Source organism: Dunckerocampus dactyliophorus, chromosome 5, assembly GCF_027744805.1.
Source record: "Dunckerocampus dactyliophorus isolate RoL2022-P2 chromosome 5, RoL_Ddac_1.1, whole genome shotgun sequence".
NCBI lineage: Eukaryota > Metazoa > Chordata > Actinopteri > Syngnathiformes > Syngnathidae > Dunckerocampus > Dunckerocampus dactyliophorus.
In genome coordinates, this window is record NC_072823.1 from 29,124,874 (window position 1) to 29,184,544 (window position 59,671).

Below are 59,671 nucleotides of genomic sequence, written 5' to 3' on the forward strand. Positions count from 1 at the left end.
GGATTGCAAAAAATGACAATATTGTAAAGAAATGACCATTTTACGATGCACATGACAATAAAACTCTCTTGAATTTACCTCCCAGCTTTTACAGAAAAAAAAGAAATAGAGATCACATCAATGCCGCAGTTTGCTCTCTGCCGTGCCCTCTGCACTTCCTGCCTTCTCCTGGGTGTGTACTTTCCCGGCTGGAGGTGCACGGACTACCTGGGAGACGCTGGATTATTCTTTATGGTTTGTGCCGCACATACGGACTGTTCTGTCTACACCCTCTTTGCAGTTTAGAGGAACTACTGTGTTCTTTCCCTCCTGTGGACTAAACTGTTCCCGGCGTCTTCCCAGAGTGTGCGCCCAGCGCTCCTGGCTCTCCAGAAGGAAAGCTCCGGTCTCCTCCAAGTCAGGTCTTCATGGTGCTTTTGTGTCCTGCCTTTTCCTCACGCACCATCGCCTTTTGCTCCATTTAAGAGACGTTATTAAAAGACTTGCTTACCTGCACACCTGCCTCTGCATCTGGGGTCCAGCGCCTACCCACACGTAACAATCAAACCAATCAAAATATGGTGCTTTCAAAACGATATCTTTATGGCTGGTCCAACCGCTTCGCTCGCTTGTCAAACGGGATATCCAGTCGCATCAGTTTAATGTTCCCAAACCTAAAACAAACGTTCGCAGCTGAAGACATTTTACGTGCGAGTTGCACCAAAATGTTCCGCGGTGAGGGAAAAAAAAAACATCGCACTTCACACATCCAACTTATCCACGTGAAACGCCAGCATCGCTACGCCACCCGGGGCTTGCTCCTATCGCCACAGCGGTGGAAAAGCGCAAAGAGTTTGCGAGAGACGACCCAAGGGCGAACGAGGGATCTGTGATTTCATCATGGAAATGATGGCGTGGATTACCAGCCCTTTCCCATCGTTACATTTTGCTAGTGCACCCTTGGAGCCGTGATTTGTACTTCTGCTTTTCTGTTTTGTTTTGGTAATAGTAGTGATGTCATGATATTTGAATAGGACAAATCTACAGGTATCCAACTTTGTTTGAGTCCTTCTTACCTTCAGGTGTGCACAAACGGCAGCTGAATCTAAATGTCGAAAATAACAGATATAAAAATGTATCGGTTATCAGTATTGGTATTAAAAAAAATCATGCATCCCAGAAGACAAGATACTTTTATTGAAAAAGCAAATCAAATACATGCAAAAGACAACGTTGACAATGTTTTCAACTGAATCAAACGTTGTGGGAAATTAGGAAAAGTCGTTTTCATTGTCATGACAATGTCAAGGAGGAGCTTACAACATGAGCACTGAGGTAGCAATGCTAGGGAAACAACGTATGAATCACTGCCAAAACTCTATTGACCTATTTCCCATTTGATGGACTTTCATGTCAAATTTCAACGTTTCCTGGACTGTTCCACGTCCAGTTGAGAGTGGTCTGCTTTTATGTCAAACAAAGGTGTAGAAAATTTCACGTCATTTAATGTTGACGCTGAAATCGGAGGATACGTTGCTATAAATAGGTCAGATAAATGCAGCAGGTTATAAACAGGACATCTTCCAGTGTAGTGCAACCGTAGAATGAATAGACTGTGAAATTTCAAGGCACGACTGTCGCCTCCCGAATGGGCCGTGGGGATCTGCAACAGGTCTGGAGGAAAGGCACCAAAGTAGAAGTAGAGAAATGATGAAAAGCGAGTTATTGAAAAGATTGGCTGTGTGATATCAGAATAGTTTTGGTTGGAAAATGTTCATAGAAATGCTACACGTCTCTCTTGCAGAATCGGGTCAAAGATCACTTGTGTGTTCTTCGGCGACAAAAATGACATCCGGTTCCTCCTCTGCCGTGAGGTCGATCACGAGGTTCGGGTGCGTCTCTCGGGTTTCCGCTCTGATTGCCAAGTTCGCCGAGGGAGGCGTCTCCGATGGTTGGAGGCTATCGGTCATGGCATCAGCCTTCCCATCATGGGTGGCGCCCATCTCCTTGTTGTATTCCGACTGGGATTTCTTCTTCATCCTCTTGTAGCTTTTGTCCTGTTCTTTTTGGCAGGTCTCGCTTTTCTGGAACCGCCCCAACTGCGAGATGAATGACCCGAAGAGGACGAACGCCCCAAGGCTTGGGATGAAGGCCATGAACTTGGTGTTCATGCCGGCGCCAATGTAGCGACTGTACATTATCATGTCTCCATTGATGTAAGGGAGTTGGGTGGCGGGATCCTTGTTCTTCAAGCGCCAACTGTATGTTAGTGTGCTGCTGTTGAACTTCCTGGGTGCGTCAGGGTCATTCACGATGTGGATCTTCTGGTCAGGCGCCACATACTGACCATACTCGAAGGGCAAGTAGAAGATCTGGTTCTTCCACATGTTGAGGTCCAGAATGAGAACCAGGAAGATGATGCCGTAGTTGAACCACTTGCCTGTCAGGAGAGGCACAGGATGTTGTCTTCTTACCCACAGGATATGCTCTAATTGTAACTGGGGGTATATTTACAGTACCTCAATGGGAGGAGGATGAACATTCATTGGAAGCAGGCAATAATAAAGATTATTAATTATAATTAAAGACATTGTACTGTATTTTCCGAAAATTCAAAACAGATTATATGCTCAACACAACACTTTGGTTTTGCTACCATCCTTCATGTGCAGATCCAAAGCTTTTTCTATTCACATAAAAGGCCTATTGCTGGAAAATATTGTTCACAAATCTGTCAATCTGTGTGAGTGAGCATTTCTCCTCCATCCATCCATGCATCCATTCTCTACCGCTTATCCGAGTACGGATCGGGACAGCAGTCTCTGTAGGGAAGCCCAAACTTCCCGGTCCTCGGTTGCCTCTTCCTGTTCCACCGGGGAACACTGAGGCATTCCCCTGCCAACCATGATACATAATCACTCTAGCATGTCCTTGGACTGCCACGGGGCCTCCTCCCGGTTGGGCATGCCCGGAACACCTCACCAGGGGGGCGTCCAGGAGAATGGCCGAGCCACCTCAAATGGTTCCTCTCGATGTGAAGGTGCAGTGACTCTACTCTGAGCTACTCCCGGATGACCGAGCTCCTCGCCCTATCTCTAAGGGTGAGTCCTGCCACTCTAAGGAGGAAACTCATTTTGGTTGCTTGTATCCGCGATCCTGCCCTTTTGGGCACTACCCAAAGCTCACGACTGCAGGTGAAGGGGAGGAACAACAACTGCTACATTGAGAGAACTACGGTCCGGTACTGCAGACGCTGCGCCGATCCGTTGCTCACACTCTAGCCTTCCCAACTGGGGAAGACCTCACCCCCAATCCGAAGGGTGCAATCCACCCTTGGAACTATGGCCTCAGATTTGGCGGTGCCGAGTCTCATCCCAGAAGCTTTACTTCTCCTTTGCCGGCATAATCCAGCTACCTCACAGGCAATGTTCCCTCTCATTTTTCAAGTGTCTGAGCATACAAACTAACGACCTGAGCATTCCTTGGATCTCTGTACGTGCACGCTTGTAGTGTCACAAACCTGACAACTTGAGGTAGGCCAACTTCCATTCTGTGGTGTTTTGTATATGAGTGGGTTCAAAAGGTCAGCACGGCGTATTTCACAAAGTAGCTTTCGTTTTGGTCCACCTCAGACAAAACAAGCCGTGGAACGGTCTCATCCAATGAATGATCTATATCACGTGTGTCAGACTCGTGCCCTGGAGGGCCGAGACGCTGCAGGTTTTCTGTCCAACCAGTTTCTTCAGCAGGTGATTTCATTGATGAGCTCCTTCCCTCAAACTGAAGGTGTTGATCATTAAAATCACCTGCTTTAGTGACTGGCTGGAAAGAAAACCTGCAGCGTCTCGGCCCTCCATGGCACCAGTTTCACACCCCTGCTCTAAATCTTGCAGGAAACACCTAGTTTATCATTTCATTTTCCATTTCTTTTCTTTTTTACCATTTACTTTGTTAATTATGTCTACTGTTATTTCCTTATTTCCTTTCTGTTTTGCGGCAGCCTGTTCTGGTCCTATTTCATCCTGGAAATGTACGTGAAAGTGATGATACATTTGCTGTATATGTTTACTTTTGTCTAAATAAAAATAATAAAAAAAACTCAACTGAAAGAAACAACTACCTTCTGGTCCCTTCCGCATCACTCGTGCAAACTTGGCGTAACACTTCCTGTAACCTGTAAATCCAGTCATCAAAATAAAAGCACGCCACTTATTTAGTCCACACTTTTCACTCAGAAAACTGGGTCAGAGCAGCTCTCATTTGAAAAAGAAAAAATCTCATCCATTTTCAACTCTTGTTCTTTTGTTCTCACATACTCTGACAGCCAGTACGCCTTAGAGGACTTTTCTTTTTTTTTACTTTAGCTTGGTGCGTGGCTGTGGCACTGCCCGCTTGTTTCACTATTATACGGGGTTAGCAAGCAGCATTTAGCTCCCCTGCTCCAGTAGCTATACGCTAACCTGCTAACAGCGGCATGTACTACAGTAAGGAACGCGCTGGTAAATAATTGATCGGCTGCGTAAGTAAATACGTACCAACAGGCTCTCATTATTGGCTGGACAGTGTTCGTCTTTGTGTTGTTATCGCTTGTAGTCGCCTGTCACTCATGGAGTTGCATTGCAAAATGGTACCGAATAAATTATGTGTTGATTTTATTTACATTTCAGGTTGCATTTTATTTTGCTGCACAGCAAGGATTTCTTGTGCGCTGAGAAGACAAGGTCAGTGTGCACTTGCGCACGTGTGCAGCTGAGAGGGAACGTTGCTCACAGGTGTTGTAGCAACTATCAAGCCCTACCATTTTAGTGGCTCCTGAGTGTGGAGCCATTTACAGTATGAGTCAATTTCATGTCCAGACTGGCGGTCTGGATGGATGGGGAGTGAGGAGATATGGTGGAGTTAACTACATAAAGGTATTGATTGAGCATTCAGGGTAGCCTGAGGGATTCCTCAGGCTACCCTGAATGCTCAATGGACGTTGGTGGTGTCACATCTCCCTCTTGGGTTGTTTATTGTCCTAAAGAAATAACATTTGGAAGTAGATGATAAACCTACCGGTGATGTGAATACGGTACTCCTCTTTGAACAGTTTTTTGCAGACAGGAAGCTGGAACTGCATATGTGCGATGGGCAAGCCTGGCAGATTCAAATCCATGTTATCCATAAAGTGAGGGAAGTCCCAGTCCTGCGCGCGCACACACACACACACACACACACACACACACACACACACACACAGACACACACACACACACACACACACCTTTAAAATCATTTTACTGGGGCAGAACCCAATAAATCAGGAGTGTCCAAAGTGCAGCCCGGAGGCTATTTGAGGCCCGCATGACATTCTAAAAATATATTTCAACAAGAAAACAAAAAAAAAAAAGCAACAGCAAAAATAGAAAAAACAGCAGTAATATGAGAAGAATCAAGTCAAAATATTAAGAGAAAAAAGGTGCTAACGAGGAAAAGTCGTAATTACAAGACAATAACATTTTATTTTAGTATTTTGGCAGCATAAAGTTGGAATATTAGAGAAAAATATGTTGTTTTTTAAATTTGTAATACTGTATTGTGAGAGACAAAGAAAACAATGAATATAGTTACGGAAAATGAGGTTGGGGAAAAATCTGTAATGTAACAAGAATCAAGGAAAATATGGGAACAAATGCCAAGAGTTAGGTTCCCAACGCAGAGAGCGACACTTGGTGGTGAACAAAGGTTTTAATGTCCAGTTAAATAATGGGTTGAACAAAGTACAAATGAAAATATGAATAGAGTCCAACGAAAAAAACACAGGCCAAGCCATGCTAAGGATAACCAAAAAACACTACAAAAGGTAGCAGGGAAAAGGCTAGGAAATTCTCAAAACAGAAGGAGCTGACACACAGGTAACAACCGCTGTTGGAATAGCCGAGCAGGGCGAAGTACTCATAAAAGTTCTACAGCAAGAGGACCAGTCGGGAATAGCTAAGCAAGGAAGGCGCGAGGAGCAACATAGCAATGAGGTACGATCTGGCATCGAATGAGTCCAAGTGCCATGATAAGTACCAGCCGCAAGTGATAGAGTGCAGGTGTGCGCAGGTAGCTCCGTCCCAGCCGGCTCGGTAGGTACCTGCAAGACACGGCAGACAGGCGGCAGCAGAACGACAGACACAGAACGTGACAACAAAGTCATAATTAGAAGAAGAAAATTTACAAGAAGAAAGTTGGAATAGCTGGAAAATTAAAATGAAAACAGCAGCAGCAATGGAAAAAATAGCTGTAATTATACCAGAATAAAGTCAAAATATTAAGAGAAAAGAGTCGTATTCTAAGGCAGTGGTCCCCAGCCTTTTTGGACCCACGGACCGGCTTGTGTTCCCACAAATCTCCCGCAGACTGAGGGGTCGTACATTATAGCGATCTGATTTATCTTATTTATTATGTATTGTGTAAAACTAAGACATGAATAACATCACATTAAAAGCACAACATGAATGCCGACCCACCATCCACCAGTTCAAGTTCCAGCCAAGTGTTTCCAGAGAGATGATTACATGGCTGTTTGACGTGTGTGGTAAAAGGCAGTGTGCTAGCATGAATTAACTTGAGACAAATGAGCACATTAGCACTCAATAAGTCATCAAAACTTACCTTTATGCATTCCCACATAGTATCAGCATTTGACACCAAATATGAGGTGAAAGAAAAATGGTAAAAATACAGTAGTAGTCTATCTGTGCGGCATGAGATAAAGTTAGCACACCCACAATGGACATGCGTCAAGTGAGACCGATGTAACAGAGAGAATCCGGCCATTTTTCGAAATAAAACATCCCAAAAAAATGAAATCATTTTTTCTTTCTGTGCGGCCCGGTACCAAGTGACTCACGGCCCGGTACCAGGCCACGGCCCGGGGGTTGGAGACCACTGCTCTAAGGGGAAAAAAAATCGCAATTTTACGAGAATAAACTTGTAATTGTGTCAGTTGTCTTTTTTTTTTTTTTTCAGACCAGACCACCGTAGGTGAATATTTTTTGTAGTTAGAACATAGAAAACCTGCTTATAACCTAAAAATATTTTTGCCATTATTAGAGCCTTGTAGACATGAAATAACACCCCTATAGCCACCTTTATACTGTTATTATTCTTTGTTTACTGTAATATGTAGGCTACTACATACACCACTGCAGGGTCACAAGAGATGGCTGCCGCTTTAAACACAGCAGGGTTTAAAATGGAGTGGGGAAGAAGGAAGCCAAAATTTTACCACTTCCACACAGAATGGGAGGATAACTTTTTTTCACTATGTCATGTCGGACGTGCCATGGCTGACTGCGTGCAGTGTTAAGGTAATGTCATGTCATGTCTCGCCAATGTGAAATTACCGACGAAACAGCCACCGTTTATGAAATAATTCATATTTGTAAAACTTGATAGAGTGAGGGAGCGATGTTCAAACCGCGACGTAGCGAGGGACAGCTGTAACGTCATAATATTAACAAAAGAAAAGTTACAAAGATTATTTAAGAAGAAAGTTGAAATATTTGGAAAATTCAACAGAAAATGGGAAAAAAAGATACAAGATACAAGATACAAGAGAGTTTCATTGTCATGTGCATAGTAAAACAGCAGTTATACCATGCAATGAAAATCTTATTCTGTTCATTCTCCCAAGAAAAGAAATAAAACAAATGAAAGAATAAGAACATAAGAAACATAAACACATAAACATATATACCAATAAATTAAGCAACAACAACAGAAGAGACATTAATACAAGCAAATAATACAAATAAATAAATAAATAAATAAATAAATAAAGTGCTATGAGTGTGTGCGTGCGGCGTGTGCGAGTGCTTCGTTGAGGAGCCTGATGGCCTGTGGGTAAAAGCTGTTTGCCAGCCTTGTGGTCCTGGACTTCAAACTCCTGTAGCGTCTGAGCAGTAACAATCGATGTTGACACTAATGATGGGCTTTTTTCACCTATATGACAAAGCTGAGATGCAGTTTTTCTTAAAATATATATTACAAAATATCAAAGTGGCAAAGTTGTACCCTTTCATTTTTCACTGATGTGGCCCTCAGTGCGTTAGGAGTTATTAAGCCAGAATCGTTTACCCACACTCCCACTATTACAAGTCCAGACCAGTGAATTATCTCCACATGGGAACATTCCCACGGAGCAGTATAACAGGTCCCTCGATATTCATGAAGTCCACTGCACTGCACTGCTTTTTCACACCAACATTTATGAGGAGGATTAGTCAATGTAAAGATGTGCAACAACCAGACAATCTGTGCAAATCAGGCCATGCTCTCGACAAGAGATGAAGCCATGGCAACAACATCCAGCAGCCCTGAGACGTTCCCTCCGAGATATTAATTAAGACCCTCCAGTGGACTTTGTGTGCCGTGGCGGCCGCTGCCATGCGTAGCGCTAACGAGCATGGCATTTAAATATTCCTCTAGCACCATGACAGAGATTGGGGGAGTCCACTATATTGTCCTAAAAAAGAAAATATGTACACACACCCACACCCACACCCACGTAGGACATGTGACATTTAGCCGGCAGCGTAATTACACAAAAAAGCATAAAAAGTAAAGCCTGGCTTGGAGGCAGGAATCCAAACAGATCATTAATTAGTTTGAGAACTCGAGCACGGGTCTTTTCTCACAGAGGACTGACAGCAGCATGGAGGGGAGCACGGGGGGGCGTGGTGACAGCCCTCCTTACTCGCAAACATTATAGACTTGTTAGCAGTGAATGAATGAATGTTATTTCCTCAGAGAAACGCACCATTAAAATGTTCATGAACCACATGGGAACGATTCTGTAAAAATCTGTTATACGACGCCGTCTCCGAAACGGATCTTCTTTTCTATGTATATTTAGAAACTGTTAGCAGTATGTGAAATGGTTGTAATTGTTACGTTATTGAGGTATAGTGGTGATAAATTATCATGGATAACGTTTGGTCTTTACTTGGTTGCCGATTTCATCCTGGAAATAGGAAAACAAAAAAACAGAAAGGATGCAAAATCCGACTGGAATATGACGGTTTTATTTGGTGTTATTGCATCCTGCAAAATGATTTGCAGTGGAAAAAATATGCCAACAAATTCTATATTGACCAAGTACAGGAACGGTGGAAATCCTTTTGTGTCGATCACGCGCGTTAAGAGTGGGAAGCGCCGTGAACGCCTTGTTTTTTTTCCCCCGTTCCTGCTGTTGTTGGGTGCCACGTTCCACGTGCCCTTGCTTGGTGCCCCCGTCTCCTTGTGGTTTGCCTTCTGTTCCAGATCACATGTTCCTGGCTGGAGGCGGAGCTGCTGAACGCACCTGAGCTTGATTGCCCCTCCTGCCCTCTACTTAGGCTGACCACTGACAGCTGGGAATGCCGGATTATTATCACCTGTGCTGCTACCTCTAGACAAGTGTTGTTTCAGTTTTGCTTGAGTGTTCAGCAGCACCGCCTTCAGCCGATACTTTGGATTTAGTAATTCTCCACGGTGTACCTTTTTGTTGGCACCATCGCCTTAATAATAAATTCTGTAAAGCCTCACCTGCCTCCGCGTCCGGGATCCAGTATCACACCACACCACAACACATCACGTTGTGACAGTTGTTGTTTTTTAAATTACATAAACTTTATTTTTTCTTCTTGTTAATGTTCTTTTGGTAATATTATGACTTTATTCCCATAATATTTAGACTTTATTAGACACATTTTCCAGGAATTACAACTTTGTTTCTCATAACATTACGACGTTAAAAAAATATCTTTAACCTTTAATATTTCAACTTCATGCGGCTGCAATGATATTATTTGTCCTCATAATGTTACAATTTGTAAAATTATGACTTTTTCTCATTAGACCACAACTTTTTTCCTCTTGAGCGGATAAAGTTTAGAAGCTTTATTTTTGTCAAATTGCTGCAGATTGTGCAATTTCTGCTGGTTTTTTTTTTGTTTTCTTCTTAAATCATATTTTTAAAAGCACACATGGCCCCCGGGCGGCACTTGGACACCACTGCTTATTTACGCTGCCACTTCAGAACAGGACAAAATGGAAGAAAACGAGCCAATTTCATCCAAGAGACTGCGGGCAGCGAGAAAATGGGCCGCAGCAGCAAAGTGGACCGCGCAAGACATTGCAACACGGTTAGTGTGAGTGTTTATTTCTAACCGTGACTACTAAAAAGCTACAATGATCACCAGCAGTGGTGTACGTCACTGACGTGGTATGGTTTCGGAACTCTCAATTAAACAGAAATCCAATGACATTTTAAAAAATGGTGTCCAAACTGAACTTCTCACTCTTGGTGGAAATAACTTCTCATAGTTGTTGTTTTTGTCCAGACAAACATATTTGCATATTCATGAGCCACAGCCTTATTGATGTACTCTCCTATGGGAAGCAGTGTGTGCGTGCGTGCGTGTGTGTGTGTGTGTGTGTGTGTGTGTGCAGAAAGTGAGAAAACATCTTCAGTCATGAAAGGAAATGAAGGCAGCTCATGAGGGAGCGTGGAGCTCAGGGTTCATGCATGGCGGAGGTCTTGCTGGGGTAGTGCAGAAGAATAACAGTGTGTGTGCATGTATAAGGAGAATATATGCAGTGTGTGTGTGTGTGTGTGTGTGTCCGTGGCAGCTGCAGATCATCCAACACCCCTCTCGTTGCCTCATTGATGAATTGGGAAGGGGGGATGGGAGGACGGGAAGTGGCAACAAGACGGAGTAAGAAGCCAAGAAGAGACATCCCAGCTCGACTCTTTCTTTCTTTTTTTGGGGTTATTTTTAATTGGCCACTAGAGAGCGCTCATACCTGCATGACAATGAGCAGGTCGAAGACCAAGATGAAGGAGGCCAGGAAGGCTCTGGAGAGCTCATCGCTGGGCAGGAAGCCTTGGTTCAGCACGTCCCAGCTGATCCAGTCTGTGAGGATGACCAGAATCACCACGGACGTCAGCGAGAAGAGCACGATCCTGCACAACGTCGGATAGACCAGTCAGACAGACATAAAGAGAGGAGATTTATGAGTGCATTAGAGCGGAAGCCAACCTTGAAACAAACATTTATTTTCCCTCAAATCCAAACTAGATGTACATATAGTACATCCTGGAAGACAAACAACCAATGAAGAAGAAAAAACGATGTCAATGCAGTGAAGAAGAACAGATGAAGTGTGATGGTGCGCACAAAAAGACACACGACATCATCAGGAGCCTAAAATGTCACTTTTACCTGCGCACACTCTTTGCACTAGGTTTTTTTTACACTATTATTATTATTATTATTATTACCCTCTCTGTATTTGGTCTTATATGTTGGCTAACAGTGTCAACCAAGAATAGTATTGATCATATTTCAACTCTACAAGTACACTTGAGGCAGAATCGGAATTTTGGTGTTAAAGCAGGGGTCACCAACGTTTTTTCTTGCGAGAGCTACTTTTAGAAAATGAAAATGGCCGCGAGCTACTCATTTTTGTAGAAATGATTGTCATACGTTATTTCAACCCAAACAGATCAAATATGCTTGTTTTACCAGAACATTAACAAAATGCTGGTGTCCACAACTCACATGTTGTATTTCACAATGCATTTCTTTCTACTGTTCTTTCATTATTAACTGAAAACCTGAATGAAAAGCAGGCTTGCGGGCGCCTCATGTGGTCGTGGGGGGCTACCTGGTGCCTGTGGGCACCACGTTGGTGACCCCTGTGTTACAGTATGATCCACCAATAATAACAGTATATTTATTTAAAAAATACTGTATATTCTATTCTTCATGTAATAGACCTGCTGACCTCATTTTGTTCTGCAGAGTCTGAAATATTATATTTATGTTTTAGCTAGTGTTGCCAAAAATAGAGCGTTAGCGGTGGTAAAAAATGTATTATGACGGCAGACGGAAGCATAGTGTAGTGTCCCCCATAGTCTGACACTCTCGTTTAGAACTTTATTCTGACCTGAACACATCAACAGCAGTGCAATTCCCACACCATATACTGAATGTATCTCCAACTCACAAACACGCCTCTAGTCCTCCTCGGAACACCACTTTCTCATTGTCACTAGATGACAGTGAGATGCTTTCATGGACACTCTGAAAATCACAATAATGTCTTTGTTATGCTTGTATGTGGGCTCTAAATAAACAGAAAGACAAAGAAGAAATATAAGGGGCTATTGTTATCATGTAACACAACGTAATCCTTACTGCGGAAATACAATTTGTTGCATTTTAACCTCAGAAAATACATCTACACTCAAAACAGGAATTCAACTTAAGTTGCGTGTCTTTGAACGCAACTCTCCATGGCTCGTAATAACAGTGGTTCAAGTGTGATTCAAATGTTGTGCTACTATTAAAGAGACTAGTGTGCTATCTTTTAGCTTGAGTTAAATTTTCAGTTCATTTGGAGCTGCTAATACACGCACACACACACACACACACACACACACACACACACACACACACACACACACACACACACACATATATATATAATTGTGCCCTGTCATTTATCTTTCTGTTCATTTATCGTTTTGTTCATAAAATACAGTAAAAATGGGCATATTTCAAACATACTTGCAAATGGTGATTAATCATGATTAATTTAAAAACGAATTAATTTTTAATCATTTGACAACCCTAGTTTTGGCATATTATAGCATAGTTGAAATGATATTCTGTAGAATATTCACAGCAGCTGTGTATGAATAGAACAAAATACACTGGAAAAATAATTCAGTTGGAAATGTAACATTTTATCTTATTTCATTATTATTATTATTATGACAAATTTAAACTAATATACACTGCAACAAAATGAATGAAAAAACAGATTTTGGAGCAGCCTTTTATTGTGGCCAGCCAATTAATAATCAAGCGGTCTAATCAGCATCTTGATATGCCACAACTGTGAGATGGATGAATTCTGACTTATGAATGTTCAGTAAAAGATTTGTGAACATTATTTGAGAGAAATAGGTCTTTGTGGACCAGGGAAGATGGCAGAAAAAACACAAGTGTTGCATTTCTGTTCATGTCGAGTGTATAGTCTGTTTTTCAATGTTCTATCTAACTGTAGTCACATCTTGAGAGCCACACCACAATTTGATGGCCTTGGCCCACGCCCGAGCCTTCCACAAAGTTTCGTGGAAATCAGTTTAGTCTTCACAACATCCTGCTCACAAACAAACACACGAGCATGAAAACATGACCTTGTCCTTGGTGTAAGTCAGAATTAAAAAAAGAAGTAGCGCTGGAACGCAGCCACACTGTGTGCCCTCCACACTACTGTGTACTGGATGGACTCCTTTGACCCAAACATGAACCCCCCCTGAAGAATAGACCCTCACGTGAGTCACGGCCATAACAGACATGTTTTGCAGCGTTTGTTTAGCAGCTATTTAAAGGTCATGACAAAAGAAAGAAAGAAAAAAACCGAAAGGACCAGGATTTGCCTTGTGACCTTGCCATGTTCATCGATTTCCCCCTCTTGTTCTTGTAATTAAAAGGTGCTGACACGGAGTGAAGGATGATTAACACGGCTATTGACTACAGTTGTCCCTCATTTAGCGCGGTTAATTGGTTCCAGACCCGACATGGTAAGTCAATTTCCATGAGGTATGATACAATATTAATAAATGGAATATTTTCGTAGTTAGAGCTTAGTTATGATGTTCCCTATAGTCACCTTTACACTCATGTTACCTAATATAGTGGACATGGTAAGCGATAAGAAGACATAATAACGCACATATTAGCATCGGGAAAGTTCCTTTGTTGTCGTACCTCAGACATAATGTGGGTCGATCACATGGCATTAAAAAAAGATCCAACCTCACTATGAGGTTTGTGACTTGATTGTTATACAGTATGCATCTGGGATACACGTACAGTACATCCTCAGAATAACGGACATTGTTGCAATACTACTATCTTTGTAAACACAACTCTTAACACGCAGGCTACGGGATCGCTGCAGGGACACAAGAGACGGCCACCACTTTAAGCACAGCAAGGTACCGAGCTAACGAGTTAGCCTCTAGTGTGTTTATTTTAACTTCAGAGAGGGTTTGAAACTAAGTGGTGAAGAATGACAAAGTAAGAAGTCAACAACATACCACTTCCACACGGCATGAGATAATTTTGCCTGACTCCATGTTGTACAAGTTAAGGTGATGTAATGCAAGGTAATATCTCATCAGCTTCCAGTGTAGAATACAACATATAAATTGTCTTTCAATATCTTTTGACTATTTATAGTCCATCGCTAACCACGAAGCAGCGATTCATTTTTGAAGGGCTAGGGACCGATGTTTGAACTATGAACTGGCGAGGGACGACTACTTGTAGGCCTTGAGATAAGCTACACACCTTTACAAATAATGCTCAATTCCAGAAGTATTAATCTAACAATATTTGGATTATTGCCCTGCATCATGCGCTCTCATTTGCCAACTTACCAGAAGAGGACAATCCTATGATTGCCTCGTTTCCAAAACCTTCTGGCGGCTTTCCCCCACTCTGGATAGTTATGATCCTGAAGCATCATGTCTGTCACCTACAAAAATAAAAGACGCAAAATGACAACTATTCAATACCACAACTAACCCACACGTTTTATTTCAATCTAAATATCCTAGAATGGACAGGGAAGCACCAATAACTACCACGGCCAAAAAGATCCGAAACTAGCTAGGTGATATGTTCCATTCCAGTCCTTTACGTGTGGGTAATACAAATTACAAAAGAATGGGTGCTGACTCTCTCACACGACGAGCTTTTTGCCCACAATTACTCCTCCAGCTGCTGGGCGCTCAATGCAAGTGGACTGTAACGGCAAATAGGTGTGGCTCTGCTATTTTCTAGCTTCTTTCATAGAATCATGTGCTGCTGCATGTCTCTTGAATGTTTTTGTGTAGTTTGGATTTGCTAAACAACTCCACCGAAAAGCATGTATACCCCTGATCGAAATTTTAAGACCAGTGGAAAAATTGCAAGAATGTACATTTGCACGGTTGGATCTTAAGGAGGTTCGAAGTAGAGCTTCAAAATCCAAAAAGAAGAAAGTGAGACAAAACAAAGAAAACAATTTATTGCAAACAAGCATTAAAGTGAAATAGGCTGTTCATCAGCTGATCAAAAGACCTTGAACCCTCACCCTAAAAAAGAAATAAAATCGTGAAAAAAGGAGTCAGTAAAGAGTAGCTGCGCCATTCGTGTTAAAAAGGGTTTGGGCATGCTTGATGCCCGTGTTTCCAGCAGGCTAGTGGGAATGTTGCTCCAGGTGGTGAAGATGGCTTCACGGAGGACATGTAGTGTCTGGAACCGATGTCCATTTTTGTAAACATCCATAACAAGTCATCTCCAAATGTTCTCAATTGGAGTGAGCTTATTCCTCTGGAAGAAGTCCTTTGTCAGGTGGGCACTGTGAAGTGCAACGTTGTCCTGTTGAAGAAGCCAGTCATTACCACACAGACGAGGGCCTTCAATCATGAGTGATGCCCCTGCAACATCCCCACATAACCAGCTGCCGTTTGGCGCCCCTGCACAACCTGAAGTTCCATTGTCCCATTGAATGATCATGATGGCGCCCCCTTCACTGTGCCGTGTGGAAAACCTCTCAGGTGGGATCTCCTTGTCATGCCAGTAATGTTGGAAGCCATCAGGACCATCAAGGTTCTTCCACCTTTCAATGTGCCATGTTTGATGCTCTCACGCAAATTCCAGACAGCCTATTTTGTGGCCCTGAAGGAGATGAGACCTTTGAAGACTTTTCTTTTTAAAATCCTCTCTGGCAGATGGCGTCTGATGGTCATTGGACTGCACTCGCCACTAGTAACAACCTTTGTTTGGTATCCTCCGGCTCAGGGCATGACCTTTTTTTTGGGCCTACCGCTTCACTTTTTTGTTCCATAACCCTCAGGATCTTTGAAGAAGTTTCAAATGGCTGCGTCCAACCTCAGCAGCAATGGAGCACTGTGAGAGGCCTTGCTTACGCAGCCCAACAATCCCACCGTGGTTGCTTTCTGCCATCAAGTGATCATGACAGTATCAATCCGCATTTTTGCAGAGATATTGGCTTTTAAAGGCTATGGTTTTACATTTTTGATCAGATGATGAACAGCCTATTTCACTTCAACGCTTGTTTGCAATAAATTGTTTACTGAAGTTTTTTTTGTCTCACTCTCATTTCTTGTTTTTGCATTTTGAATCTCTACTTAGAACCTCCTTACGATCCAACAGTGCAAAATGTACATTCTATAAATGTTTCAACTGGTCTTGAAATTTTGATCAGGAGTGTATCTCCGCATTGTCATTCAAAGGCAAGTCAAATATCTATTTTCTGCTACAGCAGAAAGACTTTCTCTCCACAGGAGTTGGACAAAGTAGCTCGGCAAAGGGAAGTCTTGTAGTGCTGCCCCCGCGACCCGACCCAGAATAAGCAGAAAAAGATGGATGAATGGATGGATGGAATAAGCCAGACGTGTGTGGCCATGCAGCACTTTGCATAAACAGACGCTTACTGTCTGATCGTGTTGGGGAGATGCAGAGGTCATCTTTCAAGTGCCTTGTTGAATTAATGGAAGTCGGGGTTGGGGACGAGAGTAATTTCTGGAATCAGTGCTTTGCCACAGCCTGACGCATTCTCGCTCCTTCCTGCCGTTCCGACCAGACGTCAACAGTTCTACCAGGGCCTGTCTTTCTGTGCAGCATGCACAGCTGAATACTAATGTGAGCAGCCAGGGAGCTTGTCATCATGTCTCAGCTGTGTGCATGCTGATGTCAGAGTCCTCCTCCTCCTCCTCTTCTCTTTATGTTGACAAATGAACGGAGGGATGTTCCCTTGTTTCCTCTCCAAGCATACCCTACATTGGCCTGATGTTTGGCAAGCACACTCAAGTGGACTTGAACGCATACTTTAAAAAAGTATATAAAAGTGTATATATATTGTAGTTTCTGTGAAATTAGGCAGGTAAATATAGCAAAATATAAAAATAACTTATGTTATCAAGTCAGCAGATGACATTTTGTTTTGGAACACAATAATCACTTGTTTATCGCAGTGGATTAGTTCCAGACCAGCCGTGATGAATGTATTACCACAAAGTAGGATTCGTTCTTTACAAACGGAATATTTTCATATTATGGCACAGAAACCCGTTTACTATGGTTTTTAACGTTTTTAGAACCCTCTAGACATGAAATAACACCCATAGTTGGTAGCGTAGTTGTCTCCCAGGTCTGCCCATGATCATGTCGAAGTATGCTTGGGCAAGCTCCAGATGCTGCGTCATCAGTAAGTAAATGTGATAACAGTGTCAAAGCACATGGAGTATCTTAAAGGTGGCAAAGCTCTATACAAGTGGAATCCATCCATATAATCATCTTCACATGACCTGACAAGTGATATCGTGATAAGTGTATTTCTGTGAAGTGGGATACGTTCTATAAATTGAATATTTTCGTATTAGCATAGAAACCTGTTTATGATCTTCAAAATACAGTTTTTACCTACAAAAATATTCTGTCTATTAATATTAATCCTACTTTGCGGAAATTCACTTATCGCGTTCGGGTCTGGAAACAATTAACCACAATAAACAAGAGTTGACTCTATGCAAAATTTGCATAAATATGCATTTTTTTGTACTAATAAGGCGTATTCAGTCATGAAACAGCATGATTTATAAATTAATATATGTTTGAAAAACCGTGATAGAGTGAAGCCGTGAAGTTTGAACTGCAGTGTGGCCAGATGACAACATGAAAACATGACAAGATTTCTCATTCAGAATAAAATGGTCTTGTGGGCACTAGGCCTGGGACGATAATAAATAAATGAATTGTTCACACAATAAATGAAAATAAACTGGATAACTTTGCCGGCCTAAATATATTACTATGTGCATGTGTGTCCGTTTTCCTCATCTCTGGCCACCAAACAGGCAGGAAGAGGTTTCACTCTGCGAATTGCTTTCAGCACCTTGCCGTGTTTGTTCCACAGAACAACAGCATGAAGGGAGGGAGCCGTATTGTCAGTCATACAGTCCCTCTGTACCCCGCCTATCGCCCGAAGTCAGCTGGGATAGGCTCCAGCATGCCCCCGCGACCCTAATGAGGAAGAAGCGGTATAGAAAATGGATGGATGGACAGTCCCTCTGTCTCAGGGGGTGGAGGCGGGGCTGCTCGCATCCACACACAGTGCTGAAGAACTTATAGAAATTATATTAATTATATTATTTTTTTAAATTTCATTGTCATTTTCTTAGTAGTAAAGTTAAAATCTTGTAGACTCAATCTCATGTGCCGTCTCGTCTCGTGACACCCTTACTCCTTACGCCACATAAGATGTCCGATTAAGTCTTATTCACTGCACAACCTTTGGTCATACGACAAAAATACCAGGGAGAACGCTAAACGAACCGCACCAAAGTATGCACAAAGTATGTTTTGGGGTTTTTTGGTCCAGACCCAGGGGAGTGTCTGTCTTTAGCCGTTACCTATCACTCGTTTCTATCTTCTTTCCCTGTATGTCTCTGTTGTATTCACATTTATTTATTTATCTTATTTAGCTGCAATGCACCGATGCGATTGGCTGAGTAGCATCACGTGGGATGGCTTAACTCACATGCCGTTGGTCAGTGGATTTCCTGAGTCTAAAAAAGATGCACCAAAATAGAAGCGTCACGCTAAATGATGTATTGATCATAGGTCCAGGTCCATATTGGACAGCATCTGGATCTAGACTCAGACCGCGGTCCGCCAGTTAGTGATCCCTGCTCCAGTGTCTAATAAAGGAGAGACAATTGTTTTAAATCCTTAAAACCCAGTCAGGCAAAATATGTGAGGTGGGGCCATGAGCATGAGAATGTCATTTGTGCTAAGCGGTTAATTCAAAGCGAGGGATTCAACCAGCCTAAGCTAATGTGTCCAATTCATCTTCCCAATTAGCCTAGCGCGGTCAGACTCTGCTTAACTTTAATCAAGCTAATGTTGCGTTCACGTCGTCTCAAGAGACAATAAGATGATGATTACAGTATACGACCAAGCAAAAGTTGCATCACCGCCAAAGACTGATTTTGACTCATGATTGCATACTGCATACTGTATAGTGACATCCAATAACATCAGCTGTTTTAAAAAATATATGACGAGCTCAGTATGTATACAGTGCAGTTTTATAGTGTACCACTGCAAACTGCAAGCACAGAAATAAACACATTCTGTAATCGGGGCTGGCCAACGTTTTTTACCAGAAAACATTTAACTTAAAAAACGTTTGATATTTGTTAACCTCTCAATGATGAAAGGCGTTACAACCAAACAGTTAAATATATTCAAGGAACATCAGCCAAGATCTTCGGTCCATGTCTTTACTAAGAGAGATGAGCAAATTCAAAAAACAATACAAGCAGTTGATGTTTACTAAATACAAGGCGATCAAGAGTCTTGATCATCACAATGATTGTTCTGTCAGTTTCGTTGTGTTTTTTTGTTTTTTTTTAATATTTTATATATATATATATTAAAAAATGTTGTCTTCTTACTGTTATTATGTATTATCATTCTGAATATTATAAAAAACATGACATGGAATGCAGGAAGTGAACAACAGGTACTGTACTAGATGTGGAATAGATGGGGGGTAGGATTAAATAAGATTTGCTTCTTCCTACTCCTTTTGGACATGTGGAACTGTGAAAGAATGATTCATGAGATGTATTCCATTGGAACCTTCATGTTCAAATAAACTAAACCAAACCAAACCAAACCAAACTAATACCACAAGATTCAACATACCAAAGGGTAAAATACAGCAGTTTGTCATGTGCAATTTTGTACGAAGCAAAAGTTTAGCACAGATTTTTATAAAGAATAAATCATGCTGTTTCATCTGCTATTGACTGGCGACCAGTCCAGGGTGTACCCCACCAGCATACCCTCGACCCGGTGAGGACAAGCAGCATGGAAAATGGATGGATGGATGCTGTTTTGTGACCACAGCTTATTTTATATTATTATTGCAGGTTTGAATGATCCCACAACAGGCACAACAATCCCTAACACCATGCCAGGCAAAAACTGACATCACTTCCTGTCTGCCCCCCACCCAGCTCCCCTATCACCGGAACACATCTCTTATTATGTCTACTATGTTGGGTAATATGAGTGTAAATATAACTATAGGGGTGTTATTTCATGTCTAGAGGGCTATAATAATGTTATAAACAGTATTTAGGCAGTCTTCAGCAGGTTTTCCATGCACTACCTTTGAAAATATTCCATGCATCCATCCAGCCATCTTCTTCCGCTTATCCCAAGATGAGATGAATATTCAATTTATAAATAAAGAATCCTACTTCACGTGAATTCACTTACACGGTCAGGTCAGGAACTAATTAACCACTTACTGTGCTTTGGAAATTCAACATTTTTACCCGAGAAAATTATTGTGGTTTTGTCTTTTTGAACATTCAGCCAAGTCTACCAAACTCACCTAAAACGTAAAGATAAGTTAACAGCAAGACATGTTGATCCTCACCATCCATGCAGTGACAAAGTCCCCCATCCAGGTGCCCACTGCAGCCATCTTCATGAAGGTCTCGTTCTTGATGCCCATCTCTTCAGTTATCATATAATGCCTGCAAGACGTGAATACACACGATAGAGACAGTGAGGAGGGTAGGACAGGCAGGAGAAAACTGTGGCGCAGTATGCGAGCTGTCAAAGGCAATTCATCTCAATTTGAGAAAACAATGAGCGATGTCTGGACCTTCTGTGAGGCTTCGAGGAATGTAAACAATGGCATTGACGCGACATCACCACAATCATTTTGCCCATGCAGAGTTTGGCAAATGATCTATGAGCCTCATGTTGAAATGGTTTCAAATCAACACAGTGGTCCATTTATAGAGACAATGTAGTGTTTCTTTGAGGCGCTTTGACTACTCAGCCACGCAAACTCAAAAACACTCGGCTCCCGTAAGAGCACAGCGAGGGGGCGGCAGCGGGAGGGGAAGTGGGTCAGTTTGAAGCCGGCGAGTGGGAAGGTGGGGAGGAGGGCTGCTTGATCTCCTTGGCCGTCTCCAGACTGGAGTGGAGCAGGTGGGCGCCCAGTCTTCCCCTTCCTACAGGTCATGGATATAATGGATGGGGCGCCGGCAAGGCTTTTTAAGGGCCTGTATTTGAAGTCAATGGCTCCATTCGTCTTTGTTTACCCCCAACAAATGCCAATAACGATGCATTCTACCGCATGCTGGACTCGCCTGTAAGCTGACTGCTGCATGGGTCATTTGCTTTGTGCACAACGTTAGGTACACTTGCAGTTTAATATTATACATGACAAAAATAATGCCTTTACAAACTAACTGACCTCACTACACGCAGCTTACAGATTTCCGTGTTACAACTGGCTACGAATGTGCTCCCAGATACAGTAATCCCTCATTTGTAGTAGTAAATTGGTTCCACACCCGACCGCGTTAAATGAATTTCCACGATATAGTGTATGAGTCTTTTCGTGGTTAGAGAATACAAAACCTGTTTATCTTTCTAAATACAGGATTTGACAATACTAGAGCCCTGTAAACATAAAATAACACCCAAATAGTCACTTTCAAACTCCTATTATTCTTTGTTTCAGGCTATGGAATCACTGCAGTGACATGACAGATGGCCGGCACTAGCATAGCAAGTTACAGAGCTAACTAGTTAGCCTCTTCAATTTGCTTATTATAAATGTAAGAAAATATTTCAAACAACGTGGAGAAGGAACAGAGAAGACAACAATTAACCACTTCCACACTTGAGAGCTGAACCTTTTTTTCACTCCATCTCGTAACATTATGATGCCTACTGACCACAATAATACATATAACCTGTCTTTCTATATTTTTGGACTAATAATAGTAGTCAACCACGAAACGGCAATCATTTATTAATTATTATTTGAAAAAAACGCAATATAATGAGGCAGTGATATTCAAACCGCAATATCGTGAGGGATTACTGTCATAATTAAACATGTTATTTTGGTCTGTAAACACAAGACTCACTCGAGAACTGGTTACAGCATGCGCCAGGAGCAACAGAATAGCTTTACTGAAGACTCTTGTCGGCAAAGACGGGGACGGGGAAGGCAGGAGGGGATTGGACGCCATCATTGTACTTTATGATGAGTTCTTTCTTCAGTTCAGTAGTGTTCTCACCTTCTTTATCAAATTGCTGGCAACTTTCTTCGCCTGATGGCAGGCTATTTAGCAGTCGCACTCAATAAAAAATGCATGGACAGTGAGTCAGCAAGGTCTAGAGTCCTTTGTTTGGGCACTTGATTCCACAGAATCAATATAGGGGAGACAGACCGGTTTGTTACGTGTAATATTGTACGAAAATTGAGACAATGCACAAAAAAATATGACAACATTTTGGCAAAAATTTCTGTCGAAAACCAAGGTGTCCGAAAACCGAGGTTTGCCTGATGGCTGATCATTGCTTTGTTAGCTTAGCATATTGCTTTTAATCAACAGAATTCACACAAGTTCTAGTTTAACAATGCTTATTATTGTTGTTGTTTTGGGGTTTTTTTTTAGCCTTTAGCTAAGGTAACTGCAGTAAAAGGCGTTCTTTTTCACAGACAAGTCTATTGACCTGACTATGTACAAGCGCACAACTCGCAATAATTGAATGCTGAGACACAAATGAGAAGAAGATTAATCGTAGCAGGCGTTAAAAGACTGAAACTGCAGATTGTTTTCATGTTCAGCCATGAAAAAACATCCTAACACAGAAGTCGTCAGCAGCTTCCTGCTTCCAGCAGATTTGAGAGGCTTTTATTAATAACAAACATCAGCCAGTGACGTATCGCCTCACTCATGTCCCAAAATAAAGCAGCCTCGGTTGGGCCGTGCATTAAGTCAGTCGGACAGTCAGCTGCCCTGCACAGCAGAGATTCCTTCGGGAGTCATTTCAAATTCTAATCGATACTCCTGGAAATGCTGCCTGGCACCACAGGCTTGGGTTTAAATCTAAAACAGGCTGTTCCAACCCCTCTGGCCCTCGCGCATGTTTCATTGAGCACTGAAAGAAGCTCCCAAGATGAGTTTGGGGACTCTTTGCACCGCATGATCAGAGGCAGAACTCTGACTTATTCATGCCGAGTGAAAATTTAATGGCCTTTAGAGTCGTTTTTTGGCCTAATGAGAGAATCCAGTGTCGTTGAACATTACAGTACAGTAGCGCTGTGAATAATCAGCCACAAAATGGTTGGCTTAATCGCAGCGCCAGTGTCAACGTCGCTGCCATCCGCTGTCTGCTCAGCCAGCTCAGATCCTCTGCGGGGATGTTATCAGGTTTACCACGCTTGTTCTGTCATTATATTGAAGGACGTTTTGGCGGCTTTCAAAGTCTTGCATGGAAGCAATTAGCATGCGCCATGGAGGCGACTGACATCTGGAGTTATTAGCTCGGACAGAACTGCTGTTTGATACCCAAATTTATTTGCAGCATTAAAGTGTTCGTCTCCTCCTTTTTGTTTGGCCAAAGGCAGTCGTCAATCATTACAAACTTTCACGTCCCTCCGTTTGGATGGATGGGGAATTGTTTGTGAAGAAGGCCTGGATTGGCCTTAGAATAACGTTGACAACTTGATTGTAATGAGCAAGGCTTGTCACAGGCTTGTCAGTTCTTGCGTACTTGAGAAACATGACATCGTTCGCAAACCTATTACTCTTGAACTTGGCTATACTTGGATGGACTGTATTACGCTGTCAAGTCTAAACTACCGCATGTTTTTCCCTGGTGGAGAGTCTAAATATTTCAATTGCTTGGACCAAGAGAATTTATGGGTGGTGCATTCATGGGTGCATTGCGTCTCGTTACCTAACCATTTTTGTCATCAGGAGCACTCGTATTCTAGTGAGTCTAAACTGTTCATTTGCATTTCATCGAAACCGACAGTGTCTTAACTTCAAGGTTACTGGAACTGATTATAAGTTGCGCAGTGTCATTATGTTCAGTCTACGGTTTGTGTCTTGCCCTAAGACCAGAAGACCATTTAGACCCCTGAAGGCATGTTGTAGTTGAATTTCTACATTTTATTAGACTGTCAGGACTCAAGGACTTTGAGGGATGGCAAAGAGCAAAACAATAAAGGCTTACTAAGAGCTTTCCGTCCTATGAGTCATCAAACCCTTTTCATTTCCATTCCAATATTATCATCCACTTTTGAGTTTTATAGACGTGTTTTCAGCGTCGGATGGCCAGTGACCGTGACCACGGTAGTGACCTCGTGCTGCTGCTGTTGCCAATGCTGCTTCCATAAATGGCTCAACTTTCTCAGATTGCGACCTTGGCCGCCTCCTGCAAAATGTCGTAATTACAGTACATGGCACTGAGCAGCAGTTACCAGCCAAACATAACGCTTCACTCCGGCAGCACCGTCACTCAAGGCGAGCTAAAGCCTCTGTACAGTATGTCATCAAGTGCAAAATGGAACCGAAATAGCATCAGAAGGTAAGCTACATAAGGAGATAGCACACACACGCACAATATATAAAACTATTGCCAGTAGACACGAGCAGGCGTCAAGGTTACGATAGTGATTGTTTGCTCCTGTGTGAGAGTGACTTATGAAGTGGACACACCCACCTCTTTCCCAGAAAGCAGCACCGGGATGATATAACGAGAGAGGAAACGTGTCACCTCGCAGCCTCTAATAATGGCACGTTTTCCCAGACGCGAGTAAATCACCAAACAAGCGAGCGTCTTACGCCATCGTTAATATGTAATGAGTCATTATGTGAGATAGTGGTGTAACGTGTAGGAGTGTGAGAGACAGACGGAGATGTGCTTACTGCGTAATGTGTGTGTGTGACAAAACACTTAGGGAGACCAAGATGGATGAATTCATCTGAATTTAGAGCTTTACTTCAATTAGCAGTTCAGCAATATTGTTAATATTTTTCACAGCTATATGTGCTCTTCTACTCTTTCTCTTCTACCTCCGAACGGTTGCACACAAAAGGGTGAAAATGTGTCAAAACATCATGCATCCCTACTGTGTTGCTTGTGCTATTATTGACAAATACATAACATGGTGCCCAAAAAAGTCGACCCCCTTAAGGCGGATTTACTCAAATTTTTCCACACAGCTCATTGCATCCTTCAGAAACATCCACATCCCCACACGTGCAGTGCCAAGATTGGAACATACAAATATAATGGATCCTTATGGTTGCGTTTTCAGGTTGGGACAAAATGCGCATGACAGCTGATGAATGTGTTTTTATGTGGACATACTTTTTCTTTGTTTTTAAGTTCACTCGTGTGGATGGACATTTTTTTACATCAGAGTGCATAAGACTTTATGCCTCTTTAAGGTGTTATTTTGTACAGACAGGGTGTAATAGTTAAAGTGCTGTTGTTTTTAGTCGTGTACAGTTAAATTATTTGACTTTAGGTCTGAATCTAGCACCCTTATTAAGAATGGTTTTGAATTTCATGCTATACACAATATTGTTTAGACTTTTTAAATGAAAATGCCAGAGAAATAGTTGATACCGGAGGAGTCACTTAATTACGGCGATCACTGAAAGCACTTTGTTTGATAAGGTCCGTGAGGCAGGCCAACTCAATGCTATTTTTCAAACACTTCCGTGAGCCGGATGAAACTGCAGCGTGGGCCTTATGTTATATACTGTTTGGAATTATGTTCTAAATTCACAAAAATGACATTTATAGTTCATGGGGCCACCCATGACGAAGGAGCTCGCAGCTCAGCCTCATTTCCGGAAGTGATGTCATTGGGGTAACACCTCTCAGCTAAAGCAGACTAAACAAATGCTTCTCTAGGTAGATTGTCAACTTGGTTCAGTATATTTTTCATAATTTTTCATGCCAAAAAGTTGTGTTGCTGCTGGATGTTCATTTTATTGGTGTGATACTGTAAGTTTGTTTTCTATTCCAAAAGAGGACGTTTTAAGACAACAATGGACGAAGCAAGTGCAGGGAATGAGAGACAGATGGACGCCCACATTCGACTTCTGTTCTTTGCAGTGATTATTTCACTGATTACTGCTTTGCAAGAAGCATTTGGCTTAAAAGTACAATATAAACACATTTTGATAAAGGACGTTATTCCGCTGGTACACAGAGAAACAAGACAACAAAGAACGACTGTTACTACACAGAGATACAAGACAACAAAGAACGACTGTTACGCCAAAGTGGAAAGAAGTTATCATGTCTTGTGTCTTGTTTAGATAATGTCTTCTAAACACTATTCCGCGATAGCGACAAGGCTGCAAAGCATGAGAGATATAGATAAACATCTTTTGACCGCAAAATGTTTACTGTGAGCGTCGACGGCAGTGAACATTCATCCTCGACATGGGGCCACATAGAATAAAACAGGCTGTAAAACCCTTTTCTACTCATTAATAAAGCAATTTAAAATAATAATTGAATGATAAGAAATCCAGAGTAATTTACACTTAACATTCTGTGTTCGCTATAATCACTGTAACATCCTCTGTCTCGTACACCGCCATGTTTGTTTGCCTGAGCACCCCGATGGCGTCACTTCCAGATACCGTTCGCTTTCAAAAACCAAACAATGCAGAACATAATTACAAACAATATGCATATTTAAGCAAAGTTGATGAATCATATCAGGGACCCTTTCATAGTGATTATTTACATTGAGTCCGTGTAGAAATATACCATTCCCCTCAAGTTTGATTTGAATAAATTACCCTGAACTTTAAAATGCGGTGGAAACGCAGACTACATAGGCCCACAGGAAACCTTTAATTCCAGGAACTAAAGTTACCAGGAACTAAAAGGAAAAGGATCTATTGAGCATTTGTCTTATTAGCCTCTTGCTTCAGCCCACACCTTTTGAGCTTCATTACTGTGCAATGACGTGATTTCGATTGTAAAACTAATGTATGTCAACTGCTCAATAAACCAATATGATATGATTATAAGGGGCTATCCACACGCAAACGTTTTCAGGTCGAAAAAGAAAAGTATTTTAATGTTTCAGCCTTTCATCCAGAGGGAAATGGAATTCTGGGTGACCTGAGACTATTTTTTTCAAATGGCTTCCAGAGTTTGAAAATCTTAAAACGTCAGCTTTTGTTTCCGTGTAGACAAAAGAACCGCTGTAAAACCATGACGTCGCCACCCAGTCGCCATCACATGACCAGAAATGAGCTTTGACGACTAGCCAACATATCTGAATATACTGATTGGCATGACTTACCCCAGTCAACATTCTCTTCATATTGTGTTGTCTTAATACTCCAAAATGAGAAGTAGATTTACAGTAATTTCACTTCATCATAAGTCTAGACGAGCCTTAGAAAGCGGAAAACAACGGATTTATGCGCATACGTTCTGTCTTCTTCTATAGTTTGGTCTGTCACGTGGTTCCGTCTGTGTGTCTGTTTACAGCACCACATGTAGGTGTGCCTTGTCTATTAGTGTTCCCTCGCTCCACTGCAGTCCTTTCACGGACTCGCTCTTTCGCAATTTTAGTGCAATTTTAGTGTTTTGTTTTTTTACAGCGCATGAATGCTGTTACAGGCTGAGCCTGGCCCTTTAAGAAGTATTGCATTGTGGAAAGTTGAGTGTTGTAGTTCTGTGCTTTAGCAGGTGGCAGCGGTGTCTTCTGTCTGTGCCGCCCATTGTCTTCTGCCTCTTGATTGGCTGTAGACCATTGTCAATCAATCTCCTTTGTACCATCTCTTTTTGTTGTCATGGCTAGCAAACTAGCTAACCATGTGAGCTGCTTGCTAACCGCCAATACTGTAAAGAATAGAAGAAACAGAAGAAGCTAACCGTGTGTGACTCTGTATGGTGGCAAGTTTTCTCCCCGGTTTTGGGGAGTAGGCTCCTTGCTGGGGCTTGTGGGTTGCTGCCTGGATAGCGGCAAGGTGTACGGTGGTGTTCAGTGGGCAAAATGTGTGCCTGTCGCTCTCCGGGAGGTGAGGGCACTGATGTGATAATACATTTTGTTCAACTTTTTCTCTCGATCAACCGGCAAAGTCCCAAAGATCAACTAGTAGCTCACGATCGACGGGTTGGCAACCCCTGCTGTAAGGGAACCTTGGGTTCATGCAAGACGACGAGGAGGAGTAAAATACGACGACAGGAGCAATATGTTTTAAGAAGGATACAAAAATGCTACAGCCGAACGGTGCCAGGATGAAGAGGCATGGTCAGAGGAGTAAAATACGCGTGAGTCACTCATTAATTTCTGTGTCCAACCTGGTAGATCATTAAAATTCAAACAAAATTCTACTTTGCAAGTGTTTAAACAAGACAAAAATGTGAGAAAATGTTCATGCTTATCTGAGAAAAGTGTGTAAAGTGTATAGTGAGGGGTTTTACAGCCTTAAATCATATACTATAATTGCAAAAAAACAAAGGTGGCTACTTCGTGGATTTCACTTATCAGGCCACTGCAGCAAAGTGGAGACAGTGGAGGATCATAACGGATGGCTCCAGGGTAATCACCGTGCATTGAGTCAAAGTGAAGAGGCTGCTCAGGTTATACAAGAGGAAAATGATTCAAGGGTAAAACATAGTTACAATAAAGCTATAATGGAACAGTTGTAACTAAAAGAATCCTGCACTGAAACAATAAACTAACTGCAGTGTCCTCTGGCAAAGTCTGAACTTCTTCCTTCAGACATTGTGGCTTTAGGATTACAACCTCTTTGCGTCTTATTAAGGCCATAATTCCTGCAGTCGCGAGATTTGGATTAGAGCTTTACGCAGAGGACGGACAGATCAGAGAAGCTTGCATGTGACAGCATGCAACAGGCGGCATCCACATACGGCAACATTCTATTTATTCAGCCATTTAAATCCAATTGCCTGTGCATTAGCCCGGCTTAGCGAATGAACAGCATGCGCGCACACAAAGGATCACAGCTAACGGCAAATACCATGATGGCTTCTAATCCTGTTGAGGGTATCGCTGTTGTCAAACATAACCCCCCACCCTCCGCAGACATATCCCTCCCCCACTTTAAACATCCATTCAACCATTTTCTATCCTGCTTGAGGGTCATTATAGGTGCTGTAGTCTATCCAAGCAGACCTAGTGGACTGGGCGCCAGTCAATCACAGAGTGGCTGGGAAGTGATCCTAATCCAGCTGTGTGAACCACAACATAATCAGTGGCCAGTTTTAATTCTATATACAAGTGCTTTACCAGTTTTCAGCATCTTGGTCCCACAGCAGCTGCCACCTTCATTCTCAGCACAATCACATAATGTAGCTCAGCACCCTCTCCCTCTAAATTAGTCGTGATTAATGTGTGTGCCGTCTTAATTAAATAACACCGTCTAATTAGGGGCTGGTTTTGGCGGGTAATGATGTCGTAAAATGGCAGGAATGGGATTGTGCAAGTAACAGAACGTTTGTAAAGCCCATCACACTCCCCTGAGGCGGTCACACTGGCCTGGTTTCACACACAAACACATTTCCCACCCGCCCCCAAAACCAGCCGCTTCGCAATTTGACAGTCACATTAAAATGCAAATAGCTTTCACGTGGATTACAGCACCCGGGGAGCCACCACGGGCATGCTTTTGCCTTCTGATATGACATGAGGCAGGTAACAGGTTGATTGCTGTTGACCCAGAGGTGGCTGTTAATAATGTTCGTTAACATGCTGTTGACGTGCCGCACGCACACACATCTGAGTAATCCATTTTATGTGAGTAAATACACAAAACGTCTTAATGTTGCTCCGCTATTGTCCTTAGGCGTGCCGTTTTATTGTGCTTATCTTCAGTTGTATTATAACCTGACAAGGCAAAGTGGTTTGCTTCACAAGCCCGTGTCAGAATGAGCTGATAGACATTGTTTGGAAAAGGGCGAGAACTTTGGTCAGTTGGGAGAAAGGTGGCAAAACAGCCTTTCCGTCTTTTCAGTCCAATCCAGTTACAATAAAACGGCTGCTATGGAACACCCATGCTAATCTCTAAACTGTGTCCCTTTGGTGGTTCCCAATCTACATGGTCTATGGAGGCAACACCTTCGGAGTCACCACCAAAAGCTGCAGCAACCCTTATTAAATGGGACAGTCCAGCCTTCGGGACATTTCCTGGTGACATCACATGTTGTTAAACTTATAACACGACACAAAGTGGCTACAAATTTGCTTTGAAAGATTACACAAACAACATTTAAGATTTGTGTCATCGTGTCTTGGGATTTGGAAGACTGGGAAGGATAGTAGCATCCATAGTAGCATCCTTCCCGAGACTGGGAAGAGAAGCCTGCATTTCTGGGCTCCAGGTCAATGGCCTTGAAATGCACATTGCATGTAAAAGCTTGTATTTTTCCACCTTTTTCTGCATTTACGTATAAACAGTACTGACACTGAATGGGATAAAGTTGTCCCACCAATATATAATTTTCTCTAAAGGGATATAAATTTTGGCAATTGGGCCATTATGTTATTCAAAAAATAATATAGAGTTAGAAATTCCACCGTTTTTGAGTTTGTAAATACACGGGCCTTGATGGAAACTGTCCTTTGTGCCAATAGATGGTACACATGAGGCAGTGGCATGGGAATTTACTTCAGCTATGGGAAGGATGTACATTTTGGGACACATCGGTAGTGCACCTTTGCATCAGTGGGTGTTTCGGCCTTTCAACACTGGACAATGAATGTTGTTAATGCGAGCGGCGATTTGTCCCACTTTGTTTGAACGCACCTTCTAACTTTCTCCCACACTGCACAGGTAGACTACAATACTGTACTTTTCCCCTTTTTCTTTCAGCTCATATTTGGTCCCAAATCCTGATACTATGCGGGAATGCATAAAGATTTGATGACCTTATTGAGTGCAAGTGTGCATATTTGTGGTACACAACGTCTGTTATGTATCTGAAAAACAAAATCCAGGCTCGTACTGGTGGATGGCGGCTCTGTACAGTATTTATCTCTTGCTTTAATTTCATATTGTTCCTGCCATAGTTTTACACGAAACATAATACATAATATAAACTAGATTACTATCATGTACGTATGTTTTGCTGATGTGACTAGCTAGTGCCCTGCTAATGCTAGTGCTGCTAATGCTAGTGCTGCTCATTCTATTTACATCTCGACTTCAGCCATGGTCACATTGACACAACCCCCCAAATAGCTGTCCTCGGCTATGCCTGCCAGTAAATAGCAGCTCGTAGCCCAAATTTTAGCTTGCAGTTCAATGTAACAAATCAGCCGAGAGATGGCTCGCAACTAAAAAACATTTGTTAGTTGGGACACACGTATGCCAAAGTACCACTACATAAATGACAATTTAAAAAAAGAACCAACAGTGCTCCATGAACTTCTCTCTTCTGTCTGGCAGGTGAGTAGTCCGTGATTACTCAAATCAGTGACTGTCGATACAAATAACTTTGGTCTTGTTGCGAGAGCCATCTGCCAGGGTTTTGAAGCTAAACTTACCAGTCAAAATACCCTTTCTTTGTCTATTTCTGCTCAGTATTTGTTCCTGCTTGTACAGTAGCTCCACAGTCACTGCTGCGTTTCCTCAAACTACGGTGCGTGCCAACGATCAAACAGGACGTGTGCACATTAATAGTGCGTCAAAACAAATTAGGCCATTAAAGGATGCTTTCGTTAACACGTTATTAACGCATTAACTTTGACAGCGCTAGTCTATACATATTGTGCGATCCTTCATTGCTGGGTTCTGTGTAAAAGGCAGAGGTGGATCAATAGTGGATCTGCTGTTCAGCGCTGATGTGCAGTTTTTCCGTGTGAAAGAAACTATTTTTTACAAGCCTCAAGCGTCTTTCTCCGTGCCCCAGATGCCGTCTGTCTCCTACAAAGTTCACAGATTGATCCATTCAGTTTTTTTGTGGTGTGATGAATTTGCAACAGAACTCACCTGAATAATGAACACCATCTCTGCACCAAATGCCAGGTCCAAGAAAATCCATGCGTATTAATGAGAAAGGGCACAGGTGGCGTGCAGCCTGAGGTCAAACAAAATTGTTCCCAGGGTTACCTTGAGCGAGGTGAGAGACATGGGCATTATGTGGTTGGCAGTGCGACATCCCCCTGCCCCCTGCAGTGCACCATTCTGGCTCTGCCACTGATCCCCTGCCAGAAAAGAAGCCATTCTTTCAAAGCCCTCACTGCAGCTTGTTCACTGCGTACAAATGCAAAGGAACACCCGTTCCCACAGCAGGGGCCGCCGGCAGCCACAAAAGGGATGTTGAACTTTTTCTTTGTGCTTTGGCGGCCTTGCTGCAGGCTCAGGGAGTGGTTGGGGGCGGCGATGCAAATAAGGTTCCAGTGTAGATCAAAAGACCTCCGCTTTGAGTCATCCCCCTCTTTTTTTATGCTCTGCTTCCATCACCTTTTTCAGTCACTCCGCCGCATTCGTGCCACCGCGGGTCTGCGCTCATCTTCTGAGGGCATCCCGGCAAGGCGTGAACGCCGCTCTTACATGTCTGTGTGGAACAGAGATGAGAACGCTAATGGTTTTTGGCAGGGCCCCGGTCCTCAGCGGACACACTGCTGGTGCGCGGAGACAAACAGTTGTCGATGTCTTTACTACAGCACCCCCTACTGGTGGAAGTGGAGCTTCACAGCATTCCAAAAGGAAGAAAAGCATGGGGGGTTGTTTAGGTGTGTTGGCCATATTCATAGGCTAATTTAGTTGATACTTTTTAGAACTGAGGATGTGTTGGAGTGGTCATGTCTCTTTAAGGGTGCCTGACATGATTCATCAACTTTGTTTAAATGTTATAAAGTGTCTGTAATTATGTTCTACATTGTTCGATTTTTGAAAGCCAACAGTAAATTCGCAAAAATGACATATATGGTTTAGGGCGCCAACCATGACGAACTCGCTCTCGTAGTTCAGGTAAATCAATCAGGTAAAACAAACATGGCGGTGTCTGAAACAGAGGATGTTTACAGTGATTATAGCAAAGATTTCAGCGATGTGTCAGTGTGTGTCAGTTTTGAGCAGGAAGAAACATTTGGAGATTAAATAAAGAATCATGGACATGGACTTGGTTGCCTTCAAAACACAGAATGGTAAGTGTAAATTACTCTGGAGTTGCTTATCCTTCTATTTTTGTTTTAAATCAGCTTCTTAATGAGTGTAAAGGGTTTTTTATAACCTGTTTGATTGTCCATCCATCCAGCTGACCTCGGGCGAGAGGTGGGGTACACCCTGGGCTGGTCGCCAGCCAATCGCAGGGCACATATAGACAAAAAATCATTCACACTCACATTCATAGCTATGGACAATTAACCTCACATGCATGTTTTTGGAATGTGGGGGAACGGGGAGAACACTGTCGCTGTTCTGTGTCAACGGCAAAGACACACAATTAGAGTACAGAACGACGCCTGTGGAAATGGTGGCTGCCAGGACGACGGTCCTGTCCCGTGGTGTTGTGATGAAAGAGATGGCTGCCTTCCGACATGCATTCACAGTGTCACACACAGGATGCTGGTCCAAAAAGGTTATTCCGCTATACCAGGGCTTGCTTGGGTGTGAAGTTGGACATCCAAAACTAACTTCTCCAACTCCAGTGGTGCGAGTTTGCCGGCTTGTGCCAGTTTCATGAAGTAGTATATGTAACATCCAAGACTCATGAAAGAAACTGTCACTTTCGTGCAACTATTTTATACCTCACACCAGACTGATGTGTTCTGTGTGAAAGACCCAGGAGAATCAATCCAATGTAATAAATAAATGCTAATTTTGCGGCATTTTGGCTGGGTCCTTGCCTAAAATGCAATGGCAGCCTATTGCTGGACTGTCTTTCACAACTCTTGTGCGGCTATTTTGCTGGATCTGTTCCTACAGGGGCTAATAAATGAATGCTCTATAGGAGAGCGTGGAGTGTTTCAACATTTCAGCTGAACCACGCCTGTCGGCTGCCGTCTTCTCGGCCAATCGGAGACAACAAACAAGATGGTTCGCAATGTCACCCCCGGCAACCAGGGCCAAGACAGATGGACTGATTATACAAAGTGATCCTCCCGGCAGTAGAAAATCACAACCTCACCTTCTACCTGATCATGCATTGTTAAGAAGGCCCTAACCTAACATCTCCAGAGTACCTGAACCTGAACAGTTCACTTGAACAAATCTCCTCACCATGACCCTGTGTGTGGCGCGGCTAGCTACAAGGGCATATTTTCCCACCAGTTGAAGGACACCTCGCAAATGCATAAATGGATTCCTGTCAGCAGTTTGACATGATGGTGTCAAGGCCCAATGTAATGGGGAAATCTGAGCATTTTTACTGATTATTTAGATGGAAAGGTGTTGAAGAAAAGGCAGGATCGTGGAGGAAATGTGTTTGCAGTAAGTAATCTCTCAGTGTCCACCTAACTTTTCCTTTAAAAGCAACGGCTGATCAATCAGACCACAATCAGGCGAGACGTTGGGATCAATCATAATAGGGTGAGACGTTGGGAAAGAGAGAGGTCAGAGAGAGAGTGACTGTCTTACTCCATGCTTCCAGCCGACAGCAGGATGAGGTTGTAGAGGTTGGCGAAGATGCAGAGGGAGAGGATGGTGCTGAAGAACATTATCATCCAGGAGCCGTGATCGTCGCGGAACATTTTCAGGCGCAGGTATCGACCTGAAGGCACACACACGCACGGATGCGTCAAAAACAGCTTGTCGAGTGGCAAACACGCACCATCATGGAGATGAAACGAAATAAACTGGCCGCTCGGATCAATAACGTCGCAGTCTGTTGGACATGTGCCCTTTGGGATCTAAATGAAGATAAAGGACCACTTTGTGGTGTCGCTTCCACAACCCGGGAGTGATTGTCTTTCAATATCCGAGGTACAGTATCATCATCAATCCCCGCGAGAAAACACCCACCTCGCACTTAGTTTCGGCCACGGGGTTTGAACCGTACGAGTTCTGCTCGATTAGAGAAATAATTCAAACACTCGTGATCTGTGGCGTTTATTTTTATTTATTTTGTGCCTTGTGCAGCCCTGCTTGGAATCAAATTATGGAGAAATACAGTATCTCTCTGGCAGAGCTTGAGATTGATTCGGATGCAAGGCCTTCTGAGCTGAATACGCAATCACGCAGCCGCGTTCTCTGGTGGCGCCGCTGCTGGCGACAGGGGACGACGTTTAGCTTGTCGGCTTACCCTCAGTGCTTCAGGGGTTTGTGTCAAGCACAACACAACCACTTTGACTTGTCAGATCCTGATTACATCTGTAATTAAGGTTGTTCTAGTCAAAATGAAATGGAAAAAAAGCAATAACTTGGAACGTATTACAAACAGACAGCAGGTAATTACATATGAATAATGCAATTACTGCCAGTCATTGAGCTAAACCCACTCCCACTGGGATTCCCCAATGGAAGTCACCTCATCTCAGCAAATGTGGGACAAACTGAAGTATATAATAAATACTTGAGTCCATTTTATTATCTTACCAACATTCTTGATTTGAATAACAAGACTACCAAAAGCATGATCAAATTCACCCTTCCTAAGTACTGTGGCCCTTCATGACTAGCACATTAGCAGGACTAGCTTTTGCTTCACTAGCGGTACTACAGTAGCCGTACTAGCATTAGCTACACAAGTCGTGCCACTAGCAGCACGTACGTGAGTACAGTAGCAGCACCGCCATTACTACTAGTACTAGTACTGCTTGTACCACTAGTGTAGAGTGACCATAATTTGGCTACTGAAAACCAGGACCTCAGGTCAAATGCTTGTTGAGTTTTGGAATGTAACCAAAACTGGGAATTTGAACCACAGTTGTGCATGATGTCCCCAACTTTAGAAGACTTCAACCCCGCAAGAGTCAGAGAATTAACGCCCTGCATATGCTTTGCTATTTTTAATGACGTCACATGCAGCAGAGTGCCCTAATGACCCAATGAAAAACAGTCATCTGATCAGTTTGAAAAAAACAAAACAAAAAAAACAAAACAGGACAGCCAGGACAGGATGTGAAAACGGGGCATGGCCTGCGAAAACAGGATGTTGTACTACAGCACGACAGCTGCTAATATGCTCTAATTCCACTATTGTAACAACTGGTAATACATTTGCGAAACTAGCAGTGAAACTAGCTAGTAACTTATTAGCTGTTCTTGGCATTGGCATGTAGCTACACTGTTACATTCACAGTAGCAGACTTTATCTACGTGACATTAGCTGCATTTGTGCTGCCAACAGTGAAATAAATGAGCATTCTAGTAGCGCGACAAACAACGACCACAAACATATAGTATCAACCAAGGGTGTGCAGAGTGCGGCGGTCATTGGCAGCCAAAGGCTGTTTTTTTATTGGCCCACGGCACATTGTAAAAATATAATTTAACAAGTCAAATGTGGGAAAAATACAACAGCGGAAAAAAATGGGAAAATCAGCAGTAATTTTACAAGAATAGCGTCAACATATGAAAGAAAAAGTGGTAAAATCAAAACAAAATAAAAGTTGTGATGGTGTAATGTTACAAGAATGAAGTCAAAATATTATGGGAATTAAAAGTCATAATCACGAGAAGAATTTTTACAAGAAGAAAGTTGAAATCGTTGGAAAATTTTTTAAAAAACAGCAGAAATAAAAGAAATTGATGGAATTCAAGAAATAAGTCAAAATATTACAAGAAAAAAGTCGTATTTGAACAAGAGGTCATAATATTTAAAAATATATATAATTTAATTTTTTGAAAATTCGGTTGCAGAAAAAGTTAGAATGTTACGACATTAAAGTCCAAATATTATGGATCAAGTCATAAATATGAGAAGAAACTTTAAAAGAAGAAAGTTTCAATAGTTAAAAAATGAAAAAGAAATGGGGGAAAAAAATAGATTTCCAAGAATAAACTTGTAACATTATGAGGGAAAATGTCATTTTAGCAACAGAGTTGAACTATTAAGGAAAAAATGTTATTTTTTAAAAGTAGTAATACAATGAGAAACAAACAAAACAAAATAAAGTTGTAATTTTTGGAAAATTAAGTTCCCTAAAAAGTTATGTTATGATAATAAAGTCATAATAATACAAAAAGAGAATTTACAAAGATTGCCTAAGAAGAAAGATGAAATTTGGGGGAAAACAGCAAAAATGGGGGAAAAAAGAGCAAAGAGTGATGTTGATATTAACAATAGGCTTTTTCACCTAGATGACAAAGCTGAGATACAGTATTTTCTAAAAAAAATATACATCACTTCTTAACATATCTACAAAATATCATCCTTTCACGTGGCCCTCGCTGGTAAAATGTTTGGACAGCCCTTGTATAAACGTGTTATAATACTCATATTATCCTCGCTGACAACGTTCTACTGCCATTTGTCTTTTCGTGAGTTAATAATCAGCATAGCGAGTCTGACGCTTCAAGGTTATTCACTCCGCCAAGCTCAGCTGTTCACCTCGAGCTCCACTATTTTACATATGGTGCATCCATACACATCTTTGAGGCTTTGACGCCAAAAGCGGCCATCTTTGTCGTTCCACCCTTTTAAGCATATACAATTTCCTGAATGTTGCTGTAATTTGCCACAGGCAGGACTGCCCAGTGTTGAGCCCAGACCATACGTCTTCCTCTGTGGTATTTCAGGGCTCATCACGGTTGCATAATTGAATTCACTTGCATGGCTGAACTTAATTGCCTCCAGTGCCAATGAGCCTTTGCTTTGGTCAGAGGTACGTGCATGGTGTATATCTGCAGATGTGACTGTTTTTTTTTCTTCATAAAAGGAGGTCTCCAGTATGCCCATGCCGTTTTAAGACGGCGAGCACCCTGATAAGAGATGATTCATGGGGGCTGTCCAAGCTGGAGGCTCAGTCCTTGCACGGGACCTAACGTGCGAAAGAGATGGCCACACACAAATGAATGCTGAGAAAAAAAGCATACACCGTTTTTTCTTTGCCTTTTATTCACTTTAGTCGCTGTATGAAAGAATTGGCCGGAAAAGACATTGTCCTGACGTGAGACGCGCCTCTTTTTTATGAAAGAGCAAATGTCTCCATCTAGTGGTGACTGAAGAACACGCGCCATACGCCGATGAGACGCTCGAAAACCTACTAAGTACTAATTGGGCCAGTCACCCTGCTGGATACCACACATATTCATTTTTCATCACGTTCTAATTACATTTTAAATGGCCGACTGACGCCCCAAATTTTTAATTAACTGAAAAGTCTCCTGCTGAGTCCGAAATTGTCTACTGTTTAAAATTGCATCTTCTTTCCATTTTCTCTCCATGATATCCTATTTTAATTCCTGCCTTATCCAAAACGTATTTATTTTGCTTCGTCATCTCTGGATTTCCTGTGCTCTTGTGTCTCCTTTATTTGCGGAACACATTGTTGTTGTGCTTGCAGTCTCTTTTTATTTCGAGCATCATCCTAATAACTGTGGCCTTCTTTGGCATCTCTCCCAACAAAACACAGCTAGCCTCCACTGCGTCTTAGCATGTACACAAATCATTCATCTGCTTGGTTTTCAGCAGCTATTTCGGTTCTTGTCATTTTTTGTCCTGCTACTTTTTTCAGCAGTGTTTTCTGTTAGCCTTGTGCCTTCTCTCCTGCCATGTCCGTGTATGCAGTGTTATCAGTTTATTAGTTCTTTTGTCCCGCGGCTAGGCTAGTATCTGTTGAACTTTTACCCGTCTTGGCATTTTTTTGTTCTCGTTATCCTTTTCTGGACTTGTCAATATATTTTACAGTACATTGGTCTCTCTGCATCTTGGGATCCTAATTATGGGCTACACGCCGCCCGTGACACCTACAAGAGATGTCCAAACTTCGAGGGTCCCTGACATGATTTATCAGCTTTGCTTAAATGTTATATATTGTTTGGAATTATGTTCTACATTGTTCAATTTTTAAAAGTGAACGGTAAATTTGCAAAAATTACATTTATAGTTCATGGCACCAGCCATGACAAGCTAGCTCTCGCAATTCAGTCTCATTTCCGGAAGTGGTACTATCACTCAGCTACACAAACCTAGCAGTGTATAAAGACAGAAGATGTTTACAGTGATTATAGCAAAGATTGTGTCAATAGTTTTCGAGGAGAAAAGAAAAGAGGGGAGAAACTTTGGCGATGAAATAGAGAACTTGCAGAACATGGTCTTAAGTCTTAAGACATGGAGATGAAGATTGGTCGCCTTCAAAACACAGTATGGTCACTTTGTTGCTTAGCCTTCAATTATTGTTTTAAATTGGCTTCTTAAATAGCCTTGTCGCTATCATGGAATGGTGTTTAGAAGACATTATGTAAACAAGACCGACTCTGTTCTGTGGCAACTTTGATGTAGTTGTCGTTCTTGTCTTGTTTTTTTCCTCCGGTACTATTCCGCCAGCGGAATAGCATTCTTTTTCAAAATGCATTCATACCGTACTTTCAAGCCAAATGCTTCTTGTAAAGGTGTTCCAGTCATCAGTGAAATCAACACTGCAAAAAAAATAATTTGGGGTGGCCGTCCATGTGTCTCTCATTCTCTGCACTTGCTTTGTCCATTTTTGTCTTAAACCTTCCTTTTTTGGAAAAGAAAAACTTACAGTATCACTCGGATGCTAAATAACCTCCAGCAGCAACACGTTTTGGCCTTACTACTATTTTAACGAAAAATATACTGAACCAAATTATTAGTATAATAATCATTATACTGCTGCAACCACAATTTGCAAAAACGTAAACAATACATCAAACTAAATATCAATCTTCGAGAACCAATAAATACTGTATGTACCTTGCCGTTTAATATATATATATACAGTCAAACTTGTCTATAGCGGCCACTAGAGGGAGTCTGCAAAAGTGGCCGCTATAGACAGGTGGCCTCTATAGACAGGTTGGCGTCCAGTTTGAAGGTTGACCAGTAGAGGAAAAAAAAGAAAAAAAAGGGGGAATTTTTTTTAAATAATAATGTTTACCAGTAGAGGGCACTGCGGACTGCTGATAAAAGTTGTACAGCACTACTAGGCTTGGTATTATCATGGTTCTAATCCTGAACATGCATGAGTCAAACAGTAGCACATCACATAGTACAATTCACAATTTTGCATGTTCAAAAAGGAGTAGGAAGAAGCAAAGCTTATTTAATCCTACCCCTCATCAGTTTCACATCAGTTGCAATACATTTATTCACCTCTTGTTCTTCCAAGTGTACTTTGTAGGTCTACATGACAATGTAGTGCAATCATAGCCAAGGTTTTTACTTACTAAAAGAAAGCTAGAGGCTTAATAATAACTGATAGAATATATCCACCACCCACAGAACAAAGCTGTGCTAGTAATGTCTTACGCTTGTTTTTCATATTTTACTTTTTACAGCTTTAGTTCATCAGGAAGTGACGGGAAGTGACGGTGGGCGTCCCGAGCAGGAGAGCTAGGCTCAGTGCTAGCTGTGAGTTTCGACAGAGTTGGGAAGTGTGTTTATGTTGGCGTGGATATAAAGTCCTGCAGTGTTCTCCGCTGTTAATAAAGCCATTAAAGTGCATCGGCGACGTGAGTCTCTCCTTCCCCACAACAAGCGGCATTACAGTATTGACCAGTGCACACCAGGAAATAAACGGTGTCATTTCTTACAGGCATTGGCTGGACAGCTATGTAGTGGGGCTTGTTTAACCTTTGCCTTGTGGGCAAGCAGGAAGGAGAGACGATGCTGAGAGATGTGTGTGTGTTCTGAGCTGCTGTCTGGTGGCCGCGTTCAAGAAATAAAGTTGGCAGAAGAAACAGGAGAAGTTTCCTTCTTTGCTTCGGAGCTGAATAACACTGACAAGTTAACGGACTAGTAGCGAACGGAAAAGAAGACGGCTTTTTTTCTGTCGAATACAGAAGATGAGGACTTTGATGGATTTGTGGATGAGGATTGATGAAAAATAACGTGAGTATATTCTAAAATACTTCAATTAAGTACAACCAAACTCAGTTTTGCTCCCGCTGCCACATGCATGCTGGCGTATGTTTTTTTTTTTTTATTGTAGCGTCGCTGGGAGCACGTCCTGTTCCCAGCCTACTTTGCGGTAATGTTTTGGTGCAAATGCTCTTAAAGTTACATGTTTGACCAGGAAATAGCAAGCTCAAAAGAAGACAGCTTTTAAATGTGGAACAACTGACAGTTTGTGTGGATCTTATGAATGATTGTGACTGAGCTAGGACTCAGTAATTAAAGTCTACACACGACGGCTTCATTGATTGAAAAACAAAACTTTTTCGTGCATGAAGCTTCTAATGTTTTCTTCGACCGGCTCGCCGACACCATCAAGGACCAGACGATCCCTCTGGAAGCTCCCGCGAACCTTGATGACCTCATCGCCTTGGCGAGAAGCGACTCAACGATCGCAAGGCGGACAAGAGACGCTCAACTCCTGGATGCGGCCATGGCGGATACCCTGCTCACCAGACTCCGCCTCGGCAGCCCGCTCTCATCGACTCTCCTCCGGGACCGAGGTTTGACGAGCCCATGCAGCTGGGAGGAAGTCGCCTTACTCCCGCCGAGAGGAACCGACGTAAGCTTCCACGTCTGTGCATCTACTGCGGCCAGGCTGGTCATACCATCACCGCTGTCCCGTCTGCCCCGACAGCCCATGCACTCAAGCTTCCCATCCCAGCCCTCCACACTCTCCCACGGACACGCCCCCTGGCATTACTTCCTCGTCGGACACGGCAGGCAGACTACAACTCCCAGGTACACTCTCCTGGTCAGATGGACAAATAGATGTTTACACATTCATTGATTCCGGAGCAGATGACAGCTTTGTTGACGAGTCCTTTGTTACACAATTTAGCATTCCTGTAACGAAATTACCTGTGTCCAAAGTAGTGCATTCCCATGATGGGTGCCACCTAGCGACGGTTACACACCAAACCGCTCCACTTTTTCTCAGTGTCTCAGGTAATCATCTTGAGTCTATGCACTTTTATGTCATTCCTTCCCGCGTGGCACCCATTGTGCTAGGGCTTACCTGGTTACTTAAACACAACCCACACATTGACCCCACACATTGACTGGGCTAAGTCTACCATTATTAACTGGAGTGTTTTCTGTCACTTTCACTGTCTTAAATCCGGATGCCCACGCTTTTCGTCCGCGCATGTAAAGCCACCTGAAAAAATTGATCTTTCCTTCGTCCCCTCTCTTTATCACGACTTTCACGAGGTATTTAGCAGTGAGAGAGCCCAGTCACTTCCTCCTCACCGGCCATAGGATTGTGCCATTGAACTTCTCCCAGGTGCTGTGTTGCCATCCACTCGGCTATATAACATCTCCAAACCTGAGAGGGAAGCCTTAGAGCAATACATCTCCACATCTCTTGCGGCCGGCCTCATTCGTCCCTCCTCGTCACCATTAGCTGCTGGATTTTTTTTTTTGATAAAAAGGACAAATCTCTACGACCATGTGTCGACTACCGCTCACTCAATGATATTACTGTTAAAAACAAATACTCTCTGCCATTACTGGACTCTGCTTTTAAGCCCCTGCATACTGCTAAAATATTTTCCAAGCTTGATCTCCGTTGCGCCTACCATCTGGTTCGCATCCGAGAGGGTGACGAATGGAAAACTGCGTTTAATACCCCCCCTCAGACATTTCGAATATTTAGTCATGCCCTTTGGGCTCACCAACGCACCCACCATTTTTCAGAGTTTTATAAATGACGTCCTTCGGGATATGCTTGGCCGGTTTATTTTTGTCTATTTAGACAACATACTCATTTTTTCCTCCTCATATGAGGAACACGTTCAACACGTTCGGTTGGTCCTCCAAAGGCTACTAGAGAACAAACTATTTGTCAAGGCTGAGAAGTGCTCTTTCCACACCCCTACTGTTTCCTTCCTGGGTTTCATTGTGGAGCGCGGTCAACTTAGCCCCGACCGAGCTAAAATTCAGGCTGTGGTCGATTGGCCTACATCAAGAAAGCTCCTTCAAAGGTTCCTAGGCTTTGCAGACTTCTATTGTCGGTTCATTAGAAACTTTAGTCGTGTCGCAGAACCTTTGACGAAGCTCACATCTGTTAAAATCCCCTTTACATGGACCCCAGAGGCTGATTCAGCATTTACAAAGCTAAAATCTTTATTTACTACTGCTCCTGTGCTTATTCACCCCAACCCCTCTTCTCAATTTGTCGTCGAGGTTGACGCTTCTGACACAGGCATAGGGGCCGTCCTCTCCCAGTGCTCGACCACCGACCAGAAGCTGCACCCCTGCGCCTTCTTCTCTCGTCGCCTGACATCTGCGGAACACAACTATGACATTGGCAACAGAGAGTCATTGGCCGTCATCTTAGCACTGCTGGAGTGGAGGCACTGGCTGGAGGGCTCGGAACTCCCCTTTATTGTGCACACGGACCACAAAAACCTGGCATACCTCTGCGCTGCCCAGCGCGTCAACCCACGACAGGCACAGCGGGCCCTTTTCCTCACCCGGTTTAACTTCACCCTGACTTACCGCCTGGGCTCTCTGAACAGTAAACCAGACGCTCTCTCTCGACTACATTCTCCTTTCCCAGAGGAACCCCGCCAGGAATTTATTATCCCACAGTCCCGCATTCTTGGTGCCCTTCAGTGGTATATCAAGGAAGTCACTGCTCCTGAAGGATGCCCTGCTAACCGGCTGTTTGCCATCCCGAACTTCGCCCCGATGTCCTTCAGTGGGCACACAAGTCGAAGATGGTGTGCTACCCTGGAGTCTCCCTCACCACTTTTCTTCTGTCGCCACAGTTCTGGTGGCCCTCCTTTCGAGCTGATGTCCGTGAATTCGTGGCCGCCTGTCCCATTTGCGCCCGAAACAAGTCATCTCACCAGGCTACGGCGGGCCTTCTGCGGCCGCTTCCCATCCCCTCCCGCCCTTGGTCTCACATAGCACGGGATTTTGTGACAGGACTACCTCCATCCAACGGCAAGACAGTCATCCTCACAATAGTGGACGCTTCTCTAAGATGGCTCACTTCGTCACCCTCCCCAAGCTTCCTTCGGCACGCGAGACCTTGGACCTACTGGTTTCCCACGCCTTCCAACTCCATGGTATCCCCCTGGACGTGGTCTCGGACAGGGGTCCCCAATTTACATCGGCAGTCTGGAAGTCCCTTGGAGCCTCGCCCAGCTTGTCCTCAGGCTACCATCCCCAGACCAATGGCCAAAAAGAACGAGCCAACCAGGACTTGGTGGCCGCCATCCACTGTCTCTGCCATCAACAACCCGCCTCTTGGTCCTTCAATTTATCATGAATTGAATACGCACGCAACAACCTTGCCCGCTGCCACGGGCCTCTCCGCATTTCACGTGGCTTATGGGTACCAACCACCGGCGTTCCCCTCGCTAGAGTCGGAAGTGGCAGTTCCCTCCATTGCTGCACACCTTCGTCGCGCTTGCCGGGCCTGGCGCAACACGCGAGTAGCCCTAGCACGGACTTCCGAACGCAATCAGCGTTTAGCCAACCGCCACCGCTCGATTGCTCCAGAGTACAAGCCGGGACAAAGGGTGTGGTTATCGTCCCACGACTTACCTCTCCACACCAAATCAAAGAAGCTTCAACCCAGATACGTCGGCCCTTATCCCATTGTACGTGTCCTGAACCTGTCCTCTGTTCAGCTCTGCCTTCCAGAATCCCTCAGGATACACCAGGCATTCCACGTCTCCCTCCTGAAGCCCGTCTCCTCCAGCACCCTTAGCCCTCCGGAGGTGCCTCCTCCTCCTCCCAAGCTGGTTGACAGCCACTCAGCATTTACAGTCAAGGCCATTTTGGATGTGAGAAGAAGGGGCAAGGGTTTCCAGTATTTAGTGGACTGGGAGGGGTACGGCCCTGAGGACCGCTCGTGGATCTCCCGCCATCCATTTAAGCTGACTGCTTGCAGCTGGAGGCCGCTGGTTCTTTGATTCTGACAACCGCTGCCTGCCCACACGTGGACTCCTTCTACGCCACCAGATAGCCTTTTTCCTACTTCCTAGTTTAGCCAGGCTAGCCCAGCTGTTTCCCAGCTACCCAGCCAATTCCTTTAGTTTCTAGACTATTTCATGGTGATTCCTACTTTCGACTTTTGTACACCATCGCTTTCCGTTACTGTGTGGATTTTTGCCTGCGCACTTGCATTAAAAGTGTTGAACTGCATCTTAAGCTCCCTGCCTCTGCTTCTGGCGTCCCAACCCCCTCTACATTTGTCACATGAGCAGCTGCTTGCTACTTGTTGATGTCCAAGCAGAAGCTGTAGCAATTCTACATTTGATCAATTTGACGTTTTTAGGTTTGTCAGATCAACTCCCGTAGATGTTCGGACTTGTCTGCACCCTTAATCACCGAGCAGTTCTATTTACACTCATTAAATTTGTATTTCATTACACACCTCATACATAGAAGAGATTCCGTGTCGACAATTTAGAGACATTGTCGCTACATTTAGCAATTAAGGGTGCACATTTAAGTGTTTCTTGCGTCATCCATTCATCCGGTAATTAAATACAAGCCATCAACAAAGGTGAAGAAACCACTGAGCAGGTGCACGGGAGTGAGTTGCACATCACGCTGTCTAATGAACGTCTGAAAGCTGTAAACATCTGTCCACAATGTAACCCATCCCTGACCAACAGAGCCAAGAAGGTAGAGTTTGGACACAATCCTCTATCGCCTTGCCGCACCACACCTTCCTGGCAAGCGTGTCCAAAGTGTGGGCCAGGAGCCATTTGTGGAACGTGGCTCATTGCAGAAATAAACAAAACCTCACCAGCAAATGTGAAAAATAGAGAAAATAGAAAAAAGTCATAATGTAATTAGAAAAAGCTAAAATGTTGATACAAATAACTAATAAAAACACAAATATTTGGCTTTACATATGTATAATGTACTGTATATGCAGACTTGATCAAAATCTTAAGACCAGTTGAAAAATTGCTAGAATTTGCATTTTGCACATTTGGATCTTAATGAGGTTTTAAGTAGAGCTACAATATGCAAAAACAACAAGGGGGAGTGAGACAAAAACATTTTGAAAAAGTCATTTATTGAAAACAACAATTAAACTGAAATAGGCTGTTTATCAGCTGATCAAAAGTTTAAGACCATCGCTCAAAAAATTACAAAAAACTCTCCAAACCAGAACAAAAATGTTCTCAGTAGGACTCAGTAATGAGAAGCTCCACCGTTCTTGGTCATCACTTCAAAAATGGGTTTGGGCATGCTTGATGCGAGTGTTTCCAGGAGGCTAGTGGGAACATTGCTCCAAGTGGTGAAGATGGCTTCACCAAGGGCATCAACTGTCTGGAACTGATGGCCATTTTTATAAACTTCCCTTGCCATCCATCCCCAAATGTTCTCTATGGGCTTTAAATGAGGGGAACATGCAGGATGGTCCAAAAGAGTAATGTTATTCTCCCTGAAGAAGTCCTTGGTCAAGCCAGCATTGTGAACTGCAGCGTTGTCCTGTTGAAGAACCCAGCTGTTACCACACAGACGAGGGCCCTCAGTCATGAGGGATGCCCGCTGCAACATCTGCATCCGTTTGACGACCCTGCACCACCTGAAGCTCCAGTGTTCCACTGAATGAAAAAGCACCCCAGACCATGATGGACCCCCCTCCACTGTGCCGGGTAGAAAACATCTCAGGTGGGATCTCCTTGTCATGCCAGTAACGTTGGAAGCCATCTGGACCGTCAAGGTTACATTTTTTCTCATCAGAGAATAAAACTTTTTTCCACCTTTCAATGTCCCATGTTTGATGCTCCCTGGCAAAGTCTAAACGGGCACTTTTGTGGCGTTGAAGGAGACAAAGTCTTTGAATTAGTTTTTTGTTTTTTTAAACCCAGTAAGGGCCTTAATTGGGTGGAAGACCGCCCTGTGTCTTGATGGACAGCCAATCGGATCCTCCGGCTCAGCGCAGGTGTGATTTTTTTGGGTCTACTACTTGACTTTTTTGTTCCATAATGCTCAGGATTTAAAAAAAAAATGTAGAATGACTGTCTTACTGCGCCCAACCTCAGCAGCCATGGCACGCTGCGAGAGGCCTTGCTTATGCAGCTCGACAATCCGACCACGTTCAAAAAGAGAACGCTTCTTAGCTTTAGCCATCAGGAGGGCATGACAGTGTGAATGCCTGACACAAAATGAACATTTTGAGCAGATTGTTTTTTATAGTCTGTGGTCTTAAACTTTTAATCAGGTGATAAACAAACTATTTCAGTTTTTTTTTTTTTTTTTTTTTTTAATTACAAGTTCCAAATGCTTTTTGTCTCACTCCCCCTTCTTGCTTTTGCATATTGTCATAAAGTCAAAGATGGCGCCCTCCGTGGCAGACGTCTCTGTCTCACTCTCCCGTTTTTTTTTCCATTTTTTGCTATTTTATTGTTCATTTTGGACATTCAACGCACTCACGCAGTACATTACAACAGAGAGAAACTCTTGAACATCGGCAGGGTTCATCATGATCTTTCATTCAACCTCTCAGACTTTGGCTTTCTTCTGCGCCGGGAGAACGCAGCAGCCTGCGGGCCTGGTGAGCTGAATAACCGGCGAGCAAAGCATCCGAGGCGGAAACGAGGCAAGAGAGGCGGCCTGCATGCTAGGCTAAAAGCTAGAGCGACTAGGCCACCGCTACCAAGCCTGCTGCTAGCCAACGTCCGCTCTCTTGAAAACAAGATGGACGAACTAAGAGCAAGGATTACAGCTACAGTTTGCATATCGCCAGAACCGGTCCACGGATGATGCAGTCAACACTGCCATCCACACAGCCCTTTCTCACCTACAGGGCCAGGACACATATGTCAGAATGCTATTTATAGACTACAGCTCTGCTTTTAATACAGTCAGCCCCCACAAACTCACAAATAAGCTCCTCACACTTGGCCTGTCACCCTCCCTCTGTAACTGGGTGTTTAACTTTCTAACAGGCAGGCCCCAGTCAGTCAGAGTCCACAATCGCACATCCAGCTCAAGAATTGTGAGTACTGGGACCCCACAGGGGTGTGTGCTGAGTCCGCTCCTCTACACGCTCTTCACCTACGATTGCGTGGCCTCCCAGAACAACACCAGCATCATTAAATTTGCGGATGACACTACAGTCATCGGCCTGATCACTGGTGGTGTTGAAACATCATACAGAAGAGAGGTGGCGGACCTCATAGCTTGGTGTCGTGATAACAATCTCCTTCTCAATACAGATAAGACTAAAGAGATGATCATCGACCCAAGAACAAGGGAAAAGGAGCCGCATAGACCCCTGTTTATTGATGAGACTGAGGTGGAGAGGGTGAAAACCTTCAAGTTCCTTGGCACACACATCAGCGAGGACCTCACCTGGTCTCACAACACCCAACAAATTATGAAGAAGTCCCAAAGGAGACTGTACTTCCTGAGAAGACTGAGGAAATTTGGCATGTCCACCACAATCCTGAGTTGCTTCTACAGATGCACTATGGAAAGTGTCCTTACAGCCTCCATCACTGTTTGGTACGGTAACTGTACAACACGTGATAGGAAGGCACTCCAGCGGGTGATCAAGACCTCACAGAACATTGTTGGGGCAGCCCTCCCCTCACTGCAAGACATTTATAAATCTAGAGTCCTACGAAGAACAAACAACCTCATCAAGGACAGCACACATCCACAACACTCATTATTCACACTCCTACCGTCAGGCAGACGCTACAGGAGTTTGAAGTCCAGGACCACAAGGCTGGCGAACAGCTTTTACCCACAGGCCATCAGGCTTCTCAACGAAGCACTCACACACGCCGCACGCAACACACGCACACACTCATAGCACTTTATTTGTTTGTATTATTTATCTGTATTAATGTCTCTTCTGTTGTTGTTGCTTAATTTATTGGTACATGTGTTTCTTATGTTCTTATTCTTTTTCTTGTTTTCTATCTTTTCTTGGGAGAATGACCAGAATCAGAATTTCATTGCATAGTATAACTGCCTGTTTTACTGTGCATATGACAATAAAACTCTTGAAAAACTCTTGAATCTTGAATTGTAACTCTACTTAAAGCCTCTAAGATCCAAATGTGCAAAATGCAAATTCTAGCATTTTTTCAACTGGTCTTAAGATTTTGATCAGGAGTGTACATTAGGGCTGTCAAAGTTAACACATTAATAATATGGAACACTAGATGGGGCACAGCAGCCCCCAGGTAGGTTGCATTTTAAGACCCCTGCTTTGGAGTCATTGGGCCTCATTCATGAAACGTTCTTACGCACAAATGTGTTCATAAAGCCTTCTTACGAAGATTTTTGGCATTCACGAAACGTGTTCTTAACTCACAGTTCTTAGATCTAAGAACAAATTCCACAAACGCTCAGGAGGACTCTTACACACAAATAAAGCTTGCACTTTCAATGCGCAATCGCCCTCATGATGGATTTTGCAACCTGATCCCAAAAAATGTAGTGCAAATAAAATATCCCAACAATTATTTATCATCAAAACAACTAAAATATACTCCATGGATAAATATATATTCAAATCCCAATTCATTCATCCATTTCCCTACCTCAATCGCAAACGGTATCACTCAATTAATATCCAAATAATCTCAGATTCGCAACAAGATTCTGAATGTTGTTGCAAGTTTCCTTGGAGGTACACACGACTCCTACATTTTAGGAATTCCTCCGTTGGAATGCGCCTGAGTCATGGCGCAGCATGCGATGGATGGTTAATCGGTGCGTAAAATTTTAATTTCTTAATTTCTTGTGTGCTGTCATGTTGTTATGTGGCCATTAAATTATTTTACAGGTGATCGAGGCTATGCCCTGGCAGCTTGGCTCATGACACCATTGAATAATCCGCAGACTCCACAAGAACAAATGTACAACCAAAAGCACACACGTACACGCTCCTGCGTCTAGCGCACCATCGGTATACTCAAGGGACGCTGGATGTGTTTGGACACTGCAGGTGGAAGGCTGCTCTACAAACCAGAAAAGGTAGGTTTTGTAGTATTTAATATTAGGTTTTAGTTTATTTATGCTTTGGAATGGCAAAAAAATAAGAGGCAAACATTCAGATTATTTGTGAAGGCTCTCATTAATCCAGGAATTCTCCATTGCAAATATATTTTATTTGGTCAACTGGATAAATAATTGATTCTCTGTTGTTGCAGGTGTGCAGATCATAATGGCCTGCATAACATTGCAATGAAACGTGGTGTGCCTATTGCGCACGTAGCACCCCCAGATAACGACATGTGCCCCCAGCCACATCTTGAGCCAGAGCAATAAATCAAATGTAACCACAGAAAAAATAAATTGTCACACACAAACTATGTATTTTGACTTTATTTTTCCATCATAATTGTGGAAATATTTTGTAGAGTTTCTGAAATGGTTTGGTTTCTGATTGATGGCCCACCTCCCGTTTCCTCCAGATCCCTCCGGTGCAGTCTAATCTTTTGTTTTTACTATGATTTTAAGTCAAACCACTTCTTTTTTACCTCTGTGGTGGTGCGTTTCTCCGTGGAAACGGCATTTATGTTGCCTGCAATGGTGCTCCATGCCGACTCTTTTTTGGATGGCCTGATGACCGGTGGATACACTTGAAAATAAGGTGGTCTTGTGTTCGGTCACTCCTTGTAAAAGCACCTTTATTTCTGTAGAATTTAAGTTTTTCTTCCGTTTGTTGTCCAGCTGCTTCTCAGTCTTGCCCTTGCGCGTTGTCATCTCCGCCTCCAGCTGCCTGTTGCGCATGGCACATTTTTGCCCTTATATAGGAAATAATAGGCGGTGACCTATGCAAATTAGGCCTCACATGCACGTGCATCCCCGTTGGCATTCATCAACCTAAGAACGCCGGTGCGAACGATTATCCCTACTTAAGAACGTGTCGTGAATGTGGCGCAGTTTCCAACCTGCGCCTTCTTAAGTACACTTCTTAAGAAGACTTTTAAGAAGATGTTCGTGAATGAGGCCCATTGTCTTTGAGTCAATATGCAATTATTGCTTATCATTCTTTGTATGTCTGCTCTGCAATGACTTTTTCTTGTCTAGCTGCAGTTAAAGCACAAAACATTTGGATACGGATGCCCGCCTACACACCTATTAAACACACACACACGCTCCACTTGAGCATTGCCCGACTGTACAGAGGTCATCTTTGCCTCTACATGGCACGCTAACAACGTATAATAGAACACAGGTGGCATCCTGCAGGCTACAGCCATTTACAGCAGGGGTGTCCAAACTTTCCAGCAAGGGCCGCATAGTGAAAAATGAAAGGATGCAACTTTACCACTTTGATATTTTGTAAAGCAGCACATGTTAATATGCTACGAAGTTACCGTAAGTTCCGGTGTATAAGCCGCTACTTTTTTCTTTGACTTTGAACCCTGCAGCTTATACAGCCGTTCGGCTAATTTATGACTAAATTCTAATCTTGTGACATCTCATTTACTTCAGAACTAATTGTTTAAATACTGTGTCGCTCATTGAGGAAAGTCAGTGCACTCACAACAAGCTTGTCAACCCATTGGAAATCGCACGAGGTCATTATATATCTTGAATATCTGCAGTCAATGGTATCAATTCCTTCATCCTCCAGGAACTACCTGCATACACTAGCCACATGAGGTTGGGCATTGTCGTGGACCAGGAGGAACCCAGGTCCCACTGCACCAGCGTAGGTTCTGACAATGGGTCCAAGGATTTCATCCAGATACCTAACCAGTCAGGGTGCCGTTATCTAACCTGTAGAGGTCTGTGCGTCCTTCCAGGGATATGCCTCCCCAGACCATCACTGACCCACCACCAAACCAGTCATGCTGAATGATGTTGCAGGCAGCATAACGTTCTCCACGGCATCTCCAGACCCTTTCACGTCTATCGCATGTGCTCAGGTTGAACTTGCTCTCATCAGGGAAGAGCACAGGGCACCAGTGGTGTAGTTGCCAATTCTGGTGGTCTATGGCAAATGCCAATCGACCTCTACAGTGCTGGGCAGTGAGCACAGGGCCCACTACAGGACGTCGGGCCCTCAGGCCACCCTCATGGAGCCTGTTTCTGATTGTTTGGTCAGAAACATTCACACCAGTGGCCTGCTGGAGGCCATTTTGTTCTGGCAGTGCTCATCCTGTTCCTCCTTGCCCAAAGGAGCAGATACCGATCCTGCTGATCGTTGAGGGACCTTCTACGGCCCCGTCCAGCTCTCCTGGAGTAACTACCTGTCTCCTGGAATCTCCTCCATGCGTCCAGGTACCGCAGTGATGCCCTGGTCCAGATCTGGGAGGAGATCCCCCAGGACACCATCCGTAGTCTCATTAGGAGCATGCCCCGACGTTGTCAGGCATGCGTACAAGCACGTGGGGGCCACACAAACTACTGGGAATCATTTTGAGTTGCTACAATGACATTTTAGCAAAATGGACCAGTGTGCTGCATCATTTTTTCACTTTCATTTTTGGGGTGTCTTTGATTTCCCCCCTCTATAGGGTGATCATTTTCATTTCTATCAAATTATGTGGTATAATTTTGTTACTAATACATCACCCACCAAGATCATTTTTCCCCCAGTTTAGATCTGATGGGTTTTTGAAGTGTTCCTTTAATTTTTTTTGAGCAGTGTATATAACAGCATAACAACATAAGTCTGACTCACGGTGTCATCTTACTTACTTACTTACTTAGAACACTAAACTCATCACAAAGCAACTTAACACTCAAAAGGTATACCTGACAAATATACAAACATGTACCAATATAAGTTTAAAAAATTTGAAAAAATTGAAAAAAACAACTCTTTTAAAGTTTTCCAATAATGCATTGCGTCTGAGCAACGTATTCATTGGGGCGCTGCAGTGACATCCTCAGAAAATTGTGACCTTTTCTTGTTAAATTATATATTTTTTTCTCCTAATAAGTAGACTTTATTCCTGTAAATTTACAGTTGATTTTTCCATTTTTGCTGGATTTTTTTGGTTGTTTTTTTTTCTTGTTCAGTTACATTTTTAAAATCACTTTGGCCGCACTTATGGTAACAGGTAAGGTGATGTGCAGGAGGGGTGTAACAGAATCACAGTTTGGTATGTACCACCGTTTTAAGGTCACGGTTTAGTTCATTTTGGGTACAGTAATGGGACACCGAAAACTAGCAGGTAATCCTCACAAATAGAGTATGATAAAATATATATAAATATATTTGAAATTGTATTTATTATGCCACAAAAAACATATCATTCACCACAAGTGAGTAATAATTTATAAATAGGTGATAATACAGGTAGAATGTACAACATACATGTACCACTGTTAAAAAAAAGCCGACATGTTTTACGTTTATGTCTTTATGCTTTACTGATTTGACTTTTGCATTAACTTGAACGCACCGTAGTTGCTGTCAAACGCGAAAGTGAAACTAAAATATAACTTCTAAACCGATGGCTCACCTTACATTTTCATTTATTACAGATAAGTAGCAAAACATTTTATCAATCTGGAACCAACTTGGGTTCTGCAGCAGGACAATGATCCAAAACACACCAGCAAGTCCACCTCTGAATGGATGAAGAAGAACAAAAAGAAGACCCTGGAGTGGCCTAGTCAAAGTCCTGACCTGAATCCTATTGAGATGCTGTGGCATGACCTTAAAAAGGCGCTTTCATGCTGGAAAACCCTCCAATGTGGCTGAATGACAACAATTCTGCAAAGATGAGTGGACCAAAATTCCTCCACAGCATGTAAGAGACTCATTGCAAGTTATCACAAACGCTTGATTGCAGTTGTTGCTGCTAAGGGTGGCCCAACCAGTTATTAGGTTTAGGGGGCAATCACTTTTCCACACAGGGTCATATACAGTAGGTTTGGATTTTTTTTCTCCCTTAATAATGAAAAGTTTCATTTAAAAAATAATATTTATAATATATTCACTAATATTGAAATTTGTTTGATGATCTGAAACATTTCAATGTGACAAACCCGCAAAAAATAAAGAAATCAGGAAGGGGCAAACACTTTCACACCACTGTATTTAACAATTTTATGAGAATAAACTCGTAATATTATGAGAAAAAAGTCATGTCGTTTTAGTAGCATTGAGTTGAAATATTAAAGAAAATTATATTTTTTTAAGAGTCATGAGAAACAAGCAAGACAAACTAAAGTTGCAATTTTTGGAAAATTAGGTTGGGGAAAAAGTTATAATATTATGGGAACAAAGTCATAATACTGTATTACGATAAGAAAATTTACAAAGATTATTTAAGAAGAAAGTTGAAATATTAAAAATTTACAAACAACACCACCAACAAAAAATAAGAGTGCAAAGAGTGAAATTGATATTAACTCATTGACTGCCGGCCATGTTCAGAGCGTACTGCTCAGAATATTGACTTTTAGACTACATAAACATTGAAACCATCTAAAGAAATTTCGACTCTCTTCTTTCATCAGAAAAAAAAGTTTGTTTGTAGCCTTTTTGGGTCTTTAGATATTTGCGGTAGTACATAGGTAGTTTCAGAAAAAACACCTGATTTTGACCAAAAAACAGAGAAAATTAGCTTTTAATGCAGAGAAGCAAATACAGGCAGAGTGACGGTGGGGTCTGCTGGATGTGGGGATGAATCCCTGCTGACCGATCCAGACGACAGCCACTCATCAGAAGAATCAGGGTCGGGTTCTGAGTCACCCGACTCTGAACTGCTTCCGGTGTCAGGCTCCGGTGTCGCGCCACATGGCTCAACAACGCTAACCACTAGCTTGTTGCTTCAGCTGCCATTGTCAACTGCATTTGTGTCTACGTCACCTACATCACCCGTGTCACGTCTATCTTTTACGATTGTGTCACTACTAAAGGCAGAGCCACCACCAGACAAACGGCTTTGAGTGGCGGTCGATGGCGGGCGCCTGGGCGACCTGGTCTTCGGCGGCCAAATCTGGTTCTTGGGACATGGAATGTCACTTTTCTGGTGGGGAAGGAGCCGGAACTTGTGAGAGTGGTTGAGACATTCCGACTAGATATAGTTGCACTCACCGCGACCCACAGTTTGGGTACTGGAACCAAACTACTCGAGAAGGGCTGGACCTTGTTCTACTCTGGAGTTGCTGCAGGGGAGAGGCGGCGAGCTGGTGTGGGCTTATTAATAGCCCCCCGGCTCGGTGCCTCTGTGTTGGAGTCATCCCCGGTTAATGAGAGGCCGACGCCTTTGGGTTGGGGAAAGGGTCCTGGCTGCCGTTTGTGCCTTCGCGCCGAATGGCAGTTCAGAGTACCCAGCCTTCTTGGAGACCATCAGAGGGGTGCTGGAGAGCACTCCAACTGGTGACTCGTTTTACTGGGAGACTTCAACGCCCATGCGGGCAATGACAGTGTGACCTGGAGGGGCGTGATGGGGAGGAATGGCCTCCCCGATCTGAACCCGTGCGGTGTTATGTTGTTGGACTTTTGTGCGAACCTCAGTTTGTCCATCACAAACACCATGTTTGAACATAAGGATGTCCACAAGTGCACATGGCACCAGGACACCCTAGGCCACAGGTCTATGATCGACTTTGCAGTCGTATCATCAGACCTGCGTCCACATGTTTTGGATACGCGGGTGATGGCGGGGCAGGACGCCGGACAGACCTGGGAGACCCAAACGTGTAGTGAGTGTGTGCTGGGAATGTTTGGCACAGTCTGCTGTTCGTCGAGTCTTCAACTCTCACCTCTGACAGAGCTTCACCTGCATCCAGGGGGAGTACAAGAATATAGTGTCTGAATGGGCTCTATTCCATGCCTCCATTGCTGAGGCAGCCAATCGGCGCTGTGGACGCAAGGTGGTCAGTGCCAGTCGTGGCGGCAAGCCCCGAACCCGATGGTGGACACCAGAGGTCAGGGCTGCTGTCAAGCTGAAGAAGGAGTCCTACCGAGCATGGATGGCTTGTGGGACTCCTGAAGCAGCTGATAGGTACCGGCAGGCCAAGCGGCACGCGGCTTCGGCGGTGGTCGAGGCAAAACTCGGGTGTGGGAGGAGTTCAATGAGGCCATGGAGCTCGACTTTCGGTTGGCCTTGAAGAGGTTTTGGCAAACCGTCTGGCACCTCAGAAAGGGGAAGCAGTCCACACGGTTTACAGTGGGGACACGGGGCCTGCTGACCTCGACTGAGGATATAGTAGAGTATGAGGACACAAAGGCGGTCAGTTCCATCACCGTGGCTGAGGTATCTGGTCTCTCCCCAGTGGCAAAGCTCTGGGAGTGGACAAGTTTCGCCCCGAGTTCCTCATGGCTCTGGATTTTGAGGGACTGACACGTCTCTTCAACATTGCGTGGAAGTCGGGAACTGTACCTCTGGATTGGCAGACCGGGGTGGTGGTCCCCCTTTTCAAGAAGGGTGACCGGATGGTATGTTCCTACGATAGGGGGAATCACACTCCTCAGCCTCCCTGGGAAAGTCTATTCCAGGGTGCTGGAGAGAAGGGTACAACCGTTAATCGAACCTCGGCTACAGGAGGTGCAATGTGGTTTTCGTCCTGGTCGTGGAACACTGGACCAGCTCTACACCCTTGCAAGGGTAATGGAGGGTACTTGGGAGTTTTCCCAAACGGTCTACATGTGCTTTGTGGACTTGGAAAAGGCATTCGACCGTGTCCCTCGCGGTGTCCTGTGGGGGGTGTTCCGGTAGTACGGGATGGGTGGCGCGCTACTACGTGCCATTCGGTCCTCGTACAACCAGAGCAGGAGCCTGGTTCTCATTGCCAGCGGTAAGTCAAGCCTGTTTCTGGTGAACGTTGGCCTCCGCCAAGGTTGCCCTTTGTCACCGTTTCTGTTAATAATTTTCATGGACAGAATTTCGAAGCGCAGCCAAGGCGTCGAGGGAGTCCAGTTCCGTGGCTTTAGGATCTCGTCTCTGCTATTTGCAGACAATGTGGTCCTGATGGCCTCATCGGGCTGTGACCTGAGTGTGAAGCTTCTGGGATGAGACTCAGCACCTCCAAATCTGAGGCCATGGTTCTCAGTCGGAAAAGTGTGGATTGCTCCCTCTGGGTTGGGAATGAGGTCCTTCCCCAGGTGGAGGAGTTCAAGTATCTTGGGGTCTTGTTCACGAGTGAGGGAGGGTTGGAGCGTGAGGTCGATAGGCGGATCGGAGCAGCGTCTGCAGTAATGCGGTCGCTGTACTGGACCGTCGTGATGAAGAGAGAGCTGACCCAGGAAGGCAAAGCTATCAATTTACCAGTCCATCTATGTTCCCACCCTCACCTATGGTCATGAGCTTTGGGTTGTGACCGAAAGAACGAGATTGCGGATACAAGCGGCCGAAAGAAGGTTCCTCCGTAGGGTAGCTGGACTCACCCTAAGAGATAGGGTGAGGAGCTCGGCCGTCCGGGAGGAGCTCAGAGGAGAGGTGCTGCACCTTTACATTGAGAGAAGCCAGTTGAGGTGGCTGGGGCATCTAGTCCGGATGCCTCCCGGACGCCTCCCTAGTCAGGTGTTCCAGGCATGCCCAGCCAGGAGAAGGCCCCGGGGTAGAACTAGGACACGCTGGAGGGATTATGTCTCACAGCTGGCCTGGGAACGCCTTGGTGTCCTACCGGTGGAGCTGGAGGAGGTGGCTGGGGACCGGGAATTCTGGGCTTTCCGACTGAGACTGCTGCCCCCGTGAGTGGAGGAAAATGGATGGATGGATGGACCACCAGACAAGCTCCGTGACAGTGTTAGCTGCCTGTATTTTTTGTCTCCACTCGATTCCTGCATGTGTTTCGCTATTTTCCTCTCTCAACCCAAAATCTGTCTTCTTCATAGACAATCTGTCGCTAACGGTTGGAGGAAAAGAGAACTGTTGCCCCCTACTGGGACAGAAATACATTGCCTACAAGTCAAAAATTCACACACAAGATGAATAAGACTTTGATCTCCAGCTCCCGCGAAAAATAGCAAAAGACGTCAATAGACGTCTTTGGCAGTCAACGTTACTTTTTGAAAAGACATCAATAGACGTCTTTGGCAGTCAACGTTACTTTTTGAAAAGACATCAATAGACGTCTTTGGCAGTGAAAGAGTTAATATGCTTTTTCACTTACATAACAAAGCTGAGATGCATTTTTTTTTTTTTTAATATATAAATAACTTCTTTGCGCTTTACAAAATATCAAAGTGCCCCTTGCATCCTTTCATTTTTCACTATGTGGCCTTCACTGGAAAAAGTTTGGACATCCCTGATAAGTTTCATGGGAATTGGGTGTTGTTTTTTGGTGTAATGTAGCAAACTGTACATGATCAACTATTTGCTGTGAAAAGGTTCATGAAAACAAAAAAGCTATGACTTTTGCCCAGTGCTGTTTGCATTTGACACAACTGAACATTCCACTGCATTATTACGCATGACTTACCAAAGAGCAGTTGGTGAAATATGAACTTCCCGGCTAGGAGGCCCACGAAAATGGCCAGAATGAAGCACGTCACCTTAAGGACGCTCCAGCCACCCCCGGGGTACTTGTTGAAGAGGAAGGAGAAGCAGTGGCCCACCACGGCTATGCGGGCCTCCGTCTGACTGTGTGACACGGGGTCCTCGGCGAAGATGAGGAAGTTGAAGAAGATGACGAGGTAGGCCACGAGGAGGCGTGACCACGGGTGCTGGAAGTAGTAGCGGAAGCGACCCTCCGCATCCATCCTGCAGAGCGCCGGCCACCGCCACATCTGGGAGGCAGACAGACCATCTCGCAGTCAGATTGGTGACGGCGGAAACACGGTTCAGTGTGAGATTACCCGGACTTGGATAAGCGGAGGAAAATGGAATGGATTCTGGTTAGATTTCAACGTTCTTCTATTAATATTTTGCCTTTATTCTTGTCAAATTGCTGCTGATTTTTTCTGTTTTAGTTTTTAGTTTTCTTGTAAGATTATATTTATTTAAAAAAAAACAGCTGCGGCCGTAAATGGCCACCCAGGCCGCACTTTAGACACCCCTGCATTAGTGGTATTGGCATGACAAAAAATGGACATCACTCTCATATTGTGCAGGCGTACCTAATGAAGTGTCTTGTTGGCCATGCGACACTACACACACAACAGTGGTGACGTCAAGTGTCAGTAACTAAAATGCCATGTGTTACACAACTTTAAATGTCGGTGCCTACATTAGGAAGGCAGAAAGGCAGAGGAAGGTTGAGAGATCTTTCCTACCTGTGTGCGCCACCAGCTGAGGCGCACATGTGAGGCAAACCTTCTCCGTCCAAAGCACCTCGCTGACGCCGACCCCCACTGTGCTCCTCGGCCACATCAAGCCTCCAGCGGAGCCCCCATCCTGCCCAAGAGCAGGTGGTCATGTGTTGGGATTATCTACTGCGCGACCTGCTGTGGCTACAGCGCAGCAGGACCACCAGCAATTCCTCGGCCATTGCGAAGGAGCGTCCATGACCGCAAGTGGGCTGGATCGGCAGGCCGGTGCTTCGTTTAAAAGGAGGCCGGCGGAGGGTGCTGATTTGGGATGTGGACGGGACGCCAGTTCGGTGGTGGAGGACCGTAACCAACCATAGCATCAACATAACCTACACGTTTACGGTAACTGGCATCAAGCTGGATGTGGTGCAGCAATGCTACTTCTGCCTGCATTTTCAAAATAAAATGGCAAGCATGACAATACCAGTCAAAGTGGAGACACTATCATGTTATTGTGTGAAGAAAAGTCTATCCGAAGTTTTGACTGGTAGTGTAGGTTATACAGGTAAAGTCAACCTCACTGACGGTCCACTTCATTAGGCACACCTACCTGCATTAGAGG

General features: G+C 43.6%; 1 protein-coding gene across 1 annotated transcript; it reads right to left on the reverse strand.

Annotated features, from left to right (window-relative positions):
- Positions 1-1,161: 1,161 nt before the first annotated feature.
- tmem117 (transmembrane protein 117) lies at positions 1,162-58,587 on the reverse strand. Its single transcript, XM_054775860.1, has 7 exons — positions 58,281-58,587; positions 34,502-34,634; positions 20,530-20,629; positions 14,447-14,544; positions 10,795-10,954; positions 5,035-5,164; positions 1,162-2,419 (listed from the first exon to the last, which is right to left on the reverse strand). Exons 1-7 carry the CDS (start codon positions 58,585-58,587, stop codon positions 1,791-1,793), a joined length of 1,557 nt encoding a protein of 518 aa, XP_054631835.1. The 3' UTR covers positions 1,162-1,790.
- Between the last annotated feature and the right edge of the window lie 1,084 nt (positions 58,588-59,671).

What these genes read in the sequence shown, in the direction of transcription:
- tmem117 (XM_054775860.1), bottom strand. Translation starts at nt 58,587, where the DNA reads ATGTGGCGGTGGCCGGCGCTCTGCAGGATGGATGCGGAGGGTCGCTTC. An exon ending in CTGTCGGCTGGAAGCATGGA is followed by an intron (nt 20,630 to 34,501) that starts GTAAGACAGTCA and finishes CACGTCTTGCAG; the next exon opens with GCATTATATGATAACTGAAG. An exon ending in ACCTGCTCATTGTCATGCAG is followed by an intron (nt 5,165 to 10,794) that starts GTATGAGCGCTC and finishes GTGCGCGCGCAG; the next exon opens with GACTGGGACTTCCCTCACTT.